This window comes from Glycine max, chromosome 15, assembly GCF_000004515.6.
Source record: "Glycine max cultivar Williams 82 chromosome 15, Glycine_max_v4.0, whole genome shotgun sequence".
NCBI lineage: Eukaryota > Viridiplantae > Streptophyta > Magnoliopsida > Fabales > Fabaceae > Glycine > Glycine max.
In genome coordinates this window covers 17,918,623-17,990,711 of record NC_038251.2, presented here as the reverse complement: position 1 = coordinate 17,990,711, position 72,089 = coordinate 17,918,623, and the positions used below count along the sequence as shown (strand labels likewise).

The 72,089-nt window shown below is 33.8% G+C and overlaps 3 protein-coding genes and 1 pseudogene across 5 annotated transcripts in view; 3 read left to right on the top strand and 1 right to left on the bottom strand.

The window, feature by feature from the left end:
• Window positions 1-18,062: 18,062 nt before the first annotated feature.
• Window positions 18,063-19,867, top strand: LOC121173532 (protein MAIN-LIKE 1-like). Its single transcript, XM_041009578.1, has 3 exons — window positions 18,063-18,461; window positions 18,565-19,224; window positions 19,328-19,867. The coding sequence occupies exons 1-3, from the start codon at window positions 18,063-18,065 to the stop codon at window positions 19,865-19,867; spliced, it is 1,599 nt and encodes a 532-aa protein (XP_040865512.1).
• Window positions 19,868-32,198: 12,331 nt separating this feature from the next.
• LOC100819730 (sucrose synthase) lies at window positions 32,199-38,424 on the top strand. Of its 2 annotated transcripts, none has more exons than XM_041010141.1 (14): window positions 32,199-32,231; window positions 33,164-33,279; window positions 33,394-33,520; window positions 33,652-33,803; window positions 33,920-34,112; window positions 34,449-34,784; window positions 34,889-34,984; window positions 35,083-35,256; window positions 35,360-35,476; window positions 35,586-35,752; window positions 35,858-36,082; window positions 36,420-36,983; window positions 37,351-37,489; window positions 38,084-38,424. In XM_041010141.1, exons 2-14 carry the CDS (start codon window positions 33,182-33,184, stop codon window positions 38,114-38,116), a joined length of 2,421 nt encoding a protein of 806 aa, XP_040866075.1. In that variant the 5' UTR covers window positions 32,199-32,231; window positions 33,164-33,181; the 3' UTR covers window positions 38,117-38,424. The 2 variants fall into 2 exon arrangements, with proteins under 2 accessions (XP_040866075.1, XP_006597891.1); XM_006597828.3 differs by having other exon boundaries at window positions 32,206-32,383.
• Window positions 62,791-66,655, top strand: LOC112999589 (uncharacterized; annotated as a pseudogene).
• The window catches only part of LOC100819193 (uncharacterized), a 4,599-nt gene continuing 3,163 nt past the window's right edge, over window positions 70,654-72,089 (bottom strand). For both annotated transcript variants that reach the window (XM_041010139.1, XM_041010140.1), the window contains exon 3: window positions 70,654-70,984. In XM_041010139.1, coding sequence (XP_040866073.1) covers window positions 70,918-70,984 — 67 coding nt within the window. In that variant the 3' untranslated portion in view covers window positions 70,654-70,917. The remainder of the gene's footprint in view (window positions 70,985-72,089) is intronic.

Below are 72,089 nucleotides of genomic sequence, written 5' to 3'. Positions count from 1 at the left end.
TACACTCGCCTAGGTGAGTTAAATTATTTTTTTATTTTTTTTAAAAAAATTAGTGTTATTATTATTATTATATATATTTTCCTTCTAAGCCTTATAATTATGTATAAATTCGAGGCAAATTCATGAGATAATTCAAGAAAAATGAACAATCCTAACTCATAATGGAAAGCATAAAACATAAAATTAAAGAGCAAGGTTTAGAGATACTAGGTTGCCTCCTAGGAGCGCTTCTTTAACGTCTTAAGCCAAACGCATGGTCGTAGTCAAGGCTTCGCCATCTCATCCTTCCTAATTCTTTTCCTTGATTGTGAGCAAATCTGATTATGGACTTAGCACTTGTTAGCACCTGTTGGCACCTGCTCTAATGCCTTGACAAAGAAAATGTTAACATGCAAATGTTTAAAATGCTATGGGATGCTCGTATCGCCTTTCCATTTGCCCCTAAGTTTACCCACGTTGGTGTGGCGCCGACCATAACCAAAAATGACTCTTCATTCATTTTCCTTCGCAAAACACTTAGATGATAAAACGCAGTCGCATGCATGTTTATTATTGAACATTCCTTTTATGCAACAACTAAACAAGTGTTGTCTTTTCTCTTTTTTTGTTTTCTTTTTTGGTGTGTTCAATTTTACTCAATGCTTATGGCACCCCTACTGAACGTGCCGAACAAGCGACTTTTGATCGGGCGGATTCGACCATTGGCTCCGGAGTACTGGTCGTGGGAGTGAGCAAAAAACGAGAGTGTACATTCATGCCCAACTTCAATAAAAAAAAAAGTGCAAAGGACACAACACTAGAGGGAGAGATACAAAATCATTAACCCATATTTATTAATGTTGCGATTATTGTTTACAAAGATAGTCTAAGCTATAGGGATCCTAATGAGTCCTTGAGGAGGTCCAAACATTGAGCCTTTGAATTGCCCCAAGTATTACGCATAATATCGCTTGAAAACACCGGAATTCACAAGCGAAGGCAGCTCTTCATCATCCATATTTGTGAGCAATAATGCTTCTCCTTAGAAAACCTTCTTCACCATAAATGGTCCTTCATAGTTTGGGGCCCATTTCCCTCGATGATCCTTCTGAACCTGCGACACTTTCTTCAGAATAAGGTCATCCTCGCTGAACTTATGCGGGCACATTCTTTTGTCAAAAGCGTTTTTCACTCTAGTCGGGTATAATCACCCATGGCTCATAGCTAATCTTTTTCCCTTAATAAGATTTAATTGCTCAAAGCGTGCCTAGGCCCATTCTCAAAAAAGGAATCTCCACCTCAAATAGGAGCACAACTTCCATCCCATACACCAAAGAGAATGGGGTCGCCCCAGTAGATGTGCGTACAAAAGTCTGATAACCATGCAATGCAAAAGGTAGCATCACATGCTAATCCTTGTATCATACGGTCATCTTCTGAACGATCTTCTTGATGTTCTTATTGGCGACCTCAACTGCCCCATTCATCTTGGGCCGATAAGGCATGCAATTATGGTGTTGGATTTTGAAATCCTCACACATTTCCTTCATCATCTTGTTGTTTAAATTGGTGGCATTATCGGTGATGATCTTTCTTGGAAACCCATATTTGCAAATTATTTCCTTCTTAATGAATCTAATCACCACATTCCTAGTCACGCTAGCATATGAGGCTGCTTCCACCCATTTGGTGAAATAATCAATGGCGACTTAGATGAAGCGATGCCCATTTGAAGCCTTGGATTCGATGGCCCCAATCACATCTATGCCCCACATTGAGAATGACCACGGTGCTTCCAACACATACAGTGGTATGGGTAGAGCATTAACATTATCAGCGAAGGTCTGGCATTTATGGTATTTCCTTACATGAACACAACAATCGTTCTCCAAAGCGAGCCAGTAATATCCCGCCCTTAGAATCTTTCGGGCCATGGCATGTCCATTGGCATGGGTACCAAAGGATCTCTCATGCACCTCCACTAGTATCTGTTCAGCCTCTTTTGCATTCACACATCGAAGCAGTACCATGTCATGGTTTCTTTTATACAAGACACTCCCACTCACGAGGAAACTGGCTACAACCCTCCATAATGTCCTCTTGTCATTGTCAGAGGCCTCAGGTGGGTATTCCTTGTCCTTAATGTATCGTTTGATATCGAAGTACCAAGGTTTACCATCCTCTTCTTCTTCTATCAAATAGCAGTGTGCAGGCTCAACACGACATCTGATGTCGATGAACGACAAATCTCCGTGAGGGCATACTTTGAACATGGACGATAGAGTGGCAAGGGTGTCGGCCATCTGGTTTTCCTCCCTATGAATGTGATGAAATGATATGTCATCAAAGAGTTCCATCAATTCCCTAATGTAAGCCTAGTAAGGCACCAACTTGTGGTCTCCAGTCTCTTATTCACCTTTCAACTGATGAATTACCAACGTTGAGTCCCCGTATACTTTGAGTAACTTGACCCTAAAGTTGATCGCTGCTCAGATCCCTAGGGCACATGCCTCGTACTTCGCCATATTGTTTGTACAATTGAAACACAACCTAGCCATGAAAGGCAAACATTATTTGTGCACCGATACCAGCACTGCCCCAATTCCATGACCCGGTGCATTAGACGCACCATCAAACCACACAACCCACTTATCTTTGTCTTCATCTTCAACCTCCTCCTCAAATAGGGCCATAATATCCTCATCAGGGAACTCTGGATGCATAGGCTGATAATCATTCATGGGTTATTGAGCTAGATAATCTGCCAAGGCGCTCCCTTTTATTTCCTTCTGAGTGACGTAGACGATATCGAATTCCGACAATAGAACCTGACACTAAGCTATTCTCCCAGTAAGAGCGGGATTTTCAAATATGTACTTGACGAGATCCATTTTGGACACCAACCAAGTAGTGTTACTCAACATATATTGCCTCAAACGGTGAGCTGCCCATGCCAAGGCACAACATGTCCTTTCTAGCAATGAGTAGTTCATCTCGCATGCTGTGAATTTCGTGCTCAGGTAATAGATGGCTCGTTCCCTTTTTTCAAATTCATCGAGTTGTCCTAGCACACATCCCATCGACTCATCTAATATTGTCATGTATAGAATATGAGGTCTCCCAGGCACCGGTGGCACGAGCACATGAGGATTCATCAAACACTATTTAATTTACTCAAATGCCACTTGACAATCATCCTCCCATTTGACAGACTGATTCTTATGCAACAATCTGAAAAGAGACTCGCAAGTGGCAGTTAACTATGATATGAATCTTGTGATGTAGTTCAACCTCCCCAAGAAACCTCGGACAAGCTTCTTGGAACGTGGCTCGGGCATCTCGAGGATCGCTTTCACCTTGTCCAAATCCACCTCTATTCCTCTCTGGCTAACAACAAAGCCGAGCAACTTTCCGGACTTTACCCCGAACGTACACTTCACGAGATTCAGTCTCAACCTGTATTTACGCAGTCACCCGAACCACTTTCTCAAATTGACTAGGTGTTCCTCCTCCGTTTTTTATTTCGCGATTATGTCATCCACATAGATGTCAATTTCCTTGTGCATCATGTCAGGGAATAATGCTACCATGGCCCGCTGGTATGTTGCCCCAGCGTTCTTCAGCCCAAAAAACATCACCTTATAGCATAAGGTTCCCCATAGAGTAATGAAAGTTGTCTTTTCCATGTCCTCTAGTGCCATCTTTATCTGGTTAAACCTGAAAATCCATCCGTGAAAGAGAACAGGGTAAAACTGGTCATGTTATCCATGAGAACGTCGATGTGCGGTAAAGGAAATTTATCCTTTGGACTGGCTTGGTTTAGATCTCGATAGCCCACGCACATTCACACCTTCCCATCCTTTTACAGGACTGGCACGATATTGGCGACCCATTTTGGGTACCGGGCAATGACCAAAAAAGCCACATCGAATTGTTTCTTTACTTCCTCCTTTATCTTTAGAGACATTTCAGGTTTCATTCTTCTTAATTTTTGCTTCACCGGGGAGCACTCGGGATTCAAAGGTAGCTTGTGTTGCACAATTTTTGAGCTCAAACCAGGCATATCCTGGTAAGACTAAGCGAAGATGTCTTGGTAGTCTCGCAAGTGAGCCACTAACTTATCTCAGATGTTCGCAGACACACAAGTGCCGATCTTGACCTCTTTTTTCTCATCACTAATGCCCAAATTCACAACCTCTGTCTCCTCTTGATGCAGCTTCATCTCCCTTTCTTCTTGTTCCACCATTCTCCTCAAATCCGGGGGAATTCCCCAATCCTCATTTCCTTCCTACTTGGCTTGATTTACTAGCCGCTCAAAGTCAACATCCAGGTCCTCGGTATCACTACTTTCACAGGACTCATTGTTGAATCTGCGTCAAATCATTTAATCCCAATGAAAATAAATATGCAGAAAAACAAAATGGACGAAAGTGCTAAAGGGAACATATCAATAAAAAGGTTGTATATTTATAGTCGCTGGAACATTAAAGGAAAAGGTATGCCCAACAAGAGAAGCAGGCCCTAAAGCCTAGGCTCAGCAATAGGGTTCAAACTACTTGATTACATTGGATTTGGAAAAAAAATCTCGGGTCGCTCTATGATCTGGAAATTCTTCAATTCAAAGCCAGGGGAATACGACTGCGCCCAATTTGGCTAATCTTAATTGGTTTCTTCATCCAGCACAACAAATTGATCCTCATGCATCCACCCCGCTCTGACAAAGCTCTCGTTGATGTGACAGATAGGGACCCTTTCCACCTGTGGTCCCCGCCCTTGTAAATGGGTTGAGCTTCTTTCTTTCCTCTCTAAAGAAATCCTCCTCTTGTCAGCATTCGTAGGCTCGTAACCCAGACCAAACCTCCCATGGTTTTCAGCAAACTTCACCAAGCCTTTCGTGCCATCACTGTTCCAGCCCAAACCCATTCCAGGCTCATAACCATCTCTTAACATAACTCGGGCCACCATCAAGGAGGCACCAGATAAACATGGTTGTACCGGAGGAGACTCCTCGTAAGCACTGTTCACAATTTCCAATGCTTGAAAAGATGTTTCCAATGACTCTTCCGCAGCTTCCACATAAGGCGTAGAAGACAGACAACTCACTAGTATGTCCTCTTCGCCCGACACTATAATCAGTTGACCCTTCACTACAAACTTCAACTTTTGGTGCAATGTTGATGGAACCACCCCAACAGAATGGATCCAAGGCTGACCTAACAAGCAACTGTATGTGGAAGCAATGCTTTCCAAGTTTATTTTGATGATGCTAAAGACTCAAGTCAAGAATCAAGAGTCAAGAAAGTTTCAAGAATCAAAGATTCATTCAATCAAAGCAAGTTTCAAGAATCAAAGAGTTGTTCAATCAAAGCAAGTTTAAAGAATCAAAGATTCATTCAATCAAGAATCAAGATTCAAGTGAAGTTTCAAGAGAAGACTCAAGATATGCAAGAACTTCAAGAACCATTAAGATAAGTATAAAAAGATTTTTTTTTCAAAATATTGAATATCACAATTTTGATCAAGAGAATTTTTCAAAAAGAAAAATCTTTTACCAAAGAGTTTTACTCTCTGGTAATCGATTACCAGAAGGCAGTAATCGATTACCAGTAGTCAACATTATTTTCAAATTGATTTACAAAGCTGTAATTGATTACCATAATCATGTAATCGATTACCAATGTTTTAAAATGGTAGATTTCAAATTTCAAGAGTCACAACTTGTGATAAAACATTTTCAAATCATTTCAAACTTTTGTAATCGATTACATAATACATGTAATCAATTACCAGTGTTTCTAAACATTTTAACTTTCAAATTTAAACATGAAGAGTCGCATCTGTTAATGTGTAATCGATTACACTATGATAGTAATCGATTACCAGTGACTTATTTTGAAAAATAAATTACCAAAAGTCACAATTCTTAAAGTGACTTATTTCTGAAGATTTTTTCAAAACTCACAACCTTTAAGTGACTAGTTTTCAAAAGAGCCACAACTTTTAAAGTGACTAGTTTTCAAAAGAGTCACAACTTTTAAAAAGTGATTAGTTTTGATGAAATTGCTAAGAGTCACAACTTTTAACTTGTTTTTTCAAGAGCCATCAAATGGCTATAAATATGTGACCATGGCACGAATTTTATAGAGAGAACTTTCAGATTTCTTTCATTCATTCAAAGCATTCTTCTAAGAGTTTTTGTTCAATACTTTCTTTATTCAAGAAAAGTTCATTGGCCAAAAACTTGTGCTATTCTTTTTCTTCATTCCTTCTCCCTCTTGTCAAAAGATTGAAAGGACTAACCGCCTGAGAATTCTTTTGATTCTTCCTTCTCCCTCTTGCCAAAAGATTCAAAGGACTAACCGCCTGAGAATTCTTTTGATTCTTCCTCTTCCCTTTAAACAAAAGATTTCAAAGGACTAACCGCCTGAGATATCTTTTGTTTCCCCTTACAAAGATTCAAGAGACTAACCGCCTAAGAATTCTTTGTCTTAACACATTGGAGGGTACATCCTTTATGGTACAAGAAGAGTGTACATCTACTTGGGTTGTAATACTGAGAACAAGAAAGGGTACATCATTTGTGGATCAGTTCAGGTGGAGGGTACATCCACTTGGTTGTTCAAAGAGAAAAAGGGAGGGTACATCCCTTGTGGATCTTTTCTTGTAAAGGATTTTACAAGGTTATCGGAAATCTCAAGAACCGGTGGTTGCTTGGGGACTAGATGTAGGCACGGGTTGTTGCGGAACCAGTATAAAATCTTGTGTTTATTTTCTTCTTCCCTACACTCTTTACTTTTCCGCTATGTACTTTTTATTTCCGCTTTACTTTTGTCTAAGTTATTGTTTCTGTTCTTTACTTTCTCATAACTTAGTAGTAAAGCTTAATTGAATCTAGTAACATTAAGAAGGATAAATTTTTAATTAGTCAAGACACGTTCATAATTAATTCAACCCCCCCTTCTTAATTATTCCGAGGCCACTTGATCCAACACTGTAGACGGGGCTTATGTCCATCACTTGAAAAGTTATCTGACACATGTGTTGCCCAATTTGAATCGGGAGATCGATCTCTCCTCTCACGTCATGACGGCTACCATCAAAAGCCCTTACCACCATGGAGCTTGGCCTCATATACGATGCATCAAATGGCAGTTTATCCAATGTCATTTTGGGCATGACATTGAGAGAAGAGTCGTTGTTAATGAGTACTTTGACCACTATGTGGTCCATGCACTTGGCGGATATGTGCAGAGCCTTATTGTGCCCCCTGCCCTCAACTGCCATCTCCTCGTTAGCAAAAGTCATGTAATTGTTTGCGGTGATGTTGTTGACTATTCCCTCGAAACCCTCCACGGATATGTCTTGAGCCACATGGGCCTTATTCAATATTTTTACCAACAACGCCCAATGAGGTTCGGAATGCATGAGCAGCCCTAGTAGAGAGATCCTGGCTGGCGTTTTGTTCAATTGCTCAATTATTTTGAATTCACTCTGTTGAATGATTCTTAGAAATTCGGTGGCCTCCTCAACTGATACCTCTCTCTTGCTAAGGTCGTCCCCCTCCTCTACAAACATTCTGACAGGGGCCTCGCCATTCACGGTCAGGCTCGTCTTCTCCCGTATCTGCCTTTGCCTTCCCCTTGTCTTTCGACCTTGCCGGTAGTTCGGGAGGAGCAAAAATACGTCCACTGCGAGTCATGTCGCTCATACCAGAAATATTCATGATCCTAGCAGCCGGCATGTCATTCCTAACATGCATGACGGATGCGTCCTGCCTTCCGTCGGGCCCCTGTGCGCTATACTTCCACAGTACTGCCCTGTCACTCTTATAAGGGAAGGGCACTGGCGTCTTTGCTACAAAGGGTTGGAAACCTCAAGGTATCTGAGTGATAATATCTCTAGTAAAATGGATCACCAAAGGCTTAGGCTTACTTGGACTTCTGTCACTCGACTGCATGAATACCTCTCCTGCCTCTTATTTTGCACTGTGGATTTCAATTTGACCCCTACTTATTAGTCCCTACAGCAACTCCTTAGCTATTGGGCACCTTTCTACATCATGCAATGCCCTTGAATGCATCAAGCATGGATCTTCCTTATTACTGTCACATTTAATCATTCCGGCCTCGCGCAACGCCTCCAATATGAATTGTTTTGGAGTCGACACATCCCCTATATGTTTCAACTCTTGAGGCTTCCATTCTTCCACGACATTATCGATGAACCTCCATAATTGGCAAGTGGATTAGTCCTTACATTTAAACTATCATCTTGAAATGTAAGCCACCCAGCATTAATCAAACATTGTACTTTGTGCTTAAAAGCTACACATTACTCGACGGAGTACCTCGAGACGCCACCGTGATAGGCACATGTGGCGTTAGGATTGTACCATTGGGCAAATGGAGGTTGATAAACCTTTCTTAGGCTCACTACGGCCATTTGGTTGCTAAGAAAGGATGGTAGCAGGTCAGCATACGACATTGGGATTGGGGTGAACTCCACGAGTTTTCTCTCTAGGAAGTTCCTCCTTGGTTTAGTGTTTGTATTGGGGTTGGGATTTACACTTGGTCTGGGCTGTGTAGGGAATGGATTTTGTGGGTGATGTTGGGGAGGTCTTTGTGGTTGATTGGGCATTCTTGGTCGGAGGGGCATCGGGCAGGGGGGAGAAACGATATTGGTCGAGTAATTATATTGGTGCGGAGGATACTCGTACATGGGGTTGTGAGGGGTTTGTTGGGAGCTTGGCCATAAGGATGTTGCGATCACGGTGTGGGCACCTCCCTCCTTTTTCTTTGCTCCACCTACCCTGGGCCTCCTATTTCCAGAACTCGTCGAAGCAGCATAATCAAATTTGCCCCTTCTTAGGTCTACTTCGATCCTTTCGCCCACAAATACCAGATCTGCAAAACTCGAGGGCTTGTATCCTACCATCTTCTCGTAGTAGAACACAGGCAAAGTGTCTACTATCATTGTGATCATCTCCCTCTCCATCATTGGGGGCGCTACTTGAGCCGCCAGATCCCTCCATCTCTGGGCATATTCTTTGAAGGATTCCTACTCCCTTTTGCATATGTTCTGCAACTACATTCTATCCGGGGCCATATCGGAATTGTACTAGTATTGCCTGATGAAAGCAGCCATTAGGTCTTTCTAGGAATGGACCCGAGAAAATTCTAGATTGGTGTACCAAGTGATAGCTACCCAGCCAAACTCTTTTGAAAAAAATTCATGAAGAGTTTTTCATCCTTCGCGTATGCTCTCATCTTCCAGCAGCATCTTCAAGTGATTCTTGGGAAAGTAGTCCCCTTGTATCTGTCGCAATCCAGCACCTTGAACTTCGGAGAAATGATGACATCGGGCACTAGGCACAGTTTCGCCATGTTGACAAAAGGGTAATCTCCACCTCCTTCAATGGTCCTAATCCTTTCTTCTATATGATCAAATTTTTCCCTTTCCACCATGGCAGGAGGCAGTCTTCCCATCGTAAAATGTAAGGGTTGTAGTTGTGGTTGTGGGCGATACTGAGGGCCCCCTAAAGCGTTTGGCAGGGGTACGCCACCAAATGCTTGCCCCTTAATGGCATATCCGACGTGAGGCTCGAATTCGGCTAGAGTGTGGTCTCGGGGTACTTCATGTGTCTCCCCCATGGGTTGAGGGACGTGTGCATGACTAGACTGGGGTTTTTGGCTCACAATGGGTATGGGAGTGGAATTGTCGACATTCTCATCGGGCGCATGTGCAACATTGGATGGTGCATAGTTTGGAGGCAAGCCATATGGTAGGATAGGATGCTTGCTCTAGACCTGCACAAAATGGGGGCCACCCATACTTCCCAAAGCTTCACCTCCTTGATCTACCATATCCAGGACTGGACGATTTACTTGATTGATACCAGATGGGTGAGTCAGGTCCACCTCAATGGCGGCACTTGTGGCAGTGACTGCAGCCGCATTGACCTCCATCATTTTTCTCACACTCATCATGGCCTTCATCATGGTGGTCATTTGGTCTTTCATAGCCTCCATGTCGGCCTTTATCTGTTCTTGAACTTCTTATATCTCACTCATTATTCTAGCCTTGGCACGTGTTCGATAAGGGTGTTGTAAAGCACGTTCGTTCTTTTTTATTACTATGATTATGTTTTGACGACGACTGTTAAGGAAAGAATGCAATGAGTAATGCAACAACTAAATAAATGTGAATCCATGACAATGATAAGTTGTTGTAGTATTGTGAATTTACACAGAACATTTAGTGGAACATAGGGTCGAATCAAATCCAATTATCATTAAAAACAACATTGTTCATCCTGTCAGAGCATAACTAGAAATACAACATGGACACATCAGCGATTCTTAATTATGTGGGTCATTAGTTTGACCATGTGTTGGCAGTAATTGAAAAGACTGTGAACTTCATTGGGAGTAGAGTATATGTCAGCCATCGCCTTGGCTCTGGCTAACAACCTTGGAAGCTCTTGATTCTCATTCAGAGTGAGAGCAAATATGTCCATCCATTTCATGGCTTCTTTATGCAATAACTCTATCACCCCTTCTTTTGCTTCCCTTTCAACCCGCAAGGCTGACACCTTTGCCTATTTGTCTTCCAGCATCTGCCCATGACTAGCAGCTAGGTTCACCTCTTTTTATATTGGTCAATGATTATCAACATATTTTCTTCCATTTTTCTCAACTGTTCTTTCAAACTTCTCTTCGACCTCTGACAACTCTTTAACTTATCCTCTAACATCAGGCTTTCCATCCTTGATTTATCCCTCTCGATCTTTCTAAGTTTGAGCTCATTACTACTTCCTAGCAAAGCCCCTCGAAACTTGTTTCTACTCCACTCTTCCTTTCTGGCCTTCTTCATTTCCCGCTCTAGCGCTTCAGCCGCGCTCATGTTGATATCTTTCAGCTCATCACATTCTTTCCTAACCCTAATGACTGCCACCTTCAGCTTCTCATTCACCACTCTTGTCTTTTCGAGCTCAGCTTTCAAAGCTTGCACCTCTTCACTCTCTTCAGGCATTTCAATCTCTTCCCCACTCAGACTTTTTAGCTTTGGGAGCCAAGTTATCCCTTATGTTCTAGACTTCAACCATTTGTGAAAGCCGCCTATGACACCATTGCTACTTCCCCTAAGTTATTTATATTTTCTTTCCACTTTATTCCATGCCTTACGGATCTTCTGAAGTGTCTTTGTATTAGCTTCATTGAAACCTCGCGCGATGAAAGGCACGATGGTCTCCTCCGATGGCGCACCTCTCATAGGGTAACCCAACTGTCTTATGGCCAACACGAGATTATAATTAATACAACCTCTCGTTCCTATCAAAGGGATATTTGGAAATCCTTCACATAAGCATAGCACTCCTGCCCCTCCTTCTTTCCACCATGGGAACCAACTAATGGACGCCCCTGTCATGCCTGCCAAGAGTTCTTTCCAATTTGCTCTGTCCTTTCCCAAGCACATGCGATGGCCCCGTATGGGGCAGACAAATCTACTTTCATGATTGAAGATGTGGGATACAAACCATACATAAAGAGCAGGCGTACAACAGACAATCCTCGCACTGCTCATCTCGCATCGCTCTTCTCGCATCTTAAGTCGAATGTATCATACACGTATGCTAAAACAGCAATGACTGGGCTTTCCTTGTTGTGGTGATAAGCAAGAAAAACGTCGATTGTTGCTAGATCCACCAGCCCGTCTATATTCAAAAATAGTACTATCCCAAATGCTAGCAGTGCTAATACGTCGATGAATAATGCCCACTTTCCTTGGCTGGCCAGAGTTTCTGCCTTCTCCAAGCACTTCCTTGGTATTCCCCCTACCCCATTCCCACTTTGCTTCACTCGGTCTAATTCTTGTTCTGAGATCTTGACCACTCCTGCTATTCTCTCCATAAAAGGATAGTACCCAAAAAAAAAGGTATGGCTTCCTTCCTCCTATCAGGCATCCTAAGATCCCTTCAAACTCCTCTATGGTTGGTGCTAACTGAAAGTCCCCAAAAGTGAAGCATCTGAGTGATTGGTCATAGTATTGGGTGAGAGATGTGATGGCTTCAACGGACACTTCTATCATCACCAGATCCCAGATTTTCCCATATACCTTGTTGAAAGCCTGACATTGAACTCAATCCATCCGCTGCCCCATGCTCATGCAACTCTCGATCATCGTCGAGAGAAAGAAATGTATAAACCCAATCATGGTTTGTTTGTAGTTATTACCATGGTACCCAATGCATGAAACTAAGAAAGCGGTGCAGACTTTCACGCTTCATTGTGACTTTGACGACGAAGAAAAAGAATGCAAGGCATGAGTAACTACATGGCAGGAGTATGCATGAGTGAACATAATGACTAATGACAACAGAAGCTATGTGGTTGGTAGTTCAAAGAAACATGCTAAACGAATGAGTATGACAATGTAATGATTTATGCAAAATGTGTGTAAACATGATAAAATGGTAAATACATGAATGATATATACTATTATGACATTATAAAGATATACATGATTTGATCAAGGAAACAAACATAGTGAGTTTGTTCCATGTCCCTAATTCATGAACCTAATGGAAAGGATCAAAAAGTTCCTTATCCAGTGACAACTCCCAAGGGTGTTTGTATGTAACTTTCAATGGCTTCTAGAGATATCATCCTCTTTGGTAACAACATTGTGGCGGTAGGGACTACCAGCAACAATGCATCACCAAAAGAGGAAAACTCTAGATAAGGCTTCATTGTTATCAAGCAAGTCAGAGACCCAGCATGACCATAGATCGACCTCCACTCCCTATGTCTCACACAGACCCGGGTATAGGACCTAGTATCTCAATGTGTGTGCAAAGGTGTAGGTGCCATATGTGCATAGAACAAAAATATTTCTAACTACAAATTTAATAGATAGGCAGACACACACCAAAACACAATAACATAGAAAAGGTTACATACAAATATGGACAAAACAAAAGATAAAAGAGAAAAGGAAACATAAATAAAGAAGAAGTCACGATAAAACATTGCACACTGATCGAATGGCTTAACTCTCTAACAACTCCCCAGTGGAGTCGCCATCTATCACAACCTACTCTACGACGGAGGTGCAAAAGGCGAAAAAGAAAAGGTGCGTCTTCCAAAAAGAAAATGTGTGGGAGTCGCCACCAACGTTTATTTAAGGAAAACGTTAAAAAAAACCAAAAAAGAGGTTTGCAAATTTTGAAAATACGGGTTCGGAAGTTGTTTAGGCATGGGGAAAGAATTAGCACCCCACACGCCCGTCACAAGGGACGACATCCTTTAATCGAGTATGCGTAACGTGACTTCAAAATATGTATTTTCCCTTTTTATGTTTTCTTTATGACCTTGCTCCTATGTATCCTCAGGTACGATAAGGAATTCAGACCTATGTAGTTCTTTAAAGTGAGAAAGTTTGTGTGCTGAATTGGTTTTATGCTTTTGAAAGATTCATTTTAATTAACAAAAACCAAAAAGGTCGTTAAGGTGTTGGACCTCGAACGATCTCAAGTGACTTTTGATGGAGAGAAATTCGGTTAGGAGTTGGTTTTATTTTGGTTTTGTTTATTAACTTTCAAACACTTTAAAGACAACTTTACAACACTAGTGATCAATTAAGATTAAACTTTACAAAAAAACATAAGATTACCAATGATAGATGGAGAACATGAATGTGCAAATAATAACAAGGAGGACCCCTAAGGGTACATAGATCACATTCAATCTTTAGAAATAAAACTAACCGACTGTCGCACAAAGAATACAGAACAAGAAACGACATAGGGAATGATCACAGTCGCGATTCGGTAGCGCCTCGACTTCATTTCCTCTTCTTTCTTCTTCTTCTCTCTCAATTCTCTTAATTTTCTCAAGTGTTGAACCTTCCAACCCCTTAACCCCCCCCCCCCCCCATCATGGCTATTTATATAGAAAAAACCATTTTGGAGCGGTTGAAGCTCGCCCAGGCGAGCTGGAGCTTGCCCAGGGAAGCGGGTTGCTTAGCCATGAAGCTATTTCATGGCCCAGGCGAGCCAGATGCTAGCTTGGGTGAGCTGGGGTCTAGGAAAATCCAAAAAAGACCCTCCCCCCCCCCCTCCTCCTTGGTATCTTTTTATATTCTTGATCAAAACACTGAGTGATTTCTTGCTTCATGCGATAACTGGTATCTAAACACCGTAATTCGACTAGCGAGAATAAAAAATATTAGTGAATGATAATTCCCGAACGAAATTATGATCTGACAGTTAGTATTTCTCTTTTAAGTTTAGATGGAAATTGATTTTAAACTATTGATGGTTTTAAAACTTATATCTATTTTTTCATTTTTGTCTCTCTTCTTCCATGACTCTGCCAATTGCCAAAATCCTCTAAACTTCTTTGGAGTGGACGATGTTTTGACCTCTCTGGGTTGGGAATTAAAAAACTAATCCGATTAAAATGCTTTTCTTCCTTTCTCCTTTTGCCCTAAAGAAATTTTAGAAAAAAAAGAATCACCTTGACCAAACCCTTCCTCACCAGTTTACACGATTTCTAGTCACTAGAGTTATTATCTGTCAAACCAAATTGGTTAATGCTTTCCTATCATCTTTTGCATCAAAATCCAATGTTTTGGGCACTGGTTGTAGATTTGCCATGTTCGTCCCTAACCACCACCATGAGATGACTTATTCTTTTGTATTTTTCCTCTTTTTTTTCTCCTCTTGACACATTAACTCATGACTGACAATGTGTACGTTCTTAGATGTTTTATATTGTGTGTTTAGATGGGATTTAATCAAGGATGTTTTCATATGAGTTGAGTGAGGAGAATCCTTGACTGGTCAACAAAATGAATCGAATTAAGTCTCTTCAAGTGTTTGTATATGTTTTAGATTAAACGCTCTTTTAGCAATGTGTTAGGTTCTAATACGGGATTTGGGAGCCTTTGGATGGCTACGAAACTTCATAGGAGATTAATAGTCAAGAAAGTAAGCGATGACACTTCTATCAGCAAGATGTGACTAAGGAGGAGTTGCAACATTTCGTAGTGGAGGCACACCCTTTGAGGCATTGTGATCTAAGGTGAGCATTATCTATTTCCTTTAATTTTATTAATAAGACGTAAATTTAAAATAATATTTATTTATTTTTATAAGATTTAATTTATAATATTTTTAGATTAAAAATATCATTAATTTTAAAAAAAGAATTTATTGACAAATAATTAAAAGAAAGAGAAATATTAATTATAAGTATAATTTAAAAAAATTATAAATTTAAGATAAATTTATTATTATCAATTAAATTAATTATTTTTTTAATCTTAATAAATTAAGTAATTAAATCTTATAAATAAAAATGAATGGAATAATTGATATTGGGCCCTATTTTTGGGTTGATCTCATTGGATTGGGTTGTCTCAAGACCTAATCGGAAAAAAATTCTTAGAGTGCTGCTAGGTGCACCCAACAGTTTTGCTGATGCACCCAGCAATTTGTGGGAAAAGACTTAAAAGCCCCTAAGGATTTTTTTTAAAATATAACTCTCGCCTCTCTCTCTCCCGCGCCTGCTTCTTCTTCTTCCTTCCTCGGACATTTCTGCTTCTTCTGCTTCATTCTTGTTCTTCATTCTACTGCTTTATTCTGCATCTTCAACGTTCTTCTTCTTCTTCGCGCTGCCTCTTCTTCCCAAGTGAAGTCTTCTTCTTCGTGTTTCTGCTTCTTCCTCATCTTCGTTGCCGCCATTGTTGTCGGGATCAAGTGGAAAGCTTCTTCTTTGCGTTTCTGCTTCATCTTCGAGTTTATGCTTCTTCTTCGAGGTACGTTTCTCCTTCGCGTTTCTTCTTCTTCCACCATTGTTGCCGGCGATGGCGGAAACCGCTATCGAGAAGTTGTTGGGCTGTTTATGGATCACTTGATCCATAAAAGTAACAGTTTCATTTTAATTGAAAAAATACCAAATCAATGCTCCCCCTTTAATTAGGTTTGCTTGCCTTATTTTGTTTTTGGTTGTTTCAATATTGTTGAACTTGAACATTGTAATTACTGACAATGCTCCCCCTTTAATTAGCTTTTTTTGGTTGTTTCTTGGACATATTAGAAAAAAATCTTGTCCCGGTTAGCACCTAATATCCCTTTTTGGTAGACATACACATTAGTTAGGATGCTCCCCCTTATATGATGAATAGAATAAAACACACATCAGTGGTTACATTTATGGGTCTATTTAGATAAACTTTTCTATATATATAGATATATCCTCTTTTAGTTAGGGAATTATTCAAATAGTATATATTGATTAGCATTTTTTTTATCAGCAAAATAGGATATATATATATATATATATATATATATATATATATATATATATATATATATATATTAATAAAAGAGTACTAGAGGTACTATAATTACAACGTGTTATACAAATCCTAGTGGATCCACATGTGATGCTACTTTCGGACTGATGTGATCCACCCTACAAAAAAAAATACATCATCAATACCCATTGGCGTTGAATGATTAGCATGAATTACTTCATTTAAAAAATTCCAAGAGATAGGTAGTGCTTGTATGAAATTATCCAAATATTCCAAACCAAATATTGCTAGTAAAACTAGTCTCATTATTACAAAGACAAAAATCACAACTAGAGTAAGCACGGGCACAAAGATGCCACCCCCACCAACACCTTCCACAGTCCTAAATGCTGATTCCTAGGAATCCAATCATATATTTTTGGTAAGTGTTACACTCTTAGGTAGCATTTGGTAAACATATTAGAACAGAAGTTACAAAATGGAACATAACCAATGGGTTCTATTCTAGCTTTGGTGAATTATAAAAATAGAACAAAACACAATATTGTGTTGAGAAATGGTATATTTTGATTCTATTTCGTTTATCCACACACATCAAACACTATCTTAGCATTAATTCCTAATTTTTGTTTATTCACACACATCAAACACATCAATCCTGGTTTGATTCTATTTCGTTTATCCACACACATCATTCCTTCACGAATCATTATCCGGTGGTCACACTACTAACTTCAATTTCAACGTTCACAACATATTTAGGACTAGCATTATTAGCTTTTTATAGAACTGGTCAACAAAAACATATTGGTCAATGTGGATTATTTCTAGATAGAATGCTATAAGGACAATCAATTAGTGTATATAGAAAACATTTAGAGAGAAAGTTTTATGAGGGTTAGGAGAACAATTAATCCAAATCCTATAATGATTGCAACTTTTACTAGCTGTTCTTATTTCTATTTCATACTGAACATCAATATTGTTCTATATATTAATATATATTGTTCTTAGATGGAATTGTCACAAGCAGTATAACAAGGAATGGTCCTAGTTGTGATAGCCAACAAGGGAGGGAATTGACAATATTGTGTTCAATCCTCTAATGGGTTCTATTCTAGCTTTGGTCAATCATAAAAATAGAACAAAACACAATATTGTGTTGAGAAATGGTATATTTTGATTCTATTTTGTTTATCCACACACATCAAACACTATCTTAGCATTAATTCCTAATTTTCGTTTATCCACACACATCAAACACATCAATCCTGGATTGATTCTATTTCGTTTATCCACACACATCATTCCTTCATGAATCATTGTTTCTCAGATTCATAAAGCTCAGCAAGTTTCCCACTAAGCATTTGAGATGCTGTTGACCATTGTTTATGCTTAGTTTGTTTATCCACACACATTTGAGATGCTGTTGACCACAAAACAACACCTTGCTGAATCAAGGTCAATACCACTAAGCATTTGAGATGTTGTTGACCATTGTTTATGCTTAGTTTGATTTTCCACACAAATTTGAGATGTTGTTGACCACAAACACAACACCTTGCTGAATCAAGGTCAATACCACTAAGCATTTGAGATGCTGTTGACCATTGTTTATGCTTAGTTTGTTTATCCACACAAATTTGAGATGTTGTTGACCACAAACACAAATTTGTTGACCATTGTTTGTCAGATTCATAAAGCTCAGCAAGTTAGAGTAATTGAATTGAGTTAACCAAATGCTTGAAATTTGAGAAAATGAAATGAGTGATGGATTTTGCGGTACTCATTTGCAGATCATGGTTAGGACAAGAGGATTAGGTTGTGCCTTAGGTCAGGTCACTGGCAGAGGTCTGGGCAGAGGAGATCGTGATGATTCCGATGATGCTCCGCAGCGTCGACGGCCTACTGCATCCGCACGGAGGCAGCAAGTCACTGTGACTGCGGATCACGTCGATGAGCCAGTCATCCCTGCGCCAGATGTTCAGGATGACCCGATGGAGGCACCAGCTGCTGTGGAGGACATTCTTGCGGACATTCCTGCCGACGCAGGCACAGAGACGGTTGAGGATCAGCACCAGGGATTTCTGGGTTGTCTGAGCGACCCATCCGTGTTGACAGCGTATGCGGACCACGTTGCTTGCAGCGTATGGACGGGAGAGGTATTTATACTATTTATTTTTAGTTACTTGTAAATTATACTATTAGTTTTCCTTTAAATGATAATTTTAATGAATTTTGCGTTCCTTTTATACTTCAATTCAGGAGTGTCCTGAATTGAAGCTATCCTCTCATGGGAGGAAGGTCCAAAGTTTAGGCAGGCCTGTCCCTGCCATTGAGGGACTTATTGTTGGTACAGGACTAAGTCCTCTGATCGCATGTTCGGTAGACACCGGCGATCGGGGACTTTTGTCCGCATTTGTGGAGCGGTGGCACCGGGAGACGTCTAGTTTCCATCTCCCAATGGGAGAGCTCACCATCACATTGGACGACGCCTCCTCTCTTCTCCATCTTCCCATTATAGGCGATTTACACGCATTTGAGCCCTTGCACGTAGATGATGCGGTTCAGATGCTGGTGGACTTGTTGATGGTGTCTCCAGAGTCTGCTAGGGCTGAGACAGACCAGTGTCGCGGACCGTACGTACGCCTGCAATGGGTACGTGATATATATCAGCGCCGATGTCAGGCAGGTCATTGGACAGCTGCGGCTCGTGCATATCTTCTTCACCTACTGGGTTGCACTCTGTTTGCTAACAAGAGTGCAACCAATGTCCATGTTGTCTACTTGGAGGCCCTTCGTGACCTCAGTATGACAGAGAGGTATGCTTGGGGAGTGGCTGCTTTGGTTCATATGTACGACCAGCTGAATGATGCATCTATGAGTCACAGTCGACATCTTGGCGGTTACATCACACTGCTGCAGGTAACAAATATGTTTTTCATTCATTCAGGCTAAACAATGTTCAACTTTAAATTTTGTTACACTTTCATTATTAATGTTTATAATTTGAATGTTACATCTGTAGTGCTGGATTTACAAGCACTTTCCCTCGGTTGCGGAGTCCACCGCTGATCAGGACTACGACGAGGCTTCTCCACGTGCGTGCAGGTGGATTGCGACAAAGAAGACCGTGAAGAGCATTCGCACGCCGTCGTACAGGGAGCGCCTAGACCGACTCCGGATTTCGGATGTCTGTTGGATCCCATATGGGGAGCATCGAGAGGTCCGGGACTTCCACGTCAGATCATGCTATTTCGGTCTCTTGCGCTGGGGGCCTGTTGCTGTTTATTACCGACCGGAGAGGGTCGTGCGGCAGTTTGGTTACACGCAGACCATTCCTGCTCCTCCTGTCGATTCATGGGTCTCATATGATGATATACACGACAGGTGGATGCACTACAAGGATTATATCGTACCTGCAGGTGAGGTGTGCGTTGTGCCAGGGGCATGTTCCAGTGACTACATCGACTGGTTCTTCCGCATCTCTCATCCTTTCATGACACCAGACCACGCATTAGATCCTATGCTTCATGGTCACGCCCCGCAGTCTCGAGTCGTCCCTTAGGCCCCGCAGACGGATATCCCTCGCGTGCCGGAGCCAAGAGCATCGTCGACATCTGCGAAGGAGCCCAGACATGCAGTGGTAAGTAATACTAATAATTTACGTCATTTACCTCAATATTTGCATAATAATTTGTGTAATTAGTTTGTTTTGTATGTAACAGGAAGTTTGTGATGACATTGTTGAGAGGTTGGAGCGCCATCTGAGTCTAGGGGTGATCACGCCTGGCTCATCGACACATGAGGTGATCGAAGAATGCCTCAGATTGACCAGGAGTATGACACAGGACCATCTAGTATACGTTAGGTGTAGACGCAGGCAACGCACTGATTAAGCGTAGTTTATGTACATATTTTACATTGATATTCCTTGTATATACAAATATTGTACATGAACTCATTCCATGAGTATTGTTGGTTTTATTTATTTTCATTACTAATGTTAGTTTTATTTATTTTCATTGATTGTGTATTTCATTTGTGTCTATATACACGCGTGTTATTAAAATGGTCTAGTTAACTTAGTTTACCAACTAATAAAAAATAATTTAAAATATAACTTTAAATATAATTGAAATAAAGAAGTTGAAAATGGGGTAAAAAAAAATAATTAACCAAAAAATGGACATCATTCGTTATCTAAAGTAGTTAGTATTTTAATTTTTTTATATAAATGGACATCAAAATATAACTTTAAATATAACTTTAAAATGTATTATAAAGTAGTTAGTATTTTAATTTTTTGTATAATACTAATTATTTTTTTATATTCTTTATAATATTAATAATGATATGATTAATTCTTTATAATATTATCTTTTATGTATTTATTGATTTTTATTAATATGTATAAAATAACCTTAAACAATAATTATAATGGGACTGAGTAAGTATTTTAATATCATCTTCTAAACAAATTTATTCTAAAAAATTATATTAAAAAATTAATTATTTATAATAAATCAATATTTATAAATATATTATAATTAATAAAATAAAAAATAGATTTAATTATATTATAAATAAATATGTTGTATTTTAAAGTATATTATAATTATTTTTCCTCTTACGGATCAACTTGATCCGTAGGAGGAAAACTAAACAAAGGCAATTTTACCATTTTTTAAGAATGTTGGGTACACCAACAATAATACTGGGTGCACCTAGCAACACTCAAATTCTTACCCATTGATTCTTGACTTTACAAACCCTCGTTGTTTTTTTTTTTTTCTACTATTGTCCTTTATTTAGCTTTCGTGTAGTTTTGTCTTGCGTTCTTCTCTATTTTTGTGTCAATAACAAAGCACCAAGGTCAATGGTACCTTGAATACACCATGAGACATAGAGTTAGTATTAAGATAGAAAAAACAACAAAAATTAAAATAGATAAAATTAAATTGTGTCCAATCTAGTAACTCATTTGCTACTACATTAGTATTTTTTATAATAAAACAATTTAGACAAATATCTTAAAAAACATAAAAATATTTACTTTATTAAAAACGTTTTTTTAAAATAAAGAGAACCTTAAACAAATAACTTTTTTAATTTCAATCAGTGGTTTAGATTTTTTTTTTTAAAAATTCCTTTTTTTCCAATTTATCCTTACCTTCTTTGTTCAAGCAATATATCTCGTCAAATAACTGTGGCAGACCACTGTACACCGTCGTCGAAGGTGAATTCTAGTAATGAGTTTTTTTTTCTTTCCCTTCTCTACTCCTTTCCTTTCTTCTCTCTCCTCGCAACTGGATGAATTTAAACCTTGAACCACCGCTAACATCATTATGCCACTAAGAATAAGACAACACCACCTATTACCGCTGCAATGAACCTATATCACAAACCCCTCACTATCACTTGAACCCAACAAATGGACCCACATATCACTTCCCTCTATCTCCATGACAGGACATGCAAAAGGAAAAAAATCGAAGCCACAAAATGCAATCTAGCAAACAAAGAAATCAACAAAAATAAGAAGAAACCGAAGGTGGTTTGGGAGCGAATACAAGTGCACTAAAGATGCTCTCATTTGGGAGCATATGCAACAATGGCTTTGCAGTTTCAACGGTGACACTTTGATTTGGGAGTGAACACACGTAGCGTGCAATGCTGACATTCAAAACACATGACATATAATTTCTTTTGATCTTTGTCAATGGAGCGGCGAGGTTGAGATAGAGAACCTTATCGAAAGTGGAGAGAACAGAAGGAGGTTAGGCAGCATACACAGAAGGTACGAGTATTAGATTTCAAAAAGAAATTGGAAAGAGAGAGAGAGAAAAAAAAAAGAGAAAGAAAACCTAACTTTCCATCTAAAAGCTAAATTTTCTAATGGTGAAAAATAATTTTTCTACATTGGGAGACATGAAATCATGTCCCACCTTATCCCAATCCAACATTCAAATCTTAGAAATATTTAACCCAACTCAAGTTGATGTAACTCTATTTTTTTATTATAAAGGAGTATAGATCTTCTTCATTAATTTACTAGAAATCTTTATTAAGAAAGAGAAAGATATCATATCTTCTTGTGTCTTTTTCTTTCTAATAGAAATTAAATAATTATTTTTATTTTTGAATGTATAAAATATTAATAAATTTATCTTAAAAGATAAAAATTTAAATTTTAGTCCTTAAAATTAAAAAAAAGTGTGACAAATTTATTCATTCGTTAACTTTCATTCATTATCATTAATAAAAAATCTTACATGTCACATTTAAAGACGAATTTATCAGTACTCTACATAATTAGGGATAAAAATGACTATTTAGCCCAAAGATAATTTAATCTTCATATTTTCTTTTTTTTAACGCAAGCATAATATTATAATAAATACTTAAAAAAAAAAAGATAAACATAAGTTAGAACAAACAATAATAAATATAATATTGATTAATAAACATAATTTGTCCATTACTTTGAAATTTCTATTGCGACAACATTAGGTAGTGACAAAATCAAGTTGAGTCTCATTTTTTGTAAGGATTAACTTAATGATTATACATTTTTGTTTGAGTCTCATATTTTAGATAAGATATTGTCACATTAGATATTTCAAAGCAATAGACAGATTATGTTTATTAATCAATATTATGTTTATTATTATATTTGTTCTATGATTACTTTCTTATTTTTTTAAGTGTTTATTGTAATATTATGTTTACAACGATTAAAAAAGGAAAAAAAGATAAAGATTAAATTATATTTTTGGAAAAATAATCATTTTCGTCACTAAATGTATAAAACTCTGACAAATTAATTTCTCAATACATTACGTAGACTTTTTCATTAATGCTAATAAACGAAACGAAAGTTAATAGATGAATAAGTTTATCGTATTTTTTCAATTCCGATGATTAAAATTTAAATTTTCATTTTTTTAAAAAAATTATTATTTTACACATTTAGAGTTAAAAATAACTATTTATTAAAAAAAATTAAATAAAAGAAGAGAAGACTAAATAAAGGGACCAAGCAGAACAACACAAGGTGGCCAACACATTTCCAAAAGAACACGTGGGAGTGAGAAATCTAAAACCGTAGCAGTGGCAAACAGACACAATTGTGCGTTGGGAGACAGGTTGGACTGGACTCTGCCCCTAAATTTCAATGTCGTAAACTAGGGATTTCATCTTCAACGGCCTATCCAAAACCACTTACCACATCACTCACTGTCGCATTCATCTCGTACACGCTTTCCTTGTTGAACATGTACATGTACTCACCCTTCTTGTTCTTGGTCAAGCAAAATTGTCCTAACTCCTAATAATTTATTTATTTATTAACCTAACCCACATCAAATTAATTATCAGTTCATTCAGTTTTTTATTATTGCTTGAAAACGTTAAAGCCATTTTTCCTTCTTTTTCAACGCAATTAATGCGTCACCAGAGAGTTTCAACCCTTACACCAGCGAAGAAACGCATGCTTTGTGACCTTGTGTGCTAACGTGATTAACTGGAAATTCTGATCAAATACCACGTTCCCCTTCACTTTGTTGTCACAAATCCTGATATTCCATTTTCTCCCTATCCCAACCCCATATTCTCTCTGGTCTACAAAAATTACGGAATCTTCATATAACAAATTAGACTTTGACCATTTTTTTTAGAGGTTGGCCATGATTTATTGTTACATATTATTACATGTATAAAAACTTCTAGAGGGAAAAATAGAATAGACTAAAAAGGAAGTTTCTATAGGGAAAAATCAATTTAATTTTTCAATGATATATATTTTTAATATTTTGTTTTGTACATGTCATTGTTTACGTGTTTTGATCAATTTATTAATAGGTACTGCATGCATTGTTTCTCTTAATTGTAACTTTTGAATAAGCTTTTGTTTTGATTTATCTGTTATTTTAAAAGTTAAAAAAATTAATTATTAGTTGAACCCTAATTTTAGAAAGAGATAAGATTAATTATTAATTATTATTTATTATTTAATTAAGAAAATAGATTATTATGAGGAGAATAAATAAAATTATTAAGGGCATTCTATAAAATTTAGAAAGAATATATTCTTACATATAAATTGCATTTTGTATCTTTGAACAAAAAAGTAAAGAAATGAAGATAGTATCATATATTGATTATGTTTTACAGATTTAAAAAAATTTAGCAATTAAATGTCAATACTTTAAAAATTAAATATTGTAACTCCACGGTTTTAATATGCTCGAACATGATTTTTTTTTTCAGTGAAAAAATTACATGTGATTTAAAAAAAAATATTGTAACTCTACTAGTATACATGATTTGTACATGCGATTTTTTTTGTGAATATATAAAACATGCGATTGATTTGTACAAAAACAAATGATTGTTTAATTTATGTGATACTTGATAAATGTCTAACTAGTAATTATGTGTTTCGTTGTTATACGTTACTTAAGATGTATGAGTGATTACCTAACTTAAAAACAAGTATTTTCAGAGAATTGAACTTCTGATCTTTCTCTCGTGAGTAATGTTAATCATAGAGACTTTTTTCTCTTACAAATTTCATTTATTATTTATTTATTTATTATTATATTAATTTAACCAAATAATCAATTAAAGTTGATCGTTATTGAAGATACGGGAGTAGGTTGTTTTAGTGAGATATGAGAAACTAATTAGATATTTATCAAATTATATTTAATTAATATAATATAGCTGATAAATAAAATGAATTAATTTGAATAAAAGTAAAAAAAAAAGGTAGTAGTGATGATTGTGATTTCAAAACATGATTAATTATAGTTAAGTAACTTCATGTCTGTGTTTGTAAGGAAAACTTCTTTCAAATATTATAGCAGAAAAGCAAATGTCATAAAAAATACATTTACATCGTTTTTTTTTACAGCATTACATTTACATCGTTAAAATAACAAATAATTGACATCATATTAAATGATACATAATTATTTGTGTCTCTCGCGCTTTGTTTACACTAATTATATTTATACTCATTTTTTTCTTCTTGACTATTTTTTTTCAAAAGAAAGAGTAAAAAAAATGAGTATATTTAATTTTTTTCTTTGTATATTATTTTCTTCTTGTCATTCTTTACTTTTGACATTATTTCATTTATTTATTACATATGCTACTCGCACTCTCAATTTTTTTCTATCAACTTTACTTTCTATTATTATAGTACACCTCATTTTAGAGTGTAGGTTTAATATGATCCTTTTCTAACTTATATTTAAAAGTATTTTCTTACTGCCAATTGCCAAACCGATTGCATAAATCAATTAACGTAAAATTGAGCTGAATAAATAAGTTATTGCAATTTTTAAATATTTTTCTTCAATTCTTATCAATAAAATACTTTAATAATAAAAAAGAAACATTTTTCATAATAATTGGATTAGAATTCATATGTAGTGTTGGTATTTTGTAGTTATTCACATCCAAAAAACAGGGATAGAGATATGGGCTAAGTTTGATTAGGATCCTATAAATTTTGTCTCATACTTGTGTTTAAAAATATATTCGTATTTAGTTTCTTATTTGCACAAATATCAATTTTAATTATCATTTCAATATTTGTTGGATATCTATATATTCATACTCATACCCTCAATTCACATTTTACATAAAATGTAAAGTTAATAAACCAATAAAATATATTTATTAAAAATTATTACTAGTAAATTGAAAGTTCACTCTTAATTAATCTAAACATTCATACATAATATTAAAAATAAACAAACATAATATCAATTCATCCAAACTCATGTCATAAATGAATAATAACATTATAAAGATAATCATTTAATATAATGATTTTTAAAGTTAATATTATAATCATTCAAAAAAATCTCTAATTAAACTTGAATATCATATCATGTGATGATGGGATATATAAATTTATTATTCTTAAATAGAGAGAGACAATATAATATAATATATGTTAAATCTAATATTATCTTACTACGTATACAAAACAATATTAGAGATTTAAAAATCAATCCAAAACCAAAATACTTTTTGGAAGTATATAAATAATATTGACTTCAACATAAAAGTATTAACATGAAATTTAAAAACCAAAATCATGGTTATATACTTGTATTCTACCGTCCCAACATAAAAAGTGTTTACCTTGAAAGAAATCAATAACAATCCTTAATTAGTCCAATAACCTAAATTATAACATCAACACTTAGAATTGGAAAGTATAAATCATGGTTTTAAAATAAGAAGTGAATTAGAGAAATATAACTTTTTTTACAAAAAAAATATATAATATAAATTATTTACTCAAATAACATATTTTAATTACATTAATATATAATATATATGAAATATGCATATCTATACTCTTTCCTGCAGAAATTTATAGATAAATACTCGTCCTATCCCAATCCCAATAAACAAATTATCCTCTCATTTTATGAATACTTTAAGAACAACTTTAATGTTAGATCTTGAGCTCAAGATTTAGCCTTGTGTGGATCTCCCAATAAAGGATGATCAAAGATCTTCAGGGTGAAGAATGAGTTCCTCCACAAGAACTCTAAAGATCTTTGATATACCTGGAAAAAAACAAAAAAATAAGAAAAAAAAAAGAAGAGGAAGAAAAAAAATAAACTTACTTGGACGTGATCGCAAACGATGGCGACGGAGGGTCGTGGAGGGGGGCGGAGGAAGGGGGAGGGGTAGGTCGTCATCGTGCGAAAGGGAGGGGAATGGGGGAGGTCGTGAACGCATGAGGGGAGGGGGAGACAATGCGAAGTGGAGGGGAGTGGGAGGGAGGAAGGAAAAGGAAGGAAAAGAAGGTGGAGGGAAAGGGGAGTGAGAGGGAAGGAAAAAAAAAAACTAGAGGAAGAAGAAAAAAAAAAGAAAGTGAAGGTTGTGTTGAGAAAAAAAAATATAATTAAGTATATTTAATTTAATAATAAAATATTTAAAAATAAAATATTTAAAAATAAAATTTATCTAACACTTATAAAATATTTAAGATCTTGAGATATATTAATAAAAAATAAAAAAATATTATAAAGTTTTCTATCACTATAAAATTTATAAAAGAAAATCTAAAATCTCAAGATATATCACTAAAGTTATTCTGACATATCCTACGATGTGATCCCATTTTCGTATGTACACAGGGACAACTCGGCCAATTTGGTTGTGTAGTTTACGGGAGAAAATCGGTTTATCAGTACGTGGGACCCCGTCTGTGACAGGTCAAATGTTAAGGCCCACAAAAGATATACGATTTGCACCCAAACAAATGGATCTTGTTTGCTAGTCTGCACCATTTTTACATTAATTATAATAAATTAAACTGTAATTTTGCCTTTCTAATTTCTTTACTTTATAATTTTTTTTAATTTTTAATTGTAATATTTAGTCTCTTAATTTTATAAATTAGTGATTTTGATTTATTTGTTAGATAATTAACTAATAATTATGATCAGTAAAATTATTAAGTAAATTATAGATTAAAATTTTAATAATTAATGATTTTAAATTCATTTATAATTAACTTTGGTAAAACAAAAAATCAATTAATTTATAATGAACCTATTATAAATGAGAATGGAAGAAATGTCTTAAACCTGTCTTTGTTTGGTAATAACTTTTTGAAGAATAATATTTTTTTTCAGAATTTTTCCCAAATTAACATACGTTTATTAAACTAAAATAATTTAGATATGAACTTTACAAAAAAATTATATGAGAGTGAAAAATAAAATTATACCAGTTAGTAAAACATAATAAATAATACTTTATCATTGAGGTTAAATAATTGCATATTATAATCTAAAGATGAGTTATGATATTTTTGAAATTATGTATCTGCTTATATGAATAACTTTAAGTATATCATCAATTATAAATATAAACTTTTTACTCTTATTATCCGAATTAATTAAAAATATTATAAAAATAAAAATATACCTTTAAGTACATTTAGTATTACTATTACATTATCATACTCTACTACTATTATTATTTAGTGAAAGAATCTTTGTTTAATTCTCATGTAATTTTTTTAAAACCAATAAAAGGAAGATAATGCAAATGAAATTATTATTTGAGTCAATTGAGTGAGAAACGTGTATGATCTCTTATACTAATAAAAAAATACTCCAATATTAGTATTTTGTTTGCCACGTCAATGTTTGTTTTATCCTCCAAGGAAAGAATGACTTGTCATTCTAGTGGAGGATCTTATAATTTGATTGTAACAGTGTCCTTTTTCGACATAATGAATTCGTCTCTATACCCACCAATTCACCATGGTATCTGCCTTGAGACTTTCTGCTAATATCTTCACCAACCAATATATATAAATAAAATACTCCTTTAATGTTTGAGATTCTTTTACACAAAAAAGAACAGAAACAAATAAATTTATTTATTAAAATTTTACTAAATTATATTTACTTTTCATAATTTGTAGCTTTTCGACAATCATTGTGGGATTTGAAAAATTAATAAATATAACATTTAAAAATTATTAAATTAATTTGATTTATTTAGAATAAACTTGTAATAAATTTTTTAATATTTATTAAAAATTGAAAAATTAGTCAATACAATTCTTTTTAATGATAAAATATTAGTCAATATAAATTTAGAACACACAATTATACGTAAATGATAAAAACTAAAAGTTATTCAATACTCACAATGACCATTTGAAAAATTATTTATATATTTTTATTTTAATATTTAAATAATATATATTTTACTAAATAAACTCACTTATTTATTAGAAAAATATTTTAACAAGCTAATTATAATTTCAAATTTTTATTATGTTTTACAATTTTTTTTATTATCTTCAATGGTCAGATCTGCAACTACACTTTTATTTTATGAAGCACAACATGCAATTTCTTTTCAAACTGTAAAGGAGATCTGGATCCATCACACACACAAATATACACCTCGATCTCTCTCCATATATAAAACCTTTGAAACGTTTATGTAGAAATTCCTCGCATGTTGTATTGCTTAATGTAACAACTGTTTTTGGTTGAAGTGGACGATACTATTTAAACTCTAAATTAAAAAAAAAATGCATGCAAAAAGGTTCAAAACACGGCATTAATTCAGATACTACAGGCACCGCATAAAAAACTATGGCTGACGACAAATACATTGTACTATAAAATACAGTATCGTAATTATTACTTATCAACAAACAACGAGAACTTTTAAATATTATTAAATAAAATTAAACGCCTGAACTTAAATAAAAACCGGATAAATTAAATTAAACATGGAGAAAGAGTAGAAACCGCTATATTGAAAAGTGGTTTGTCTAATTAAGAAAAAAAAGAATGTGGTTTGTGAAAACAACAACGAAACCACTTCAAGGTTAGCTGTAATAATAATGGACGGTTCTTTCATGGAAACAGAGACAATCATTTTACCTTCAATCTCAAATTCGAACAATGGATTACGGGGGTGGATGAGTATGTAAAGTGAATCTGAATCCCTTTTATTTTACCCTTTTCTTATTTATTTATTTTCTTTGGGTAACATTTATGATCCTAACTCTTTCTCATTTTTTCACTATAAAAAGGGGCTTCCCAACCCATCACTCTTCACCATTTAATTCCTCCATTTCGATTGCTTCTCTTAGCTTGTCTCATTCAATTAACTTTGTTCCTTCTTCTGGGTGGTGGCATTTCGCATTCAAGGTAACTAATTGCTATCTACAAGCATAACTCCATTTGTAAATTACAATGCCAAATCTTGAAATTGTTTTTTTTCATCTTTATTATTATTACTATTTACATGGCAAAATATCTACCTCACCCCCACAAATATCTTTACATGGGAAAAATATCTCTAGCTAGCTTAACCCCACAATATCTAATTATCCATTACTCTTTGTTCGAGTGTTATTTCTACAAATAGTATAGTAGTATATACACTGCATAAATGTAAGTGACCAAAGGGGTGAACAAACAAAACAGAACTCTATTAACTAATGTTCCAACAAAACTAACCATGGGGTCTAGTTAGTAATACTAGTGTGTAACGACAAAAAGTTAATGCTTGCTATCAACACAAAATGCCCACCGCTACGGTCACCACAGACAAAATCAAAGGGAAAAAACGAAAAAACATAGTGGACAACTCAAATTTTCACCCAAGAAAAAGCTGAACATACGTACATTTATAGATAAGCTTGAATCGCTACTATTTGAAGTAGAGTAATCTTTTTCCTTTCAGTAACTGAAATGTACATTGCATATATCCTTGAATCAGTTATGTTGATATCTGACATTAAATTAGTCTCAGTATTGTAATCAATGCATCTATTTATTTAATTTTTTTAGAAGATATTTATTTAATTTTTATATGATATATATTAGTTATTTTTTAAAAAATTTTATTGTGTGTGTAAACTATTTTCTTAAAATTTCACTTATTGAAAAAGGTATTATGAACACAATTGGAATGTGTTTTTATGATAGTTATAATTTCTATATTGCAAAACATTTCATGCAAAATTGGTATATCGATAGTCAACACATAAATCTCTTCATGGGAGTTTACAAATGCTGGCTTGTTTATGGTATTCTATTTGTGTTTTATTAGATAAATTAATTAATAACTTGAATTTGTCAGTTGTACAATATTTACCTTCGTTGTTACTTGTATGTATCTGATCTAGAATTTTCTTGTACAATAAGAAGCAACAATTGTGCTTACATGTGAATGTATAACCAAACTAACTAATAAATGAATTTCTTCACTATCAATGCAATATTTGCATTGATTTTATCTTTGACGTTGCATTTATTATTACATTTATGTGTCATACACCAAATATTTCTTTTATATATATATATATATGAGGAGGAATTAAATTATGACATAATTTTTTGATAATTATTACATTATTTTTATAATCTATATAGAATGTTAATTTATTGATTTAACCATTAATTTATATTTATATGTTTTCAAAATTATTTGTATTAAATTTTGTCAAAATTGAACAATAAAAAATAATTAAATGATTAATATTTTAGTATATTTTAAAATATTTATATTAAGTCAATTTATATGAATGAGATAACAAATAATTTTTTTATTAATATCAATTTTTGTATATATGATCTAAATGAAATGAATTTTCAATTTAATAGTGAATTTTAAGAAAATATTATTCATTTAAAAGTTATAAAATAGAATAATAATTATCAAAGTAACAACGATATAATTTGATCTATCCCCTCTCTATATATTTTAATTTATCCCCTCTCTATATATTTTAATTTATTAAATATGTCCGAGTTTATGATGAAAAAAGAATACTTAAATCTAGGTGCCAAAAAGAAAATATTTGAGTTATATCCGCAATCAATAATAGAATGTAGGATAAAACGTTGCTATAGCACGTTGACATGTCCTAAAATGATTGTTTCTTATATTTTACTCCGTATAGATAGTAAATTTAAAGTAATTAAAAAAAATTGTTAAATTATTCTATTTAAAATATAATTTCTTTCAATAATTAATCAGATAAACAAAAAAATTAATCTCAATTCTTTCCCTGTAATTAACTAGTATATCAACACAAAAGACTAATTTTATATTTTATTTAGTTAATTAATCACATTTTAAGGGATAATTCATATTATCTAAACACTGAAAGTGCGTGTTTGTTTAAAAGATTTTTAGATTTTATTTCTTTCCGAGTCAATTTTTACCTGATAAAAACCGTAGCCAAAATAAGACGAATTTAACGTAATCCAAAATATAGAAACTACGTGTAGAATATAATTTATACGTGTTGCATTGCATTTGCACATTTACATATTCGTCCTTGGTAGATATAGAGGGAGAGAGAGACAGAGTGAGAAAGCTTTTGGACTTCGTTGAATTTGGTGAAAATGGTTTTCCTCTTCTTTCTTTTTCTTTTGTATGTTTCTCTTTGTTCTGTTTCGTGCTCCTTGCCTATAAATTAACACCTCCACCTCATTCTCCATTCATTCATTTCGTCTTCCCCTTCACCCCTTCTTCTTTTACGTTCATTCTGTTTTCATAGGTATTCTTTTTACTTCTTCTGTTTCTTCCTCTCTTCCTTTGTTATTAGTTACTATTACTATTCATTTCTCGTTCCCTCATTACTTTGCCACGTCAGCTTCTGCTCTGCAACACTAAGATCTAGCACGGTCTCTGTGTTACAACCATTGGATCAGAGTCTGAGACATAATCCTGTGTTTCTAGTACTTCGTTTTCAATTCTAGTTCTGTTTTGGGGTGCTGTCTTTGTTGAGTTTTTGGCTCATTTTCATTGGAATTACCATTCTGCACTTCATGCTTGGTTTCTGGGAAGACCGTTCTGAACTTTTGTCGGATTGCCCTTTTTCATTAAATTAAATTGAATTAATAACAAATGAAAATGAAATAAAAATTTATTTTTTGTCTGCAGACTGGTCTTGAACTAAGATCTTCTTTGTTAGTTTCTCATTGTTATGTTATGGTTATGTTTTGGATGCATGCTGTTACTGGGGTTTAAGAGTTTTTTGATCCTGCAATGATCAATATAAAATTTTAAAAATACTAACATTTAAGATCTTAGTTCAATTAAGGTACAGGATCTGGAATTAAATTTTTTTTTTGGACCTGTGGTTGGTGAGAGAGGGTACTTACTGGTCGGTCTTGGAATCCAATACAGTCTTCTAGAAAGAAAAGAAAAAAAAATAATTCCACATTGTTTTGGTTTTGATTTTTGACTTTTGGTGACTAATCCTTATCCTTTTTTATGGTGGCTTGTTGCATTCAATTCTAATCAGTTTCTTCTTATGCTTCTTTTCTTGTTGCAGTGAGGATCTTCTGAAGAAATGGCAAATCACCCTTTGACACACTCTCACTCTTTCCGCGAGAGGTTTGATGAAACTCTCACTGGTCACAGGAATGAAATTTTGGCCCTTTTGTCAAGGTACCTCATAAAAAAAGAAAAAAAAAAACTTTTCCTCCTTTATTAATTATAATAATTAACTTTGCTTCAAGGATATAAAATATAACACTAACAATCTTGTTGTAATAACAAAAGGCTTGAAGCCAAGGGCAAGGGAATCCTGCAACACCACCAGGTGGTTGCAGAGTTTGAAGAAATCCCTGAGGAGAGCAGAAAGAAACTCCAAGGTGGTGTCTTTGGAGAAGTTTTGAGATCTACACAGGTTACTTTTTTCTTTTCTTTTGTTTCTACTTTATGTGTTGTGTTGTTATATTCAAGACATGTTTTGTGTGTTCTTGTTATAAGTGTTAGACTTTTAGTGTTTCATTTTGTTGTGTTTTTTGTTCTGTGTAGGAAGCCATAGTGCTGCCACCATTTGTGGCTCTGGCTGTTCGACCAAGGCCTGGTGTTTGGGAGTATCTGCGGGTGAATGTGCACATGCTTGTTGTTGATGAGCTGCTTCCTGCTGAGTATCTGCGTTTCAAGGAGGAGCTTGTTGAGGGAAGGTAAGGTTCTTCAGAGTTTCCACCTCAGCCTCTTTTTTTTGTCTTCACTCTTCATTATGTTCTGCATGTCAAGACAATTATATAACACGTTTTTTTTCTGACTCTTGATGATGCAGTTCTAATGGCAACTTTGTGCTTGAGTTGGACTTTGAACCGTTTAATGCATCCTTCCCTCGCCCAACTCTGAACAAGTCCATTGGAAATGGCGTCGAGTTCCTCAACCGCCACCTTTCGGCCAAGCTCTTCCATGACAAGGAGAGCATGCAGCCACTGCTTGAATTCCTCAGGCTTCACAGTTATAAGGGAAAGGTATATACTTTTTTTTTTGTCCTTTTTGAAGTGTATGCTTGGGATTATCAATTGTCCAAATTAGTATCTATAGACATTACGTACTACATGAATTTAATCCACATGGTACTAGTACTACCACCCATATTTATTGACAATTTGTAATTATTGCTTTAGAAGGCAAATTCTTCATTGTTTCATGACTTGAATATCCAGTGGTGTTTCCGTGGACCATGTGCAAATCTAAGAAATCTGTATCTTTTCTATATAAAATATGATATGCAATGATCATTCCTTTGCAATGTTGTTTTGACAAGTTTGCTTTATTTGTAATGAATATCTGTTTGTTTGTTGCAGACCATGATGTTGAATGACAAAGTTCAAAGCCTGGATTCTCTCCAGCATGTTTTGAGAAAAGCAGAAGAGTATCTGACTTCAGTTGCTCCTGAAACACCCTACTCAGAATTCGAAAACAAATTCCGGGAAATTGGTTTGGAGAGGGGGTGGGGTGACATCGCCGAGCGTGTCCTCGAGATGATCCAGCTTCTCTTGGACCTTCTTGAGGCACCCGACCCTTGCACCCTCGAGACATTCCTTGGAAGAGTTCCTATGGTCTTCAATGTTGTTATCCTTTCTCCCCATGGTTACTTTGCCCAAGATAATGTCTTGGGGTACCCTGACACTGGTGGACAGGTTAGTTGAGATGAGCTGAGATAACATTTCTAGTAATTTTCGCACTATTTTGGTACCTATCAAGGTTGAGTGGCATGGTTAAAATTGTTGATTCTATAATCCAGGTTGTTTACATCTTGGATCAAGTTCGTGCCTTGGAGAATGAGATGCTCAACCGCATCAAGAAACAAGGCCTTGATATCACCCCTCGTATTCTCATTGTATGTCCTAGTGTAGTTCGTAAGACATAGCTTATTTATGTAATATAACTTATGGATATTTCTTTAACTTTTGAGCCTGTGATTTCTGTTAAATACAGATTACTCGTCTTCTCCCTGATGCAGTAGGAACTACCTGTGGCCAACGTCTAGAGAGGGTATATGATACTGAATATTGTGACATTCTCCGAGTTCCTTTCAGAACCGAAAAGGGAATTGTTCGCAAATGGATCTCAAGATTCGAAGTCTGGCCATACCTAGAGACTTACACTGAGGTGAATTTTAACTTTTACTCAGAACTGTGACAAGGTTCAAGCATTTTGATGTTTTCACTTTGAATCAATTTCCAATCTAACTATATTTTCTTGTCAACATTAGGATGTTGCCCTTGAACTTGCCAAGGAGTTGCAAGCCAAGCCAGATCTGATCGTTGGAAACTACAGTGATGGAAACATTGTTGCCTCTTTGTTAGCACATAAATTAGGAGTAACTCAGGTTTGTATATATGGACACCTACTTTCTAGTTTAATGTTGTCACAACCATTTTTGTACATTCTGGAAACCTGATTAAGCTTCTTCCCTTAATTTAATGACAAAAATGCAGTGTACCATTGCTCATGCTCTAGAAAAGACCAAGTACCCTGAGTCTGACATTTACTGGAAAAAATTTGAAGAGAAATATCACTTCTCATGCCAATTTACTGCTGATCTTTTTGCAATGAACCACACAGACTTTATCATCACCAGCACCTTCCAAGAGATTGCTGGAAGGTGAGCTATGTTTTCCCTTTTATTCACTATGTTTTAAATGCACTATTCTATTTAATTGATATGCTTACTAAAACTAATTCTTGCATCTGTTATTTCTTCTTAAAGCAAGGACACTGTTGGACAGTATGAGAGTCACACTGCCTTCACCCTTCCAGGACTCTACCGTGTTGTTCACGGTATTGATCCCTTTGATCCAAAGTTCAACATCGTCTCTCCCGGTGCCGACATGAGCATATACTTCCCATACACTGAAACTGAGCGTAGGTTAACAGAGTTCCACCCCGACATTGAAGAGCTTCTTTACAGCTCAGTGGAGAATGAAGAACACATGTAAGTTTCTCAACCTTATTTCTTCAACCCCTCACAATAATGTTGTCATATATAGAACATTTGCTCAAGGAAAATGTTGTTCAATACAAAAACTGTAGTTAGGGAAATGAAAATTTTCTGTTAAAACAACTTGAGTAAATAGTGTATGCACATTTAGTAAAAGGTTTTTACACTATAATCCAATTATATCTTAAAAGTCATATTTACAGTGAATTCTGATTGATTGACGATGTAAATACTTTTTATACTAACAGTGCATAGAAATTGAACTCTTTTTCTTTACCATCTCTTGATTGGATTGAAAGTGCAGCTGTTTAATGTAATGTCATTGTAACAGATGTGTATTGAAGGACCGCAACAAGCCGATCATCTTCACCATGGCAAGACTTGACCGTGTGAAGAACATCACGGGACTTGTGGAGTGGTATGGCAAGAATGCGCGCCTCCGCGAGTTGGTAAACCTCGTGGTGGTGGCCGGAGACAGGAGGAAGGAGTCCAAGGACTTGGAAGAGAAGGCCGAGATGAAGAAGATGTATGGCCTCATCGAGACCTACAAGTTGAACGGCCAATTCAGATGGATCTCCTCTCAGATGAACCGTGTGAGGAACGGAGAGCTCTACCGTGTCATCTGTGACACAAGGGGTGCCTTTGTGCAGCCTGCAGTTTATGAGGCCTTTGGGTTGACTGTGGTTGAGGCCATGACTTGTGGGTTACCAACATTTGCCACATGCAATGGTGGTCCTGCTGAGATCATTGTGCATGGAAAATCTGGTTACCACATTGACCCTTACCATGGTGACCGTGCTGCTGAGATCCTTGTTGAGTTCTTTGAAAAGAGCAAGGCTGACCCATCTCACTGGGACAAAATCTCCCAGGGTGGACTCAAGCGTATTCATGAGAAGTATGCACATTGCCCTAAACAATCCTCACATCCTGTCACCATAATTTTACTAAAATATGTTTCCAGACATTTCGGTAAAACTTGATTTTAGTCCCGGATTTTACATTTGATCAATTTGATCTCTGAATTTTTAATTTTGTCCTTCCTCACTGTAAAAACTGTTTGTAAAGAGGGACGAAAACAAATGTCCAGGGAACTAAATTGATCAAAATTAAAATACAGGAACTAATACTATCATTTTTTTACAAAAAATACATAAATTAATAACATATTTTACCTCCAATTTTTTTACTATACCATCATTGCAAAATATGTTAGTTTGAGTATTGTATAATTGAGGTTTCTCTTTTTAATCTTTGATCCACAGGTACACATGGCAAATTTACTCTGACAGGCTCTTGACACTCACTGGTGTGTATGGCTTCTGGAAGCATGTGACCAATCTTGAACGCCGTGAGAGCAAACGTTACCTTGAGATGTTCTATGCTCTCAAGTACCGCAAATTGGTATATTTCTTTCATTACACTATTCAATGGTTTCGTTTATGAATTAAATTTGATGTTTTGAGCTACTTAAAATAGGATGCAGTACACTCTTTTTTCTCAAAGAAATGCATGGTTTTTGTTATCAATTGTTTTTTTTTTTGTTAAATTCGATTTGGTAGAGATAATTAGCTAAATGAGCTTTATAGAACAAAAGAGTAAATGCCTGAACAAAATTTAGTTATTAAGTGTTTTAGTATTATCTTTCAATTGAAATTGGACTTTTCTTTCTATATGATGCAATAAAAGTTAATTTGGATGAATGGAAAGAAAATGAGGAAGGAAGAAATTGAAATTTGAACGGGAAAGAAAATTTTAATTTTTTTAAAAGTCAAATTTTCTCTTTACTTTCGTTTCAACTAAGTTTCAAATTTCCCAATTTTTTCTTCCAATTGTTTTTCTCTCTCTTTATCAAACATATATTGTCACCTATTATAGTGATAATAAAATTGGAATTTTAATCAGAGAATAATACCAAAAATATTACTGCAACTTTTTCCCAATTCTTCCTTTAAATGTCAACTTACTAATGTATATTATTCATCCTTGTGACCTCAGGCTGAGTCTGTGCCCCTTGCTATTGAAGAGTAAAATCATGTTTGAAGAGAACATGAATGGAGAAACCGGCTTTTGGTCGTTTGGAGTCTTATGGAGCTTTCATAAATAAAGCCATTGAATTTTGATTGTGATCTGTTTTTGGATTTAAAGAGTCTAAAAAAAAAAGTGTCGTTGATTTTTGATATTTTGCGTAGGTTTTGTGTAAAACAAAAAACAAAAAAATAGTTTTTTTTTTATTCTTTTCTTTTTTGTTGTTGCAATATTGAGTATGATTGGAAATCTTTAAATTTGGGTGTTCCACCCCATCAATTCAATTTAAAGATATGCCTTCTTCAATTCAATTTCGGTGTTTATTGGTCCACATTTACCCTCCAACTTTATCGTTTATAGATCCTTTTTTATCTTTATCTCTCGTCGAACAATGTGCATAAGAAAAAAATCTATTCGAGCAATGCTATTTAACATGGGCTTCGATCAGTAAAATTCTCTAGTGGCAATGGAAAAAGGGTTGTTGCTTTCTGTTCCCCAAATATTCCTTCCTACACCTTTCCCGAATAGTTTTTACTTTCTAGATTGGTCAATTCGGAAGCTAACTTTTTTTGGGTGAATATTCATTTTGGCAATTTTTTTGGTGTAGGAAACAATAGCCTTGTAAATGAAATCCTTTTAAGCTAGATTTTATGTGTTGGACCATATATGTCACACGTCTTTCGAGGGCATTATTTTGCGCATCCAACACAATTGTTGGTATACTCAACACAACAATGCAATTTCAATTTTGTCATTCTGTAAAGTTGTTACAGATTGGTCAATTTGTAAGTCTCATACGGATTGATCCAATCTATAAGTGGCCCAAATATTTTTTTTTAATTTTTTTCAAAAATATGTTCTAGGAATTAATTTATAATTAATGGCTCATGCAGGAATCAAACATATGACTTTCGTATTATTAGCACGATGCTCTAACCAATTGAACTAATAGGTCAATTATGTTATAAAATAATTAACGTCACTATATATAACACTAAAATTTCTAATGTATATTTAATGCACATGTAAATTTAGATAATAAATTTTATGATAATTAATTTTGATCTAATAATTAATTTGTTTACATATATATGTAAAATTAATTATTGGATCAAAATTAATTGTCACAAAATTTATTATCTAAATTTACATGTGCATTAAATATACACTAAAAATTTTAGTGTTATATATAATGATATTATTTATTTTATAATATAATTGACAACTATTAATTCAGTTGATTAGAGCATCGTGTTAATAATGTGAAGTCACAGGTTTGATTCCTGCATAAGTCATTAATTTTAAATTAATTCGTAAAACATATTTTTTATTTTTTTTAAAAATCATTTGGGCCACTTAATCCGTAAGCCTCATACGGATTGGCCAATCCATAAGCCTCATAGGGATTTTTTAATTCGTTATTCATATGAGGCTTACGGATTGGTCAATCCATATCAATTTTACAAAATGACAAAATTGGAATTGTGTTGTTGTGTTGGGTGTACCAACAATTATACTGGGTGAAAAAAGCAGTGTCATCTTGTGATTATGAGATTGAGAGTAATTTTGGCCATTGAGACTTTATTTTGGGGTGTTGCTAGGTGCACCAGTAATATTACTTGTGCACCTAGTAATAAAAATTAATTATGAAAATACTCTTAGTGCTATCTTCTTCCTTTTAAGTTATTTTTTTTACGCTAATGCATTCGTTCATTTTCTCGATTTCTTCTGATTTTTTCATTGTCATGAGAGGTTCATTGTGCCGCTTCGGTCGAGGTGAAAGTGTTATGGAGGTACATTGGTGGTGGTTGTGGCGATGGTTCCTTTGGTTGTTAAGGGAGGTACGTTGGATGTACGTCTATTTTTTTATTTTTATTTTCTGCGTAAAATACAGATTAAAGAATCTATAAGTTATATAAAACTTATGGATTAATAATATTCTTTTTAATTAAAATAAATATTTATTTTTTAAAATTTTATTAAATTATAAATATATTAATATGATTGTTGTAAAAATTAATGTGTAAAAAATTATTTGTTTATTTGAAATGTAATTAGTATTATTATTTTAAATATTTTTAAATAAGTGTAGTTTGATAATAAATTTGTACGTATTTGTTTTTATATTTTGGAAATGGTATTAATTGTAAAATAATTTACACTTTTAATTTATGTATAATTTATTTGAGTTGTTGTGATCTAAAATTGATTGTTTTTGGTGGTTATAATTTCATGAATTAGAATTAAGTTGAATAATATAATTTATTTTAGTACATATGGTTAGGTTATAATTTTTTTTTATCTATTATATGGTTATCCATTTTAAGTAGAAAAAGTTGATGTTGTTGGTTTTTCATACATAGGGTTATCAATTATAATGTTTTATAATATTATATGTAGGAAAAAATTACCTAAGGTTTTGTGTGATAGTATATGTATGGTGCAGTTATGGATTGTTTGTTTGTGATTAAAATTTTTGAATGTCTTGTTAAGATGGACGAAGATCAATGGATGTATGACAATATAATGTCTGAAGAAGTTTATATGAATGAATAAAATGAAGACGAAGCTGGTGTGAATGAAGAACATGTTGATTTTTTTAATGCGTTCAATACTTCTTAGATATTAATATGATTTATTGTTAGTAAAGTAATTAAATGAATGTCCCTTGAAGACTAAATTTGTGTGGATTGCATTGTAGGTGTTTGCTACCCGAGATGAAATTCTACATTGGGCTCGATCTGTTGCTTATGAAATTGGATTTGTGACAGTGATTATGAGGTTAGACACAAACACTGGTATGAGAGGAAGAACTTCATTTGTCTTAATTGGTTGTGAAAGGAGTGGTCAGTATAGGTCTAGGAAGAAAGATTTTGTAAGAAAAGATACTGACAGTATGAAATGTGAGTGTCCCTTTAAGTTTCGTGCGAAACCAGTGGTTGGAGGCCAATGATAGATGGTGAAGTTAATGTGTGGGAGTCACAATCATGAAATGACAAAGTCATTAGTTGAACATCCATATGTTGGTCGATTGACTAAGGATGAAAAGATAATTATTGCTGATATGAAAAAGTCAATGGTGAAACCAAGAAATATTCTGCTAACACTGAAGGAGCATAATGTCAATAGTTATACAACAATCAAACAAATATATAATGCAAGAAGTGGATACCGTTCTTCCATAAGAGGTAGTGATACTGAAATGCAACAACTAATGAAGCTTCTTGAACGGGATCAATATATTCATTGACATATATTAAATGATGAAGATGTTGTACGTGATATCTTTTGGTGTCATCCTGATGCAGTGAAGTTATGCAATGCTTGTAATTTGGTATTTTTGATAAATAGTAGCTACAAAACAAACTGGTAGAGGCTCATGTTACTTGACTTTGTTGGTGTGACACCAACGAGGATGACATTCTCTGTTGGTTTTGCCTATTTGGAGGGAGAACGTCTAAATAATATGGTCTGGGCTCTAGAAAGGTTTCGAGGTCTTTTTCTAAGACATGATGCCTTTCCTGAAGTTATTGTTACCGACAAAGACCTAGCCTTGATGAATGCAATGAAAATTGTATTCACTGATTGTACCAACTTGTTATGTAAGTTTCACATTGACAAGAATATCAAGGCAAAATCTAAATCACTGGTTGGTAAAAAAAAATGCATGAGATTATGTGATGGATGCTTGGGGGAGTTTGGTTGATTGTCCTTCCGAGGATTAGTTTGATGATTGCCTTAAGAAGTTTGAAATTGATTGTTCACCATGGCCAATGTTTGTTGACTATGTCAACCAAACATGGATAATTCCCCACATAGAAAAATTTGTTAAATCTTGAACGAATAAGGTGATGCATTTAGGAAACACAACAACAAACAGGTATGAAAATTGACATTTTTTATTAGGGTTTAGGACTTAATGGATAAAAATACTTGTATTTGTTTATTGTTTTTTGTGTATTTCATACGCAGGGTTAAATCTGCTCATTGGGCTTTAAAAAGATTATCACAGAATAGCCTTGGAGACCTATGTAGTGTTTGGGAAGTCATGAACAACATGATCACACTGCAACACACTGAAATTAAGACATCTTTTGAGACAAGTACACATGTGGTTCGACATGTTTTAAAGTTACCTTATGCAAGAGACTACTTGGCATGGTATCAATGTAAGCTTTAAATTAGATTGCCGCTGAGTTTGAGTGTGTACGTTATGCTAACAAAAACCCTTCTCGTTGTGGATGTGTCATGAGAACTACTCACGGTCTTTCCATGTGCATGTGAGCTATCCAAATATATTGTTACTACCATACCACTTGACACAATCCATATGTTTTGGCGGAGACTAAGTTTTTCAGACCAAGGGTTATCTGAGCTCCAAGTAAGCATAACCAAAGAGATGGAAACCATATCCAAGCGATTTGAAGAGCTTGATATTTGTGGCAAAGTTACTCTAAAGAGTAAACTTCGGGAAATTGCCTACTTTGATCTATACTCTATGTGTCCTCCTCCAGAAAAGGTCAACTCCAAAGGTGCTCAGAAGAAATCGATGACCAAACATCAAAGATCAACAAAGTGTGATCCGTCTTATTGGGAGTATCTTGATGCTTTACATTTTGTGCAAAATAGTAATTCTTCAGTCAAATGTAGTGCATCATCATTTGACCAAGCAATTGCAAGAATGACTATGCCGATGTTGGATCAATTTCATCTGTGCATTCATGATTCCATTGAAAATATTGTCGATGTAAAAGTTGACGGTAGCTGTGGATATCGTGCAATTGTTGTCTTATTAGGTATGGGTGAAGATTCATGGTCTTTGGTGCACAACCATTTGCTTAAAGAACTTGTCAAATGGTCTGATGAGTATATCAACCTCCTTGGTGGCATAGACAAACTTGAGGAACTAAAGCGGTCCCTACTTGTTGATGGATTATCCATGGTATGTAATTTATGTTATTTTTATTATTTAAAATTTAGTTTAAATAAATGTAACCATAACTGTAGCATGCAAGTTACCATGGATAAGTGGATGAATATAACCGACATGAAATATGTCATTGCATTAAGGTATAATGTCATCCTTGTTTCTCTGTCTCTCCAACAAAGCATGACGTTTTTTCCTCTTAGAAGTCAACCACCAACATATTTTTTTGTGTATCACGTAATATGTATCAATCATGTGTATGAAAATCATTTTGTTCAGGTAAATGCATCATAATCCTATTTTTTAATTTATGAAATTAATTGTGTTATAATAATTTGAAATTGTTTGTGCATGCATAACAGGTTTTTCTTAAGAAACTGTTGTCCCTTACCACCTATAGCTTTGTTATGGTCTAGAAATTGTCATCCTCAGGTAAAGCAGTAGTCAACTCCATATATTAGTAGAATGCAGTAGTACAAAAATTTGATGATGTTGAAAACAAACTATGTTGATTTAAGTGAAGAGTGAAGATTTAGCTACTTACGTAATTGTCATGTACTACAAAAAAATATACAACTGTTTCATTGGAAATACATATAATTATGTATTATACTTTACGTTCAAACGATTTAAGGTTACTATAGTACCTAGGGTTTAGTCTTACGTGCGTTATTAGGGTTAACTATTACGTGAAAACCAGGGTTTAGTGGTACATAAAAAAGGATGGGTTTTATCGACTAGGGTTTAGTGTTACGTCACCAGTTATAGTTTAGGGTTAATTCGAAACTTATTAACATTTTTGTTACGTGTGGAATATAGGGTTTATGATTTAATTCACGACCTATGATATAAAGCGGTTCAATAGTAATATAAAAAGATTTCAAATAAAATTGGTAAAACAAAAATGTTGTCAAATAAAATAAAATGATAAACATTGTCTACACATTTCCTAAAAATTCTAAATGTCTTCATGTGTCTTCCATGTGCTGCCTTCATCGCGACCGCACATATACATTGTGATCCGCAAAACTGGAGAAGTAGAACCCCAAACTGGAGAAGTAGAACCCCAAACTCTATTGCATACTTTCCTACACACTAGAGCTTGGAGTGAATCCATTGCATTGGTGAGCTTCTCTTTCCTTATTCCCTCTCCTTCCTACATCCTCCTATACTCGAGTTGAACCATGATGGAGTTCAATTAAAGTTTTAGTGGGGTTGGCTTTGGTTTGTGTTTCTCTTTGGGTTTTATTGTGTGGTAATGTAGTGGGGGGAAAAAATTATCCTTTGGACCTAAAGTTTTCTCCTTTCTCATCCTTAAGCCAAACTTGAAACCGCCTGAGAAGGGAAGCTCTACTATATATTCTATTATTTTTGTGGTATTACCATATATTTTTATCGCTTTTGTGATATTAATTTGATTTTAGATGTTTGTGAATGATGGGTAGATATAAACATCTACTCTTGACTCATTTAAGTTTTTGAGCTTTTGAAGGTTTAGATTTTTATTGAGAATGTGTGATTAAGGAGTTTATTGGGGTGATTAATTTGTGAGGAATGAAATAGAAGTGACGAGTAATTGTTTGGTATGCTTTGGAGGCCATGGTTGGCCATTAGAAGTTTGGATTTGTGATATTCACGAGTTACATATTACTGGCCCACACTAAGCACACGAATGTTGAAGGAGCCACACTAAGTATGATGAATGTGTATTTTTTTTCCTGAGGTATGTGTGTGTTTGAGAGAGAATGAATGGTGTATCAGGCGAGTGAGAGAACTTGGACTGCTTCTGCAGTGTGTGAATGACCTTATAGTGTAGAACAAGAAAAAAATGGAGATAGTTTGAGAGGATGCATGATATTTAATTTCATTTTCAAGTATTGTCGACTGATCAGTTTAGCTTTATGAGTTATAATATAAATCTTAAAGTCTAAGTTAGTATGTACGATATTTGAGCCAACAAAAACTATTGTTAAATGATACATTATATTATATTAGTGATTGATTTTTCTTGTTATTTAAGATTTTTATTTTATATTAATTTTAAATTAGATTTATGTATTATATTTAAGGCTTAGATATTTGTCTGTGCTTACAATATTTCAAATTTTTAGTCCATGTATTTTTTTTCCTATAATTTTTTTTCATTTAGTTCTTCTATTTGTTTTTTTTTCTTCATTTTTTAGGCCCTTTGATGTCATGACAATGTGATACTGTTGTGACATTGATGATGTAATAGTATGTTAATATGGTACATGATGACATAAATTAACTTTTTCTTATGTGTCACATTCTAAATTATGGTGGTGTCTTCTTTCTAATGTTTATGTGATAAATCTTGACGACAAGGATCAAAAGTAAAATGTTTAAAAATGTTAGGGACTAAAACTAAAAAAAAAACTTACAAAGACTTCAAATGAAAAGACACTAAATACATTTTTTTTATTTCCATTTTTTTTTCTTATTCTCATTTCTCTTAAATATATTTTATTATCTACATTTTAGTTTTTCTTTCCTATTTTTTTCTTCTTTATTTTAAAAAATGAATGATAATGATGAAGAGCAAGAAGAAACCGGGTGTAAGCCTGATGCATAAAAAATAATACTCGCACAAGGACAAATGTATCATACACAATGGTCTAAAAGTTTGGATATTGAACCCTAAGGATCAATTGTGTTCTCAGTTAGTTAAAATTATTAAACTAAACAGTTGGATTAATCAAAAGAGGAATTGCAGTATTTTTGTGGTTTTGGTTTTAAAAGAAAACAAAGTAAAATACACAAGAGATATTTGAATGATATTAAAAGCAATCGGGAATTATGATTCACTGGTACCAATTTTCCCCAATCTAAGTTCCTATGAAATTCCTATCACAATTAATTATCAATTTCCAAAATCAACTAAAGCTTATTATCAAGGTCAAAATATTCTATTTGTCTTAAATAAGTACTCCAATGATTAGGATATATCAACTTGAGTCAAAAGGTATAAGCAATTCTAGCGATGATTAATTAAAGATTATTTAATCTCAGAGATTACGCAAAAGTTTTGATTATGCAATCTGGTGTAAAATATTCTCTACTTAGGATCACTCAACATGTGTAGATGATCACCGCAATACATTTGATTAAGCATAGGATTGATCAGTTCCTAAATAAACAATAAGAATAAAGACAATAATTAATTAACATAAAACACAAAAGAATTCCATTAAGAACAGAGAAATGAGTACAATTGGACAGTTCCATCATAGCCCCCAAACTAGGGTGACTAGCTACTTATGGTCAAAGCAAAACTAGAAATCCTATATGAAATAGACATAGACATACTAATAAGGTGAGAATGATGATCACAATCCGTCCTCACGGTGTTGTCCACGCTTCATAGCCTTCAAAACCCCTCAAGGTTTTGTTTAAATTCATAATAAGATAAAAATGATAAAAAAAAATCCTTTTTTTTACAAAGTTTAGAGCCCTATTTATAGCTTTTGAAAAGATATTAGTCTAAAAATACGCACTATGGTTGGGGTAAAATCCACCATGTTTGTTGTAACACCTTGTTCATATCACACCAGAATGAGAAGGATCCAAAGGCTGTTTAGGTACAAGACTATGCAAATGAGGACGACTTAAAGGAATTAATTGGTACTACCTATACCAACAAGGTGCATCTACTTTTCAGTAACCTATCACTTAAGAACTCCATAGTTAAACGTGCTTGGTTTGGAGTAGTTATGGAATGGGTGACCTTTTGGGATGTTTCTCGAAAAGCATGTGAGTGAGGACAAAACACGCTTAAAAGTCTCGTGTTGGTTTGTAAGGACAGTTATTGATCCTGGAAGTAGGAGAAATAGATTATTGAGGTCTTGGAAATTGCTACCTATAAAGAATTTTGATCGATGGAGGGTTCTGACCAACAAAGATGTTGAGTGAAGCACAAGCATGTGAAGTACCATAGAGTGTGAGTCATCGAGAAGTCGACAATTAGGGATGTTACAAATGGTTTTAAAGTAGAACTCTCTTCTAGTACGGTGTGGTTTGAGGACGAACAAGACGGAAGTTGGTGGGCATGTATCACCCTGATCGAATCACACTAGAATGAGAGGGATCAAGAGGTTGTGCAGGTATGAGACTGTGCAATTAAGGATGACTTAAATGTATTAATTGGTACTATCTATACCAATAAGATGCATTTACTTTTCAATGACCTATCACTTAAAAGTCCACAATGAAGCATTATTGGCTTGAAGTAGTTATGAGATAAGTGACCTTCTAGGACGAAGCACGTTGAAAAGTATCGTGTTAGTTTGTGGGGATAATCATTGATCCTGGAAGCAGGAGAAACAAATTGTCAAGGTCTTAAAAAGGGCTACTTATAGAGGATTCTGACAGGTGGAAGGTTTTGACCAACAAGGATGTTGAGTGAAGTGTCACCGTGTGAAGTACTGTAGAGTGTGAGCCGTTGAGAAGTCGACAATCAGGAATGTTACAGCCGTGATTGAAAAATAGTGATGCTGAAGCTCCAGGATATTATAGATTGACTATGACCCTCATGGTTTATCAGGACAATGATAGAATTTACCATGACAGTTGTCGGATGGTAGGCATTATTTTGGAAGGAAATTATGTTTTTTTCATGGTTGTGCTACTTACCACGGCTGTTATTAATTGCAAAAACCTTCAGATCTTCATAAAATCATGCAATTTTCAACTCATTTACTTGATTGAGCGGCTATACTTATGCAATATAAAACTAGTTGTTCAAACGTGAGTTATGCCAAGAAAATACATGTAAAATGACAAAAACTCACATAAAATATCACTCAAAGACTGATTTATCAAAGCCCACAGGTAGCTATCCCCCAAAAACATAAAGTCACTTTCATATGTTGAATTAGAAAAACAAATTCTTCCCCTAATGCCAAACAGTTGGCATGAGGCAAAACCAAATTAAAGTAATGAATTTTATAAAATAACAATACAATCCTTTCTATGACTCACGCAACGAGATAAACTTGAATCATTGTTGAAAATTTTCTTATCACTTGAATTTTTTTTGTCACCTCAAACATTTTTCTTTCTAGTTCTTTCCATGAAGAAGAATATTATTTTTTAAAATTTCATAACAATAGTTTGATTTTATATAGTTTAGTAGTACAATTTTAAACAATCCACTTTAATTCAGTTTATTTGAACACCCTTAAATAGTTGGTACAAGTATATGTTTTTGTTAAGGCTAACTAAAGTAAAAGTCATAATTCATTTGAACACGTCGTGTCTCTAGTTTAATAAAAAGAACTCAAACTAATTTTGAATTCATGTCATGTGAATTTGTTTTTTGTTGATGAGAGTCATTGTGAAAAATTATCTTTTTGAGAGTCAATTCTCTTAATTCTTGGAATGAATTCCCCAATCAACAAATATCAACTATTATTTTTTTCTTATTTACAATTTTTTTCACTGCTCTTATTTACAACTAAAATTATGCATTTTACTCTCTTAAATAAATTTTTCACTTGAGACTTTAAATGATACAATTCCATCATTAAGTTTTATTTTAAGAAAATTTCATCAAATAGTTAAAGCTCTAACATGGGTGAAGTGACATTGTTTATTGAGAAAATTATTAAGTAGTTTTGTACCATCACATATCTATAGTCTCGACTAATCTCTATAACACATTTAAGTTACGAGAAAAATTAATGACACTAATTAAGTGTTATGTGGAGATTAATCTACATCATAAAAGGTTTTGAACTTCTTAATAATTTATCGTATCACTCGCTAATAAATCATTATCATTTGTGATTGTGTGACTGTTGAATCATTATTTTAGTTGTTTTGTTCGTAAGCTATTGACATTTATTTTTTTTATCGAATCATGAAACTTATTGGGCCCTTATAAGGCCAATGTGTTGGCCCAAACCAGGTTGTAAGGGAAGCATTGGTGAAGTGATGGCAGGGACAAGATTTGGGAACGTCTTGGGCAATGTTATGAAACCCGGTCTAGTCATTGACCCGGTCGAAGTAGTGGGTCAGTGGTCCAACCGGTGGGCCGGTAATTGGCTCGGTTTGACCTGGTCTATATTAAAAAATTTAAAATTATATATGTATCTATTATACATAAGTATATAAGTATAACTAACATTATTTGATTAAGAAAAGTCCATTCATAGTTTCATACTCCATACTCCAAAATCTAAAATAACAATTGAAGTATTAAAGTTGATAACACAAGTGAAGTGTATTAGTAATAAAATAGAGTTTAAATGACAACTACGTAAATTAAAATACAAGTCTAGTTTTCAATAAACAAAATGAGCCAGAAGCCCAGTTTCCCAATAAACAAAAAGAGTGCAAATAAACTTTTTGCACTCCCATTATTATTTTTTGCCCTTCCCATTATATAATGAAAAGTCCATTACAAAATGCAATTAGCCCATTTCGGAATGCAAAAAGGAAAGTTCATGAAGCAATAAAAGGAGTACAAGAAGCAACATCCAAAGAGTATGTGGATTTGACCAAATTAGGCCCAAATAGAAGCTTTCAGTTTGAGAATAAATAAAAACCCTAATCCCTAATATATATAACCCTCTCTTAGATTTTACACTTTGCTACACCTTATTTTCTCGCTTTGAAACCCTTACACTCCTCTTCCTCTTTGGTCATCACCGCTTGACAAAGTCACCGAAGTTTGACCCCTCCCAGGTCGTCGACGTCTTCGTCTGCGTTATCGGTAGCGAGGTCGATGCAGCGAGTTCCCTCACAGTGCAACGATGGTGACGACGACTTGTAGTGCGGCGGTGGTCGAGTTGAGTGTGAAGATGAAGAGAAGGGAAGAATGTGATGATGAAGAGAAGGATTGAGACTCGAGCGTGAAGATGAGCCACTGAGGTTTTAGGGTTGATTCAAAATGATGTCATTCTTGAGCATGACATTTTTTTTAACATGCACAACCTAGTTTGGATTTTAAAACCCAGTTGGGTCGCCTGATTTCCTCAAAACCGGTCGGATTTGACTAGGTCATCCTTGGCCACATGCATGAACGATCTAATAGTGAAATTGACCCGGTTATGCCACCCGATCTCAGTTGGACTGGTCCAAACCAAATTTTACGACACTGGTCTCTGGCTACCAACACAAGTTTTCCTTTTCTTTTTTCTTCCAAAAAAGATTAGCACATTTTCCCTTTATTCTATGGTGCTTTTATTCCGTGAGTGATTTTTGGCTTGTACTCAAGTATTCTCTAATTGGGATAATTAAGGACTAAATTTCTCTTAGGTATTTATTCATACTTACAAATTTAAGCATCAAACCCTAGATCGTATGTACTTGAGGCACATAATTATTTACTAATCATATTACACCATCTTAATTGCTGTGAGTGATAAATGATAATGCAAGGGTTGCTTGCTCGTGCAAGAAGAAGTCAAAAGGGCAGCACGTGAAGTTAGTTAGGGAGAAGAAGCTAGCTGTCTATGCTGCTCCCTGTTAGTGGAATTGTAAGTTGGATCCTTGCAGTATTTGTATGATGGAACAGCAGCAGAGGCCCCTACGCAGGAGACAGTGGACAAAATTTCAAAAAAAATAAAATGGCAAAACTTCTTTTTTTCTTGAGAGTTTGTTTTAAAATATAATACTATTGCATTTATAACCAACAACTCAAGGTCTAGTGAAAAAGGCAGGCAACTCGAGGCAAAATAATAATTAAAAAAAACCATAAACTGATTGCCCATCAACAAAAAATTAGGGGTAACAATACCTAGAAAGAACCTGGATTTCATAATACTGGGCATCTAACACTTAAAAAAGGTTTGGACTTCATAATAACCGAAAGGAAAACTAGGAATCTCAATATTTAGAAAAAACCTTTTTCACAAGACCTGAAAAGAAGATTAGGCATCGCGATATCTAAAATTTATTGGCCTTCTCTATCACAAAAGAAAATTTAGGTGTCAAAATACCTAGGAAAAGTAGGTTTCTTTTCCATTTTGATAAATAAAATTCATGGTATCCTTATTTCTAATAATACTTATAAAAAAATAGATAATAGTAATTATCTAGAATTAGAGAAAAAAAGAAATATATTTGATAAAAAAATCTAGTAGGAGTAATCTAGGCTTTTCAATACAAAAAGCAGAGTGAACCAGGCTTCACAATATCTAGGAAGGCACTAAAGTCAAAACATGTTGGGGGAAATTTATGTGGAAAACAATTAATTAAAAAAGAAGGTTTAGTATTCAATATTTTTGTTAAAAGAAAACTTTCATAAATTCGATTTCATTGTAAATGAATATGATCACTTCAAATTTCATTCGAATTCCATGAAAAGATTGAGATGGAACTACATCTCCAAGATATTTTCGAAAGTATTCACCATTGAGTAATGATACTTTCATATTTGTTCAAGAAAGATATTGTACATCAAACAAAACCCCAAGCATGTAACTATCAAATACTAATTTAAGAAACGCCTCAAGATTTTTGACCCCCCTTAATGTGAGATATAATAACATGAGCCTCTAATTAACAGCCCAACATTTTCTCCCTCCCCCATGCACCAAAAAAAGAATAACACAAAAAAAAAAAAAATTCTGATTTCTGAATAACAACGACTTCTTTCCAAACTATTGTTATAACTTCAAATTTTGAATGAGTAACCAAAACATTTGTTTTCGTCAAGAAGCTATATTACAAGTATCTTCTTATTCAAGGGAAAGGAATTATTTTTCATGATTTTTTCATATCTTTGGAACATTGGACTAAGAACACAAAAAGAAAAGGGAATATTTCATCTCGAAATTTAATTTTAAGAAAATGGAAGTAATCTTAATGATTAGAATATATTTTATTAGGCTTGTACCATTACTAAAAGTTAAACAATCGTGAAAGAAAGAGATATTAAGGGGGGTCTAAATAAGTATTTAATGGTTAATCAAGACAAATGATTATTAGTTTTTTAGCACAATAATTTTTTTAATTGCATTATATATTTGAAATTAAGATATTTTTTTAAATTTAAGTTAATGAATAATATTTCAAAAATTACTTTTCCAATTTTATTAAAGTATACTCAATATTAAAATTATAATTCTATTTTATATCTATATATCATACAAAATAATTAAAATTAGATTTACATTTACAGAAAAAAAGAGTTCATATTTGACTCTTCACATATCCACTACATATGCACATAGTACATAGTACACATATACGCACACATATCTTGTACAACCTTATAGGGCCGGATAAGTTTCATGTTCGCATTATTGTTCCCACTAAAGAAGTTCAGTCGGTGGGACAGACCATTAATACCTTTATTGCTTGACCAACACATTTTATACAACCTTTTTTAGAAAATGGACTTCCTTTTTGTTGTGTTTATTATTATTAGAAAAGAATTTTTTACAAATAAAGTGTTGACTTTCATTAACTTATGTTTATTAATTATTTAGGATAAATAGGTACCAAAGGGACCGACAAAACTTTGTTGATAGGCCGAAACCCGATGATGATCTCATATACTAAATGATATTGATGATCCCACAACTTTTTCTCAAGCCTATATAGGTGTCGTGCGATGCAACTATGTTTGGGGTATATAATGATAATATTCACTTGTATATAAAACATGAAGATCTTGGGGAAATAACACACGGTAATCAATGTCTGAGCATCACTGTTATACAATTGTGGATTATGTAAGTAAATCCAAGGCAACGACTAAATGAATTCTAGTTAAAGTAAGTCATTCAAACAATGCTTGATCTCTTCAAAATGAAATTTTATTACTTTGTACACTAATTTTGGGGTAACTTTGAATATCATATTGAATTTAGTATAATAAGCAAAGAGGAAACACTAAACGCAACTATTATGTCATGCATTGGATGTCAACCATAATCTTAGGATGTTTCAAAGGATAATTACGAAATGATAATTATTTATTTCAAAACTAATTTCATTTGTTATAGTTGTTATTATTTACATTAATTAAGTTATGTTTTTATTGTATCAGTATTTTACTAATCTAAGACCATTGAAATTAGAGAGAATAAAGACAATTCACATTCAGTGGACAAGATACTTTCTAAGAGTTAAAAATGAAGCACTCGGTAGTGTTTAATATAATATATATGTAAATATTAGGTTATAGATGATATTTATGTATTGACATTATTGTATTTATTGATATTTATTCAATAATAATTTGAATATAATATATATGGTCTGGATTGATTTGGTTTGGGCTTGGATTGGTTCTGCTTTTAATTTGCAGGTTGTGATTCATTTAATAAAAAAAATATTAAAAAAATGAAAAAACAATATCGATTATCCTCAAAACCGATATTATATAGTACTTAAACATTAATTTTGGACAAAACCAATGTTGTATATATACAACATTGGTTTTGATAGAACCAATGTCGTATATGTTTTTTTTTTGGCTACTTGCTACTACTATACCACATTGATTTTGGAGAGAATCAATGTTGTATAATAGATTTTAACAACCGATGTTAAAAATACTTACTTTTAACGACGATCGTTTTAACATCATTTCAAAACTAATGTTGAATATCTAAAATAATCAATATTAAAAGTATTTTTTCTAGTAGTAATATTAGCCCTATGTATAAATTCTATTGTCATTATTATCTTGTACCTAAAAATATGAATCTTTTATTATTATTTTTTTCTCTTGAACATGTGGGTTTGAAATTTGAACAAAAAGAGTTTAACAGCCTGGCAATGCCAGCTATATTTTATCTCCAAAACTTAATTAGAGGAAAGCACTCCTACGTATCTTCCACTTAGGAGTGGGAATAGGCCAGGCCAGACCAGACTTTAAAAGGCCTGAGCCTAGCCTACGATGAATCTTTGAGGCCTGAGCCTGACCTATAGCCTATCAAAGGCTATTATTTTGGCTCAGCCTGGCCTTTTTAAAAGCCCGGCCTGGTCTGATAGCCTTTTTAAAAGCCTTCTTCACAATAAATATTTAATATTTTATGGAGTAGGAATGTAATAGGAAAGTTGAAGAAAAAGGAAAGTCAATCAAAATAATGAGAAATATAAAAGGGCACATGACTCACCTAAATTGTAATTAAAGTCCTTGATTATAGGAATAGAAGTTATGGAGCAATAATGTGTAATCAAAGTCTGATAGTTTCAAAAAAAAATTTAATTGTATCCAAAAAATAATATAAGTATATATATATATATATATATAGGCCGGCCTATCAGGCTTATAAGGTTTTTTAATAAGCCTAAACCTAGTCTATTTAATTTAATAGGCTTTTAAAAAAGCCTGAGCCTAACCTTTTAATTAAATAGGCTAGTTCAGGCTAAGCTTTATGTAGGCCAGGTCGTAGGCCCCTGTAGGTCGGCCTGGCCTATTCTCACCCCTACTTCCACTATTACTCTATCAGAAATTTAGAATACTAAAAGGAAAGCAAAAATAAATAAAAAATAAAGAATAGAATGGAAGATGAGCATAAAAGTAAAGAAAAACAAAGAATTAGTAGACAAGAGGAAAAAGTTGGATGGCAAGTATACATTATATTTATTTATTTATTAGTACACATATATACTATCACGTATTCTCATGAAAACAAAGTTTATTTTTATTTTGTGTGTGTTGGTTTTATGTCATTTTTAAATTTATATTGTAAGATTAAGTATATAGTTAACTGAAATTAAAATATTTAAAACTTGAGTCAAGACAGAAATGGAACATATGATTAATGACCTTTGTCAACTTGCCATGTACCTTATTATTATTTCTTAGTTACGACTAAAGGTACATAAGAAGAAAAGTTCATTATATTACTGAGTTTCCCTACCAAAAAATTATAAAATGATTGTAAACACAAGGGAATCCTTTTAATTATAAAATATATAAGTAGAAGATATAGAATATATTTAATTTTGTGTTAGGGAATTTTATTTGTTTTAGAATATAAAACTCCTAAACACTCATTTTTCAATCTCAAGGTTTAGGAAAGAGAGAATTGAGAGAAGATAAAAGAAAAAGATAGTATGTAAGAGATTTAAGAAGTTAGTCATTATTAACAAATCATCTTAAAAAAAGTATTTATTAAAGAATAGAAATGAAAGGTTGCCAATCATTATCTGTGAGATTGACTCACATTCACACTTTAGTTTATTATCCCAATCATAGTTGACAAATTGATAGCATCACGGTGAAGTTTTATTACGTCTTCTATATATAAGTATTCTAAGATAGCATCCATGCAGAATTTGTTTTTAAGAATATAATGAAATAAAATATAATATAATATATTTTAATTCCATGTATTACATTTGATAATTATGTAATGACATAAACTGTATCAGTCATCATTTCCATCACCATTGTCTTTGATTATCACTATTATTATACGAGTATAATTTGTTTTATTTATATATGATTTATATTACTATCTACTTATTATGTGTTGTACAATAAACACATGGTTTGGGGATTTATATATTTAATTGTGTTGTCGATCTTCAATATCTATTTAATAAAACTGAAGTATGGCAAAATTACTAAAATGTCTATGGCTGAGGTCTTGACATCTGTCCATTTTCTTAGTTTTTTGGTCATTTTATGATTATGGGTAGTTGGCTTGGTTTTATGCCACGTAGCTTGGTGTGTTGTTGAGTGTTAAGCTTTGGTCATTCCAGCTTCAGTGGTTTACTTCTATTGGTGGTGTACGTGGCTTCTTCTCCAGCATTTTTGGGTCCTTTCACTAGCAACTTCAAACTTGCTTGCTTCATTTGTGTCATTTCCCCACCAATTTGCTTCCTCCGTTTCCATTCTTTCTTCTTCATTTTGGTGTGCTCTTCAGTTCCACTTTTTTCTTTTGTTTTCAATTGAGTTTTAGAGCTGCTGAGGGCTTCCATCTTCAATACATGTGCTCTGTTGTTTAGCATTTTGGCATGAGGCTGTGGTTTCGGGTTCTTGATTTCCAGTTTTCTGTAGTTGAAGGTTGGAGTTTTGTCCCTCTGTTGTGCATGTGTATGTTTGTCAGTTTTTTGTTGTTTGCTGATTTTCGTCTTTGCATGTTTGTTTTCTTCTGCCACGTGCTTTGTTTTATTTTTTATTATAAAAAATCGTTGCTTTTCTTTTCGCTGCCTTCCATTTGTCTGTTGATCGTTGGATTGCATTTGCATGATTTTGGATTGATCATATTATTCTTTGGTTCTGTTTTTTTGTTGTTTGCTGACTTGGCTATTTTGTTTTTGTCTCTTTTCGCTGTCTTCCATTTGTGTGTTGATGGTTGGATTGCATTTGCATGGTTTTCGATTGATCATATTATTCCTTTAGGGATATATTTTTTTGGTTATGCTTTTCTTCTATTTACTGACTTGGCTATTTTCTTTTTGGTTGAGGTTGTTACATGTATTGGCTGAGTAGATCAATCGATAGTGTAATACTTTTTATGGTATGTTGACATAGAAATGAAATGTTATTGCATGTGTCGTTTAAGTCTGTGTTGGTGTTCTGTTTTTTGTAAACAAAACTTTGTTGTTTTTGTTTTTGCCGGCTTCCATTTGTTTGTTGATGGTTGCATTGCATTTGCATGGTTTTGGATTTATCACCTTATTCATTTAGAATTGGCAGTTCTATCCAGCTTTATGGCAAGGATTCTTGACAAGATTAAGTCTATTGATGGGTCAAGAGAGACGCTTAAACTTGCTGTGAGAATCACGAATCTTTGGTTCGTTGGGACTCCTAACAAGTCTGAGCAAGCAGAAATGGTTATTGTTGATTCTGAGGTATGTTTTTTGCTATTTATTTGGTTGTTGGATTTTTGCTCATACCATCAATTGGTTATATAGTTTGCATGTTACAGGGTGATCAAATTCATGCTATTTGTAAAGCGGACCAACTAAAGTCTTGGAAAGCTGATTTGAAGGAAAATTCAACTTATGTTATGCATAATTTCAAAGCGGTGAAGAATGATGGTCAATTTAGAGTGTGTGAACATCAGTACAAGTTAGTTTTTACCGGAGTGACTATTGTTAGAGAATCTGATTTGCATCAGCTGCCTTTTAAGGAATTTAGATTTGTTGAATTTGGAAATGTCATTGGTGGAAATTTCGAGGCTGGCCTGTTGGTTGGTGAGTCCAGTCATAGTTTGTGCTCTCATTTTGATCATAACTTTTTTGCTTTTTTCAATGACCTGTTTTTATTTTATGGTGTTTTAAGACATTATTGAGTTCGCTGATCAGGTGCTCTTTCGGCATGTCTCATAAAAAAAAATACCAGGGTTGTTTTTAAAATGAAGGATTTGAGGTTATGGTGTACAACAATTTTTTCCCCCTCCTATATATATTTGCTTATTGTCAATTTATATTGTCATGGATTTTATTTGCCATGGTGGATGATTGATATCTGTATTTGATCCTTATGAAGTAATAGATTTAATGTTGTTTCTTTCCTGTAGTGGTCAAGTGTTATCTTGCACACTTTGGGAAAATTACTATATGCAGTTCTTAGCCTATTTGAATGAACGTGGAAATGATGGGCCGATCGTTATTATTTTGACACATGCCAGAATAAAAGATGCGCAGGGTAAGTGTGATGTTATCTTTATTGATTTGGGTGCTGATTAGATAACTTTTCCTGTTGGTTTTTTTCACACTTACAGGAAGTTATCCACCTTCAGTGAGCAATTCGTTGAAGGCCTCAAAATTATTAATTAATGAACCTATATTGGAAATCCAGGAATTTAGGGAGAGGTATTTTGGTTATCCCCTTTACTCTGTGCCTGTCAAATTGGTGTATCAACTGTGTTAAGTGTTTTCTGTTGCTTTTTCCTATTTATTTGATTGCCATAGGATTTTAGATTTAGGTGTTGAGGTCAGCCCAGTTTTGGCACCTGGCGATCAAGAAAGTTCACAACTTTCAGGGGCAAGCCAGTTATCATCAAAGGATGCATTTCTTTCAAAAGCTGAAGCCAAAACTATTTCCGAGATCAATGCCATTTCTGAGGTGGTCCAGTTATTTGTGTTTATTATGTATTCATTACAATAAAAAGCCCAATTTGTGTAGATGTGCTCAGATCAACATATTATGCCTAATGTTTGGTGTTTATTTAATCCTAGCATTTCATGGATGGCAATTTGATTGTTATGGATTTCTGTCAGGATGTTGTTTGTGTTACGGTGGGCACTATTAGCAAAATAGTCATGGATAATCATTCATGGTGTTATCCAGCTTGCGTTCAATGCCATAGAAAAACTGACATCGAAACAAGACCATTCACATGCGGATATGGCAAAGATAATGATTAGCCTATTCTAAGGTAATTGGAGTTTTGGTGCATCAACATGTTTTTATTCAGGATTTTGTATTTGACTGGTATGTACATTGGTAGGTATAGAGTTGAAGTAATGGTTAGCCAGAACAATGACAGTAGCAAGTTTTTGCTCTGGGACCGTGAATGTACTGAGTTGATTGGTCAAACAGCTGATGAAGTGAACAGGGTCAAGATTGAAGTATGTTCATGTGTTATCATATAATGCTTCTAATTTTATGGATTATATTTTGTTCTATTGGTGCACAATTCAATTATAGCTGGTGACTGGTGGATTTGTCTTCTTTCTGGCAGGATGGTGATGTTGATTTGAATGCTTCTCCTCAAGCACTTGATAGGCTGTTGGGTTATGTCCTTGCTTTTAAGGTCAGGATTCAATCAAAATTCAGGAATGTTGTTGTTCTTAGATACTCAAATGAATTAGATTTTATCAATGTTGTGCTCGAGATGCTGGCTGATACTGAGGTGCTATTTTCTAATGTCTATTTTAGTTATTGTTGTCATAGCGATACGATGCATGAGTTTGACTATTGTCAACTTATATATATGATACAGACATGTTCCAAAATAGATGCTTCGAACGTTGATTGCAATGATGCTACGCATGTTAAATGTGTAAGTTAAGATTGTTGTCATGAGTGTTGGCCTGTTACATTTTTTGGCGGTCGAATGAAAAATAAACTTGGTCTGAAATTTGGATATATTTTATTTACCAATTTATGTTTTATGCAGCAATCTCTGTCTGTGACAACAGATCATGATCCAGTTGCAGGATTCCCTTTAACGCCAAAAAAAGCCTATCATCTGATGAAGTTGATGATGAACTAGGAAGCTCCCAGATTTCCCTAGCCCAACTATCGTCTAACAAATTAACAAGACATTCTGATAAAAGTCAATTTAGCTGATTCCAGATTGTTTTGGCTGTCTTTTCACGGTGTTGTTATAATATTGTGGAATTAAGCAAACAATTATGTAGTTTGCTTATGACTCTCTCTGACATTTCTTTACACCATGCTGATGTTTTGGTCATTTGAAAATCCATTTTTTTTTGGATTCATGCTATTTTGTCTCTTGATGCTCTGCATTTTTGTCTTATATATTCTGTCAGTTTTGAAGCTAACTATGACGTATTTTTAACAGCTTACAATTTACTCAATTATGGCCAATTAAAGCTAACAAATTGTCTGCTATGGTGCCTTTTTGTGAAGCTTTTAGACCTCTTAAATTGACAATTGCATGTATCATGTGTGGCTACCATAAAATTAGAAGTTTTCTTATATTAGACGTGCCACTAAAAACAACTCATTTATTCAATATTGATGATTTACTGGTCATGTCAATTTTTTTATGCTCCATACAATTGGATTGCTTTTGATGATACAATTGATGATTTATATGCTTCTTACAAATTGATGTACAAATTAGACTAAATCTTAAAAACAGTGAAGGAGAAAAATTGATGTACAAATTAGACCAAATGTTAAAACAGTGAAGGAGAAAAATTGAAAACCACATTGGCGACTATATTGATAGTCCATACTCTCATGTTCTTAATTTGTTTCTGGCTAAACTATTTGGTGAGTTCCATTCCCATTTGAATTGCATGAAAATAACAAAAAAAAGCAGATGAATAAAAATAGAATCGCCAAAATTCTCTTAAATTTTTAGTTCCAGTTTTCGTTCTGGATCCACGTGCTCTTTAAATTAATACAGCTTTCTATACTGACATCATATTTCCTCATGTACAATGTGTTTTACACAAATGTTATCATCCATATCAATAAAAAATCCCTCAAGATATAAGTGCAATCATTCCCACATACTCCATTTTTTCAGCTATCACTGCTTAGCTAAAATCATGTGTTGTGCATTTCAATTGTCATTTTTAAGTTCATTGATGGCTCATGCAAGTATAATACCGATTTTAACTAGAGAAAATGAGAACTATATAAAACAAGTCTAATCCATGGACAAAAGAAATCAAAAAAGAATTTGTGGTGCGCTAGACAAGCAATATATAAAGAATTGATGCCCATCTCTGATACAAGGTTTACTTAACTTCTTTGTTGCATCTTTTGTTAGATATTGTCCAAATAAAAGATGTAAGATAGAAATTTGACATTTAAGTTGAACATGCAATCTAACAGATTTAAGTGTACAAATAAAACAAATTTGTGTTGCTGGATGGAAAGTTCATTACTATATATACAATATCTTTGATTGCAAGTTTAGTAGCAGTTTGAGAACTCAATGTTTGTGCCAATAACTATCATCATTTCTATCTTACCTATTTTGAATTATGGCCTTGGTTTGTGTGTCTAGATTGACACTGGACTCCTATATACACAATATCTTTCATTGCAAGCTTAGCAGCAGTCCCAAAACCCATTGTTTATGCGCAACCAAGTGTCATGATTTCTATATTACCAATTTTGTTAACTGTTAATGTTGAATCATAGTTTTTCTCTCTCATCTTCCATTCCTTTCATCTTCTAAACCTATTCCGTGTCCTCCAGATTTTAAAAAAAAATTTCATACTTGATTTCAAAATCATTCTTCTATTTAGCTTACAACTCACTCACTCTATCATTACCCTTTTTCAATATGCAGAATTACCAACATGCAAACATATCTAATCCAGCAAATGGCAGCATCAATAGCCAAGCTATGATCCAGTAGCAGCGAGATGCCTCATCTCCCATTTCTTTCATCTTCTAAATTGATTGTACCTTTTGCAGATTTAAAAGAAGTATTTGTTCCTTGATTTCAACATGAATCTACTCTTTAGCTTATGATTCACTCAACTCTGCCTTTAGCCATTTTCAACATGCAGAACTATCAACATGCAAAGAGATCTAATTCTACAAAAGCCAGGATCAATAGGAAACGTATCATGCAACAGAAACGACATCCTCAGGCTCAGTCATGTTCACAGCCAACAATTAACTGCACTTCAGAATATAATAGTGAGACATCTGATATACCATGTTCTACAAGAAATCAATTTACTTAGCTTGCTTAATCACATTTTCTTTTGTTTCCTCTATTTTTTAGTCATTGCGTCTGATTCATCAGAAAGTGTAAATTCTAAATCCACACAAGGTACTGCAAAAAGAAGGTTTCATGCTCTTTTTTGCTATGGTTCAAATATTGCTATCATATCTAATTCTAATTTTTGCAGCTTTAGGCTCTAATTTTTTAACTGCCTATGAGGATTTCCAATCTCCAACTAATCAACCTGTAATCAACATTGAAGGTAATAACATAATTCTGATTTATAATTTCAGATATCAGTGCACATGCTCTTAAATTAATATTCACAATGGTTATCATCATATTGTACTATGGTATTAAACAATTTCAGGATATTCTGATCTTGGTGATCAACTAATGCAATGTAGATATTGTAATGCACAAATATGGTATGATGAGAGAATATCAAAATATAAAAATTGTGCGGGTCCAAGGTTCAGCTTATGCTGTGGAGATGGCAAAGTTAAACTTCCATTATTACAAAATCCACCCCAATATCTCCAACAACTTCTGTTTGATGATAATACAATTGATAGTAAAAATTATCAACATAACTTACGAGCATACAACATGATGTTTGCCTTTACTTCTGCTGGTATTAAGCTAGACAAAAAATTAATGATTCCAGAGGACCTCCTACAATTAGAATACAGGGCCAACCATGCCACAAAATAGGTAGTCTATTACCAATGCCTGGAAAAAAAACCCCAAATTTGCACAGCTATATATCTTTGACACAAAAAATGAAGTCCAAAATAGAATTAATGCCATGAGGTAGAAGTGATTTTATTTCTATTACTGAGAAAATTATTCATTCACCCAGAATACTTTGTTGCAGTTATGAATATCTTTTAATGTTGCTTTTTTCAGTCAATATTCTGGAATTCAAGGCCATATTGTCTCAAGTTTAAGTCACATGCTGGATGAACACAATGCCCATGCTAAAAGTTTTAGGATGGCCAGGGATATATTGGCAGATGATCAAGCCGATAATATCAAATTGCAACTGATAGCTGCTCGGGAAAAAGATGGTCGTGTATATGATATGCCAAATGTTCCCAAAATTGCTGTACTTATTGTTGGTGATTTTCATCCAGGCTCAAAAAGAGATATTATTGTTGAAACTCAAAATGGAGAATTACAAAGAATCCATGAACTACACCCTAGCTATCTACCACTACAGTACCCTCTACTATTTCCTTATGGAGAAGATGGATATAGAGCTGACATACTTCACCGTTCTACTTCATCCAACAAAAAAAGAAAGCGAAATTGTCTAACAATGAGAGAGTGGTTTGCTTATAGACTTCAATACATGTAAAATGAAGCACAAATTTATTTCATTCTCGAAAATTATTTCAACAATTCATTGTTGAAGGTTATACCACGGTTGAATTTGAAAGACTTAGCTACATCAGAAACAACCAAAAGAAACTTAGAGTTGACAAGTATTGTAGCTTACAAAATTCATTGGATACTGGAACAGCTAAAGGCTTAACCAAAGGAAAAAGAGTCATCTTACCTTCAACATTTGTTGGGAGCCCACATTATATGGATCAACTTTACTTTGATGGTATGACAATATGCAGTCATGTTGGTTTCCCAAATCTTTTTATTACTCTAACCTGTAATCCAAATTGGCCTGAAATTCGTAGATTACTTTCACCTTTGAATCTCAAACCAACAGACAGACTAGACATTGTGTCACGAATTTTCAGATTGAAATATGAACAAATGCTCTCAGACTTAACAAAGGGTCAGTTACTCGGAAAAGTCGTTGCATGTAAGTTGACTATAATTTTTATTCTTAAACTCAAACATCAGTTTATCATTTGCCCACTTTTGTTTATTCTATAATACAAATATTAATTTTTAAAATCTTACTGTTTGACCGATACTCTTACAGATATGAAATACAAAATTACACTTTGCATATTAACACTATCATTTACCAATTGCAGATATGCATACTATAGAATTCCAAAAGCGAGGACTTCTTCACGTCCATTTATTGTTATTTCTACACCAGGCAATAAATATCCATCTGCAACTGACATTGACCAGATAATATCAACAGAAATACCTTCCCATGAAGATGACCCAGAACTGTACAGATTGGTGCAAAACCATATGATACATGGCCCATGTGGAATTTTGCAACCTAACTCTCTATATATGAAAGAAGGAAAATACAGTCGTTTTTATCCTAAACAATTTCAGCCTCAAACTCTTTTGGATTCAAACGGTTACCCACTTTTTCGCAGAAGAAACAATGGTAATTTAATTTCAAAAAAATGGTGTTATCATTGATAATAGATACATAGTACCTTACAATCCAAAATTACTGAAAAAATATCAGGCACATATAAATATTGAATGGTGTAACCAAAGTACTTCAATCAAATATTTATTTAAATACATAAACAAAGGTTATGACAGAGTGACTGCTGTTATGGTTTATAATAGCAATGACACAGCTCAAAATGTTAACATTCAAAATGACGAACTTAAAGAATATCTAGACTGCAGGTAATATTATCTTAACCTGCATAATTTATTTGCTCACTATTACTTTTACTGATCAATCTATATGACAGATACATTTCTCCCTGTGAAGCTGCTTGGAGAATATTTGCTTTTCCGATCCACGGGAGAAAGCCTGCTGTTGAGAGATTGCATTTTCATCTTCCAGGTCAACACATTGTTCTTTACGAAGATCATGATGATATAGATGATGTGCTATCCAAGCCAAGCATTTCAAATTCAAAATTTCTAGCTTGGGTGAACACCAATAAATGTTTTGCTGAAGGCAGGAGTCTTACTTATTCACAATTTGTGTCAAAGTTTGTATATAATAAAACAAACAGATCATGGCAACTTAGGAAAAAAAGATATACTATTGGAAGACTCATATGGGTGCCACCAACCACAGGAGAATTGTTTTATTTAAGAATGATGCTTGGTAGCTGCAAAGGACCTACTTCATTTGAGGATATCAGAACTGTTGCAAATACCAATATGCAACATATAGAGAAGCATGTTTTGCCATGAGTTTTTTACAAGATGATAGAGAATATGTTGAAGCAATGAAAGAGGCTAAGGATTGGGGCACAACTAATTATCTAAGGAAATTGTTTGTATTAATCCTATTAACAGGTGTCATGAGCAAACCTGAAGAAGTTTGGAACCAATGTTGGCATTTGCTGGCTGATGACATTGCATATCGACATAGCAGATCAACAATGAACCCAGGTAGGTCGTGATTGTTTTTTATGTTGCACACCAGTGGTCATAATCATTCTCTAACAACTTGCTTTTTATTTCTTAGAATTGCATATCAATGACGATACTCTTAGAAATTTGACATTGATTGAAATTGAACAACTATTGCACATAAATCAAAGATCACTGAAAGACTATCCTACAATGCCATATCCTCAGGGTATCAATCTGACATCCTACCTAGAGAACAACTTGATATTATCAGAGCTTGATTACAACGATGATGCAACCAGATCAGAATTTGAGCATCTTTTTGCATCCATGGCAGACAATCTACCTATTCATATATTATAAATTCTATTGATAACAATTAACATCTTACTAAAAGATGCTCATCAGGAATTATAAATTGTATTGATGGTGTTAATTTTCTATTCCTAACTGGCAATCTACCCTCATTTAGCTGTTTCCATCAACAACAAAATTATTCTTCATTTCTATATAACATTAGCTTACCTATAAATGCAGATGAACAAAAAACAATTTACAATAGAATTATCCAAGTTGTCAACAACAATGAAGGTGGGATGTTTTTCCTATACAGATTTGGAGGCACAGGAAAAACATTCATATGGAGAACATTGACAAGTTCATTGAGAGCAGACAATCAAATTGTTATTGTAGTTGCTTCTAGCGGCATAGCTTCTCTATTATTACCAGGAGGCAGAACTGCACATTCCAGATTTAAGATTCATGTACCAATTTTTGAAGACTCAACATGCAACATCCATCAAGGGACCCAATTAGCAGAATTGCTAAACCAGACAAGTCTAATAATTTGGGATGAAGCACCAATGGCCCACAAATTTTGTTTTGAAGCACTTGATCAAAGCTTAAGAGACGTTATCACAAATAAATCAAACTCCAATCAAATCTTTGGAGGCCAAGTTATAATATTCAGTGGAGATTTTCGCCAAATACTACCAGTTATCCTAAGAGGAAGTCGCTTAGACATTATAAATGCAACAATCAATTCATCCTATCTATAGGATTTGTGTGAAATATTAACCCTGACAAAAAACATGCACTTACACAGCAATCTAGAATCAGTTGATGAACAAGAAACTACCACATTTGCTAAATGAATTCTGGACATTGGAGATGGAATTATAGGTCATGAAAATGATGGTTATGCTACAATTGAAATTCCTGCCCACCTACTCATTACTGAATATGATGATCCAATTAGTGCTATAGTCAAATCAACATTCCCAGACTTACATCAGCACCACAATAATCCTCAATTAGCTTCAACAAATGAAACGGTAGAACAGATAAATGATTATGTACTATCCTTCATTCCAGGTAATTATCTCATTACTTATTTAATTTCCATTTCTTCCATTACAAATATGAGCACTGAAATTGGAATTTTACAAACCATAGGTGACCACATGGAATATCTAAGCTCTGATTTGGTTGACAAATCAGAAACCATTGAAGATTCCTATTTCCAATCAATTACTACTGAATTCCTTAATTCATTGACCACATTCGGTTTTCCAACTCATTCTATCAAGCTTAAAATTGGAAGTCCTATAATGCTCTTAAGAAACCTCGACCAAAATCAAGGCCTGTGTAATGGTACTAGATTAGTAGTAACAAGACTGGCAAAACATGTAATTGCAACAGAAATTATTTCAGGCAAAAACATTGGCTTCAGTGTTTATATTCCAAGAATGTCAATGTCCCCTTCACAATCACCATGACCTTTTAAACTTTTGAGAAGACAATTTACAATTATGCTCTCTTATGCAATGACAATTAACAAGTCATAGGGACAATCGCTATCCATGGTTGGACTTTATTTGCCAAAACCTGTTTTCACTCATGGTCAATTATATGTTGCATTATCAAGGGTCAACTCAACAAAAGGATTGAAAATTCTGATTCATGATAGTGAGCAAAAAAATATGAATTCCACTACCAATGTAGTATTCAAAGAGGTGTTCAGAAACATTAAAAGATTAATTTGACTTCTTTAATATCAGGTTCTATTCTTCTGTCATCATTTCCAAAACATTGCTATTTTACTGAAATAAAGTCAAATACAACAACATATGATAAGCTGTTCTCTAGGTAGGATGTCAGATTGATATCCTGAGCATATAAGATTGTAGGATAGTCTTGTCTTTCAATGATCTTTGGTTTGTGTGCAATAGTTATTCAATTTCAAACAATATCAAAATTTTAAGAGTATTATCATTGATCTCTAATTCTAACAAATAACAAGCAAGTTGTTAGAGAATGATTATGACTATATAATATAATTTAACTTATTAGAATCTCGGAGCTAAAATTTATGATACTTTGTTACCCTTATCAATTGTACCCAATTCCATTGATTTTACACGCTAAGATTTGACCAACAATATTCTAATGATCACACCATCAACTGCTTCACAAAAATAACAACAGCCCATCAATAATTTTAAAACATTGACTCCTTAATCAAATATGATCAGCTTGACATATCAGAAAAACTACTAGCATTCCATTGAATGAATTTTCATGAACTACAGAATACCGATATATTTCCATAGCAAACCCACCACCATAGCAAAATAGAACTCTTACACATGCAATCAAAACTAACCAACAAACATATAGCAAAACAATAAGACACGTGACACAAAATTAAAAGAAGCCACCAACCTTAAAAAACTCTTATTTCTAATTTATTAACAGTCATAATAACCTCTCAATATATATATATATATATATATGGGGCTTTACTAATAACAAAATAAGCATCGAGAAATTGAATTACCAATTACACAATATTATGTTATTACAGTTATCATGTTAACCAAATTGTGACCACTAATTAAGTTTTCTTATAAATCAAATTAACCCATTAACCCAAATAACTCATACAAAAAATTTACCCACTTAAGGCCCAGCTATTACATGCACGTCATAAACACCACTAAAGTCAAATCATGCAAGACGTCTGAAACCATTCACAAAAACCTCTTCGCTTACTTCCATAACTATTCACCTTCAAACTCCTCAAATCACCACTAATTTTCGCATTCCAGAAGCAACAATTGAGTTGCACCGTTCCCAACAAATATCTACCGCCACTTATACCATCGGGAAGATGGATCAATTAATAAACTCCACCCAACTACTAAACCATCTTACACGTTCCCTGCAAACTTCATCTCAACATCTTATCACCATACTTTGGCTTCAGAATAACACCAAAATGAGTATGACATTCTCCACTGCCTCAACCAGAGTAAACGCCCTTTCTTTAAAAGTTCATCTCTTCTAACCCTTGCTTTCTTCTCTTACATTCAACCACAATATTTAAACTTCTACATTTCTAAACCCTGCCTTCATATAGATGAAATACCCGATCATAAGGCCACCCTCAATCATGCAATTCAAGGCAGCTTTCCACAATGACCAAGTTATACTTTAAAATACAAAAATTTACATTTTTCCCCCTTACTATTATCATACAATATATAACCACTCAGTCTTCCAAATTTTACGTCCAGGATTTTATAGAAATACCATCATTCTACCATCAACAATGAGCACCAAATTACCCAGAATCCGTTCAATTGAGATACAATGGAGCAACCTACCAAATACAACTCCAACAACACCGAGATAGATTTTTTTTACCAGATGGACTCACAGACTTCAGAACAGATTTAGAGATCTACGAGTCCATCATCATCAACTTCTTTGCCTGCAATCATAACTCCATCTTTGATGTATACTTCACTCCTCCACTTGACCAACAGACATGTGCCAGACCACTACTTCATTCCCGTCAACACATATGGACAGAAGAAATAACTCAATGTATCCTGGGTGCCCCACATCCACTGGTAACTCAATCCCATTATTATTTTTTATGAATAATATGCAGAAAATCCCATCCCATGCAGCAAAACATCTCAATGAATAGGTAATCACATGACAATTTTAAGAAAGCATGGACCTCCTCTACAATGGAACGTGGTTACCCTCGATACCAACATTAATGATAAGAGCATTGTCCGACCATGGTATAAGTTCCTCAACGAAAATGACTTTCATCATGGAGACGAAGTATCATTCTATTACCGACCGCATGAAAAAATTGGGAGATCGTCATTAGAAAACAAAGGAAATGGGAATAAAATATTCTATAACTTTTCTTTTACATCTTATTAACTTATGCTTAAATATTTTGTTAATACTTTGCTCTGAACAATTGCTCTCTGATCAATATTATGGATATATATCTATTTAATCTTCAATATTGTCTAAATTATTGTAATTGAACTAATCAAGCGACCCGTCCGTATGCACGGGTTGGAGACTAGTTTTCATATAAAACCCTTGAATTTTTTATCTTTTATTTAAATATGGAATTTGTGATAAAATTAAAAATATACCAAAAAATTGATAAAATTGAAAGCTTTAACAAGATATGAAATTATGGTTTAGAGATGAGGAAAATTTGAAATGATTTATTTTTACAATTTTCTTTGGTATAGATGATATATATTTTCTATTATAAATAATCTTATTGGAGTTGGATATTATTATGAAAAGTAATGTTGTCCTTTGAATATTTAATGTAACTAGGTATCTAAGATTCAACTTAAGACCTTGATTAAGTTGTAACAAGCCAATGTCAATCGATCAACAAAAGCTCAGTGATTTTATAACTTTTAATATTTTAATAAATTTTCAGTGAATGAAATTTTAATTTAATTCTTCTAATATATTATTGATACGTTTATTTTCTTGAAAATATTTTTCATTGTATATTATATAAATAAATAAATAAAAATTTATTTATTCTACAGTTAACTTTAGTTGTAGCTTTAGCTAATGAATTTGGATTACTTTACTTTTCCTTTATATTCTAACGTTAGCATATAACTCTAAAGCAGAAATCTGAAGAGTAAAATAAAACTAAATACATTGGGCCACGCTTAAAGCAAATTTGAGTAAAACATGTTATTATTCAAGGGTTAAAACATTTTGGGTACAAAGTCTTGAGCAAATTTGAGTTAAGAATCGATAAATATCTCAAACATAAAAAAGCTTGTGAAGTTACATTACTAAGAGGATCAGTCTCAAAATCTCATCAATATGCAAAATCGTTTTACAGATCCATGAAAAAATTGGAAACAATTTATTTTATAAAAGTAATGCTACCCTCCCTGAACATGTTGCAACCATTTACCTAACCCGCTGTCACTCAATTGGAAGCAACAACAATTAACATTAATTAGCAGTCTCAAAATGTCATAAATATTACTCAGATTTGAAAATATTTTGCATAGTATTTGTTCTTTTATTATAATTATAAAAACAAAGTATCCACTTCCTTCATTTCTTTGGAAAGATTCACGTATTATCATTCTTGCCATCATCATAGTTACTACCCTAAGAATCCCCAAAACTAATAGTATAAATTTTTAAGAAATTCTGAATGACAAGCATATACCTCATTAAAAATGTAAGCAAAGTTGGAAGAAAAAGTTGCTTTAGTATTATACGAGTTGAATAAATATAGATGCTAAAACCAATAAACATGAGATCCTCTTAGGAGTCATACTTGTGCTATCACTTCTCCATCATGTGCTCAAATTATATGCATAATCTCCAAGACATCAAGAACCGTACTAAGTTATTTTTTTATTATCAAGGAAAGCATATGATCTGATGAAGAGAATGGAGACAATTCGTAATTGTATATGAATATTTGATTGAAGATATATAAAGGCACATGACAATGAGATTTGGTTTGCTTTTTGTGTATGAAAATGCACATGTGGTAGTCTTCGGTTTCTATTTAAGAAGCAGGGGAAATTTCAGAGAAGGACCTGAAATCTGAATTTGAAGCACCCACCATCTCACAATGAAACAACATAATTAGGAGGCAAAAGAACCCTTTAATCATGTTGCTAGATAATCATATGTATTTGAAATTATAGGCTTAAAAATGCTCATTTTCACAATCCTAAACGGCTCATTGAAAAATTCAAAGTTGTTCCTTATGATCAAACAAAATGAGTTTAGCTAGAAAAGCATACGACTGGAACATGAAATGCATAGGTGTTCACCGAAACAGAATAAAAGGAGGTTTAATGTCCACTAAAAAAAATTGCTGCCAAGGCACTTGAAATCTTTCTAACTAGGGTATTCTATCATACACAAGACATCAAAACAAAAATATGGTAACAAGGAGGTCCAGTTTTGCACCTTAAGCCAGCCTATGATTTTGCACGTGCAGAAATATGGGAATAGCTACTTACTCTTCCACAGTCCTTGAGCTTCCAGCTGCAGTTTCATTATAAGACTGAAGGTTAGTGAAAAAATGCAATGAGGAAAACAAAGATAAATCTTCTAGTGGGTTAAAATAAAGGAATATTATATTAGCATACAGTTTGAAAAAGAAACATAATAGTTTGTGATTATTAATGAGATATTGGACCACTGACTTTGTTAACTTTTTTGTTAAAGAACCCTGGTATATCTGAATTGAGGTGAACTCATTTAAAGATATGCTGTTGTCTTAGCATCTACTTTTGCATTCATGGGATTTGAACTCAAAACTTAACATAAAGAAAATTAAGCTTTTTGTTACTTAAACCAACAAACGTTCGGAAATTACATGAAAAATGCTAATAACATATCATCTACCCTAATGCTTTAACATATTCATTATTGCATAAATAAGTTTTTCATACCTAGAAAATAGGTTATTTTTAGATTATTATCTAACATTCATTTTTTTTTTCAACTAAGTATCCAAAAAAATTTATATTTTAATTTACTATCTGATATTAGTCTCCTTCTATTAAGTAATGACGTAGCGGACGGAGTGTCACATCATCATGTCTTATCACTAACACACATTGTCATGTCATCACCTTTAATGGCGTAACAATGATGTGTCAGTGATTAGGCTTGACGGCATGACACTTCGTCTGCTACATTATCACTTAACTGAAGGGGACTAACGACAGGTAGTAAATTGAAACAATTTTTTTTTCAGATAGTTATTTGACATAAAATGAATTTTTATGTAGTAATATGAAAACGACTTATTTTTCAGATATGAAAAATATATTTAAACCATATATAATTAGTGTTTTGCGATTTATGATCAATATACGCATGCGACATGATATGTCTTTCCTCGTTCTTCTTTCATTATTCTCTGGACCCAAAATATATATCTCACCATTTGATCTTGTTGGGTTCTCTTTTAGCTTTGTCCAGAGATATTAAACATATGTATCTTAACTCTTTAATTTCACATTTAATACTATCTTATTAATATAGTTCAATTGTTTAAGCATGATAAATTGATAGGTGAGTTATTGTAAATTTTAAATAGTATTTTTTTATTCCCACCATTAAAAAAATATCTTATTAATTT

Coding starts and splice junctions, on each gene's coding strand:
- LOC100819730 (XM_041010141.1), top strand. CDS start 33,182: ATGGCAAATCACCCTTTGACACACTCTCACTCTTTCCGCGAGAGGTTT. Junction 34,785..34,888: donor ACCCTGACACTGGTGGACAG/GTTAGTTGAGAT, acceptor TCTATAATCCAG/GTTGTTTACATCTTGGATCA. Junction 36,083..36,419: donor GTGGAGAATGAAGAACACAT/GTAAGTTTCTCA, acceptor TCATTGTAACAG/ATGTGTATTGAAGGACCGCA.
- LOC121173532 (XM_041009578.1), top strand. CDS start 18,063: ATGAGTGATGGATTTTGCGGTACTCATTTGCAGATCATGGTTAGGACA. Junction 18,462..18,564: donor GCAGCGTATGGACGGGAGAG/GTATTTATACTA, acceptor ACTTCAATTCAG/GAGTGTCCTGAATTGAAGCT. Junction 19,225..19,327: donor GTTACATCACACTGCTGCAG/GTAACAAATATG, acceptor TTACATCTGTAG/TGCTGGATTTACAAGCACTT.